At 40.0% G+C, this 67336-nt stretch overlaps 2 protein-coding genes across 5 annotated transcripts; both read right to left on the bottom strand.

Annotated features, from left to right (window-relative positions):
• Positions 1 to 11426: 11426 nt before the first annotated feature.
• Positions 11427 to 38016, bottom strand: LOC141565027 (zinc finger protein 571-like). 2 transcript variants are annotated; one of them, XM_074308011.1, is made up of 5 exons: positions 37344 to 38016; positions 36517 to 36646; positions 27069 to 27195; positions 15057 to 15215; positions 14589 to 14659 (listed from the first exon to the last, which is right to left on the bottom strand). In XM_074308011.1, coding segments are annotated over exons 2-5 (321 nt in total). In that variant the 5' UTR covers positions 36550 to 36646; positions 37344 to 38016; the 3' UTR covers positions 14589 to 14657. The 2 variants fall into 2 exon arrangements, with proteins under 2 accessions (XP_074164111.1, XP_074164112.1); XM_074308010.1 differs by having other exon boundaries at positions 11427 to 15215; positions 37344 to 38014.
• Positions 38017 to 49482: 11466 nt separating this feature from the next.
• On the bottom strand, positions 49483 to 65799 carry LOC141565022 (uncharacterized). Of its 3 annotated transcripts, XM_074307999.1 has the most exons (5): positions 65638 to 65790; positions 64379 to 64448; positions 63778 to 63855; positions 60841 to 60967; positions 49483 to 53466 (listed from the first exon to the last, which is right to left on the bottom strand). In XM_074307999.1, the coding sequence occupies exons 1-5, from the start codon at positions 65673 to 65675 to the stop codon at positions 51146 to 51148; spliced, it is 2634 nt and encodes an 877-aa protein (XP_074164100.1). In that variant the 5' UTR covers positions 65676 to 65790; the 3' UTR covers positions 49483 to 51145. The 3 variants fall into 3 exon arrangements, with proteins under 3 accessions (XP_074164100.1, XP_074164101.1, XP_074164102.1); XM_074308000.1 differs by lacking the exon at positions 63778 to 63855; XM_074308001.1 differs by lacking the exons at positions 49483 to 53466; positions 60841 to 60967 and adding an exon at positions 62994 to 63569 and having other exon boundaries at positions 65601 to 65799.
• Between the last annotated feature and the right edge of the window lie 1537 nt (positions 65800 to 67336).

Here is a 67336-nt window from a genome sequence, read left to right as displayed (position 1 = left end):
ACTTATCAAAGGGGGTGCGTGGATAGAGCATCAGTCCTCAAGTCAGGAGGACCCGAGTTCAAATCTGGCCTCAGACACTGAACACTTCCTAGCTGTGTGCAAGTCACTTAACCCCAATTGCCTCAGCAAAAAAAAAAAAAAATAATAATAATAATAATAATAAAAATAAAAATAAATAAAATTATCAAAGGGTTTCCAGGATCAAAGAGCATTTACTGCATTCAGAAAACCCTTGAGTTCAAATCCTCTCTCTAAAGTATATCATCTTTATAATATCAGGTAATGTTTCTGGATCTGTTATCTCAGCAGAAACTTGGGGGGGGAGTTACTGAGGTTCTTTCTAGGGAAGGAAAGAAGGAGGGAGGGAGGGAAGGAAGTGGGAAAGAAAGAAAGGAAAGGGAGGGGAGGAGAGAGGGAAGTAGGAAGGGAAGAAAGGAAAAGAAGGAAAGGAAGGAAGGGAAAAGAAGTTGGGAGGAAGGAAGGAAAAGAAGGAAAGAAAGGAAGGAAGGGAAAAGAGGTTGGGAGGGGAAGGAAGGAAAAGAAGGAAAGAAAGGAAGGAAGGGGAAAGAGGTTGGGAGGGGAAGGAAGGAGGAAGGGAAGAAGAGGGAGGAAAGAGGAAAGGGGAAGAGAGGGAAGGAGGAAGAAAGGAGAAGTAAAGACGGAGGAAGGGAAGGAAGGAGGAAGAAAAACATTAAGTATAATGTGTTAGGTACTATGTTAAGTGCTGGGAATACAAAAAGGAAATCAATAAATCTACCAAATTGGTGGACAGTTCAGGTTATTTTGATTTGCAAAGTCACAAGAATAATGAGTGCAGAACCCATAAACCAAAAAAAAAATTTTTTTTAATTAGTAATATATTAAAAGATTGACTATGGTTGGATTTTGGTCTAAACACATTTAGTATTTGTGGAAATATGTATATGTGGAAACATGTTTAACATACATTGGATTGCTTGCTATCTAGGGGAAGGGTGGGGTGAAGGTAGGGGAAAAATTGGAAAATAAGGTTTTGCAAGGATGAATGTTGAAAATTATCCATGCATATATTTTGAAAATAAAAAGATTTAAAAAAAAAAAAAAAAGCACTTCTAAGATGATCACATGAATGATTTCCTAAATAGATGAAATTTGACTTGGAAAGATTCTGAAAAGTTTGGCATTTTATTTAAAAACAAACAAACCATGTCATTCTTTAGACTTTGTTTTCTTATAAGAACTATAGAATTTAGGAAGAATATTGGGCATATGCTTGGAAATGGGTGTCTTCTTTTAACGGGAAGAACATGCTTTTTTTTTCCCCTGAGGCTGGGGTTAAGTGACTTACCCAGGGTCACACAAGATTATATGATGATCAACTATGATTAGTTTTCTTCAACAATGAGGTGGGATTTGGGGGGGGGGTTTGTTTGTTTGTTTGTTTTATAAGCAAACAACAATTAAGGTGAAAATGCTATGTTGTGATCCTCCTTCAGTCTCCACAGTCCTCTTTCTGTATGCAGATGGCTCTGTCCACCACAAGTCTATTGGAACAATAGTGATTCAAAGCATATCCATTAGACTTGTGATGGAAAGAGCCATGTGCATCCAGAGAGAGAACTATGGAGACTGAAAAAGGATCAAAGCATAGTATTTCCACCTTATTTTTTGCTGTTGTTTGCTTGATTTTGGGTTTGTTTTTTTTTTCACCTTTTGATCTGATTTTTCTTGCTCACACGATGAATATGGAAATATATTTAGAATTGCACCTTTAATCTATTATTGGATTGCTTGCTGCCCATAGAAGGGATAGGGGAGAGGAGAAAAATTAGGAACACAAGGTTTTGTAGAGGTGAATGTTGAATATATCTTTGCATAAATTTGGTAAAATAAAAAGCTAATAAAAATGTGGGGGAAAGGAAAAAAAAAAAAAAAGAAAAGCTTAAAGGAGCCCTCCAATCTTCTACACATTGTTGTGATCTAAATTTTGTAATTCTACCTGTGTAGAGTTACTTTGAAAGGGTTTAAATTGATGTCATTGGGTAAAAGGAAGGTTTGTATCTTATGAAAGCTTTAGCTTTCAGCTAAAGATAGTAATGGTTTTAAAAACATAGTAAAAAAGTCTCTAAACTAGCCTCCTAAAGGGAAAGACTTCAGTGTGTCACTATTTATAACTGCTCTATTATATAAATCAGCAAGTGGCTCAAAGAATAACTGAGAAATGAAACCTAAACATTCTGAATTACTTTTGAAAGTCAACCTCTGAATTATTTTCTTCAAATTTTTCAAAGCTTGAACTTTTATTTCAGCTGGTATTAAATCAGTCTTCAGGTAAATCTCTTCTAGCCAATTATTGTCATCAATGTCTATTAATAATATCTTTGGGGAAGCTCAAAAATCTTCCTTTACATTAATGCTGGGGACAGGGAGGGAATTCAGGGACCTGGAAATGGGCTCTGCCAATTAAACATAAGAACAAGTCTCAACTTTTTGAAAGGACTACATCATTTGCATGTAAAGCAGTAGTAATGCCTTCTCCCACACTATTGTCCTCTCTCCCTGGTCTGGATTTGATGTTAAATAAATTTTGCATTTCCATGTTCCCTAGTTCTTCTTTGGCCACAGATTCCTTCCTTCACAGATCTGAGAGACTGACTATTTCTTGTTCTCCTAATTTGTTTATGACATCACCCTTTATGTACAAATCATGAATCCAGATGTTAAGTATGAATCAATGACTATTTTCTGCCATACTACTTTCCAATTTTCCCATCAGTTTTTGTCAAATAGTGAGTTCTTTTCTCCAAAGTTGGGGTCTTTAGGTTTGTCAAACACCAGATTACTGTAGTCATTGACAGTTTTGACTTGGGAACCTAACCTATTCCACTGATGAACTACTCTGTCTCTTCAGCACCAAAATGGTGTTGATGACCACTGCTTTATAGGTCTGGCACAGCTATGGCACATTTATTAGTATTTTTAAAAATTAATTTCCTTGAAATTCTTGACCTTTTGTTCTACAATATGTTTATGTGTAAAGATATAAACACATACATACACACATGTCTTTTCTATTTCTGCTGACTCTGCTTAAATTCTGCTCCTTAATTTTCTTTACTATTACTTTACCTTTCCCCACCCATGGATCCCTCTCTTGTCTTCTTTGCTTCCCCATTTACCTTTCTCTTCACCCTTATTTCTTTACACATTTTGGCAGATGCTCTGCCCTTCATGGTATATATGTAGTGTTCTCTATTGAACCCATTCCTGATGTGAGTAGATTTTCAGAACTACAAACTCTCCTCTAATCTGTATAACATAATGAGTATTTTTATCTTAACTCTGCCCCAATCTTTCTTTTGAGCTGCTATTTTGCCTGAGACCAGATTTGAACTCAGGTCCGCCTGAATTCAGGGCTGGTGCTCTATCCACTGCGCCACCTAGCTGCCTCCTCTGCTATATTGTTTATGTCAATCTAGGTCATAAGGTATACATTTCACATGTAAAAAAATCATAAGCAATTTGTCCATGTTGAATTCCTTAAAACTGATCTTTGATATTGACTTTTATATGTTAAATTTTCTATTAAGTTTGGGTTTGGTTAATAGAAGCTCCTAAAAATCTGCAGGTTCGTTGAATATCCATTTTTTTCTTGTTTAATATTAGACATGATTTTGCTAGGTATGATATGGATTTGGCCCAAAGGCCTAGTCCTTTTGATTGTCAGTGGATATGACTCCAGGACTTGCGATCTTTTTTTGTGGCTGTTGATAAGTCCCATACAATTTTAATTATAGCTTCAGTATTTTAAAATTGTTTTTCTCTTCTTTCTTGCAAAATTTTCTCTTTGATCTGGGGGTTTCAAAACTTGGTGATTCTATTTCAATGTTTTCCACAAAGAATCTTGTTGAGGTGGTAATAGATGGATTTTTTTCTAGTTCTATTTTCCTATCGCTCCAGGACATTTGTTTTGGATTATTTCTTGCATTATTGTGTCAAGGTTCTGTTTTTGTCACAATTTTCAGGAAGTCCAATTATTTATATATTTTTTCTTCTTGATCTATTCTCCACATTTATCATTTTTCTTATGTTTCACATTCTGTAGTATTTTTTCATCCTTTATAATCTATTCGTTATTTCTTGGTCTTTTTACAACTTCGCTGGCTTCCCTTTGCCCAATTCTAATTTTCAAAGGTTATTTTCACCTTTGAGATTCTATTTCCTTTTCTACTTGGTTAATTTTTGTTTTCATGATTGTGTTTTTCTTGGATGGCTTTTAGTTTTTTAAGTTTTCCCTCAATAGCTCTCATTTGATTTTTAAATTTTTTTGAATTCTTCTATAAATTCTCTCTGGACAGCGAGCCATTTCATATTACTCTTTGGAGTAGAAGCTTTTATTCTTACCTCAGTGTCCTCCTCTGAAGATAAACCCTGGTCTTCCTTGTTCCCATAGTAAGTTTCTATATTGGGGTTTTTTCTTCTTTCTTCTTTGCCAATTCATTTTTTAAATAAGAAGAATTAGTGTAATCATGGGGTGGGGAGGAATGGTGCTTCTGGCTTCACTTCAGCAATCCCCTTTGACCAGGAATTCCAAACCAAAAGCTCCACACTTCAGCCCTGCCACTGGACCCCTGGGGGGCTGGTTGCTTCTCACTCAAGGCATTCTCAAATCAGATGAGGTTCCCCCAGGCCTGCTGGACTCAGACTCCTACTCTACAGTCCGGAAGGTGAAAGTTTCTGTGGTTCCTACTGAGGCTGTAGCCATACCCAGCTAGATCCAGGGCTCCCCAATGGGTTTTTTTTCCTTGTTATAATACCCTTTAGATTTAGGTAGCTTATTCATTTTGACCTGATCTTGATAAAGCTGCAGGTCATTGGTCTACACCCAGTTTCTGACATACTTTCCAGTTTTCCCAACAATTTTTACCAAATTAGGAACCATTATTGCAAAATCTCACGTCTTTACACTGCTCAAATACAAAGGTATTTATTTACTTGCTGTTGGAAGATGTGTGTGTATTCTGTTCCACTGCTCTACTTTTCCATTTTTTTAGCCAGTATCCAATAGTTTCAATAATTGCCTTATAATACACTTTATTATCTGACTCTGCAAAAATCTCTTTCCTTTGCATGATTTTTCATTGCTTCCTTTTATATTCTTGACCAGAGCATCTTCCCAATGCTTTCCCCCCCCGCCTAATTTAGCAAAATCTGCCCCACCCCAGGCAATTGAGGCTAAGTGACTTGCCCAGGATCACACAGCTAGGAAGTGTTAAATGTCTGAGACCAGATTTGAACTCAGGTCCACCTGACTTCAGGGCTAGTGCTCTATCCACTGCACCATCTAGTTGTCCCCTAAAATCAGATTTTGGTAATCCCAATGGAACAATCAAATTGGGAAGAGTTTAAGCATGACCAATTTTTACCTCTCCAATGACTTTTAATATTTCATGGTGTCTTCTGACATAGTTTCCTCTTGCCTAATTCTAGTTTTTGTTTTTATTTTGTTTTGTTTTTTATAGCTTTTTATTTACAAGATATATGCATGGGTAATTTTTCAGCATTGACCCTTGCAAAACTTTCTGTTCCAACTTTTCCCTTCCTTCCCCCCACCCACTCCCCTAGATGGCAGGTAGACCCATACATATCAAATATGTGTTATATTAAATACAATATACATATACATATCTATGCAGTTATTTTGCGGCACAGGAAAAATCGGAATTAGAAATAAGGTAAAATTAACCTGAGAAGGAAATAAAAAATGAAAGCAGACAAAAACAGAAGGATTGCAAATGCTATATAGTGGTTCACACTCATTTCCCAGAGTTCTTTCACTAGGTGTAGTTTGTTCTCTTCATTATTGAACAAATGGAACTGATTTGGTTCATCTCATTGTTAAAAATGGCCACATCCATCAGAATTGATCATCATACAATATTGTTGTTGAAGTACATAATGATCTCCTGGTCCTGCTCATTTCACTCAGTATCAGTCCATGTAAGTCTCTCCAGGCCTCTCTGAAATCATATTCCATAACATTCATATACCACAACTTATTCAGCCATTCTCCAATTGATGGACATCCACTCAGTTTCCAGTTTCTGGCCACTACAAAAAGGGCTGCCACAAATATTCTTGCACATACAGGTCCCTTTCCCTTCTTTAAGATCTCTTTGGGATATAAGCTCAGTAATAACACTGCTGGATGAAAGGGTATGCACAATTTGATAACTTTTTGGGCACAGTTCCAAATTGCTCTCCAGAATGGCTGGCACAATTCCACCAACAATGTATTAGTGTCCCAGTTTTCCTTCATCCACTCCAACATTCAGCATTATCTTTCCCTGCCATCCTCGCCAATCTGAGAGATGTGTAGTTGTCTTAATTTGCATTTTTCTGATTAATAATGACTTGGAGCATCTTTTCATATGGCTTGAAATAGTTTCAATTTCTTTATATGAAAATTGTCTGTTCATATCCTTTAACCATTTAACAATTAGAAAATGGCTTGATGTCTTATAAATTAGAGTCAATTCTCTATATATTTTGGAAATGAGGCCTTTATCAGAATCTTTGACTGTAAAAATGTTTTCCCAGTTTATTGTATCCTTTCTAATTTTGTCTGCATTAGTTTTGTTTCTACAAAAGCTTTTTAATTTGATATAATCAAAATTTCCTATTTTGTGATAAATAATGATCTCTAGTTCTTCTTGGTCACAAATTCCTTCCTCCTCCACAAGTCTGAGAGGTAAACTATGTTCTTGTAATTTATTTATAATCTCATTCTTTTTCCAGAAGTTTTTAAAAAGTTATTTTCTGATTGAAGTTTGGGGATCTCTTTTTTCATTTGCATCATTTTCTGTAGTTTCTTTTCATCATTTTCTTGAATTCTTTGCACTATTCTTTTTTTGCCACTCATTTCCATCTGTCTCTCCTGTGATTTTTGGAAGGGCTTTATAAATTCTTCCAAGAACTCTTATTCACCTTGTGAGCATTTCACATTTCTTTTTGAATGAGATTTAGCTTTTTAAACTTCATGTTCTTCCTCTGGCAGTGAATCCACACCATTTCTTTCTCCAGATATTGGACTAATGGTAATTAATTCCACTGGCTGTCCCCAGCAAGGCCCCTGACAATTCTCACAACAGGATCAAAGGATCAAAGGAGACCCTATTTCTATGGCTCCTGGCTCATGGCAGACACCACAGAACCAGCCCCCAAAGTCAGGCCAGTTTTTTCCCACCTTCCCCTCCTCCTCCTGGATCCAGGGGCACAAGAGTCTGGTTGAGTTTTGACCAAGACCCTCCATCCCATAACTCTGGCATCCAGGGGCTTCTCTCACCCTAGGAATGTCCTCCCTCCTTCCCTGGGCCTCCTAGCCTCCTTCCCATTTGAAAGAGACTTTCTTGGTCCCCAAAGTGGCAGAGCCTTTACTGTGAGAGTGACTCCAGTCTACACTGTACAGAGCTTGTGTGGACACAGCTGATGAGAAGTTCATTCCAAACTGAACTATTGGCTCCTGGAGGGCAGGGACCCTTAGTTTGTAACCTTCCTTTGTCCCCTTCCTCAGAGGTAGGCACAGTGCTTGGCACCTGGAAGCCACATTCTCAGTATTCATTGATGGGACCTGAGACTTGGCAAAGAAGAGAGAGCCTGGGAGCAGCCATGTGGCCTAAGGGGGCAGAAAATGGGCAGCACCAGGAGGGTGATTCCTGCCCAGCTGCCAGCCCTGTCAGGGACCCCCTCCCTCTGACAGAAGAAAGCTTTCTGGGCTCTCCTGGACCCCCCTGGGCTGATGCTACTCGGCTGTGGGGAGGGACTGCACTCACCTGGGAAGAGGGTTTCTGGGTGCCAGGGGCTGTCTTTGGTTTGGGGCTTGGGTCCTAAGCCAGCTGGGCTGGGGAGGGAGAGGGACCCCAAAGAGGGAGGACAGGGTCTGAGGCTTCTCTGCCCAGGCTGGATGCTGACCCACCCACAATGAGACCTAGAGAGCTTTGAGAGTAGGGACAGTGGGGAGAGGCTGCACCCTAGGAGGAGGCCAAGAGATCTCAGCTTAAAGAAGAGAAGGCACAGAGATATCAAAGAGATTTCACCTGTGGGGACAGGGAGACTCTCCCAGGACTCCCAGCACCAGACACTAAGCTCTACTGAGCAGTGGGGAGAAAGCAGCCCTGGGTGCATGAGCCACATGGGGTCAAGATCACAGGGCCTTCATCCAATTGCCTGGAAGGCTAGTGTGACCTTGGCCAAGCCTCTTAATCCCTACCTGCCTCAGTTTAACTATCTGTAACATAGTGCCCTCACCTCCCAAGGCTGCAAGGAGGAACGCACCTCAAAGGCCCCCAAAATGGTGACCAATTGCCCTGGATTACAGAGAGGAAATGAAATCAAGGGGCAGAGCTGGACAATCAGACCCTAAGCAGCCCCTTCTCCACCTAAGAGGATTGGGCAAAGTTTAGAGTAAGAACTGCTTGTAGGGAGCGCTTGCTGTATACCTGGCCCTGTACTCAGAAGGGATCTCATTGTGAAAGAGAGGGGGAGGGGCTGCTATCACCCTATTTTCATACAGCAAATGGGGGTCAAGCTGTTGGGTTTTCCACCTCCCCCCAAGTGTATACAGGACCACTGGGAAACCAGTGAGAAGCCCACTCAGAACTGGGGGCTCAGTTGATGGGGGAATTAAACTCCTCAAAATACAATCAGACCCCAGGGATGCACAAGCATCCCTTCCCCATGACAGCCCAGGCTGGTAAAAATCATGAAGGTGCAGTTACACAGCCATGTGCACTAGCATTTACACACTCAGCCATATGCACTCACATATTTACACACCTACCTCTGCAGTTCCACACCCACCCATGAGGATTCATTTACACACACAGCCAAGCTCAATCACTGTAACACACCCACTCACATGCAATCAGAGACACAGCTACCACAACTAGTTACACCCCCACACTCATTCATTTACACACTCACCCACATGCAATCACTGACACACCCACCCACAACCAGTTACACATCCACACCCCTCTTGCATCCACACAATTTTTCTGGCACTCTGCCACACAAACTTACCTCAGTGAGGTCCTCAGGTGCTGAAAAACCGGGAAAGGTCCAAGAGAGGAGGCTCCCCCTGCAGTGTGGGGAGAGGGATGTGCCTGTGCACTGAGGCCACCTCACCTACCCCAGGAAGAGGAAACATGGCTGGGACCCAGGAAGCTGCGCCTGGGCCCTGGGAGACTCCCAGCATGCCCTAGGGCTAGAGAAGCACTGGATCACAGTGAGGCATTCTGGGACCTGGTGAGCCAACCAGCTGCTGGGGAAATAGGCGGAGGGGGTGGTGATGCCATCCTCTCCCTGGGTGCCAGCCTTCTTCCCCACTCCATCCCCTTTTCGACTTCCAGTTTCGGGAATGTGAGCTCCTGGAGGGCAGGCTGCCCCCATGACATGCCTCCTTAGGGCACTGCCAGGCACACAGTAAGCATCTAATGAGCGCAGGTTAGGCATGCCACCTTGATCCTCTGCACCCCTACGGAGATGGTGCCATCCTTGGCCCTTCTTATAGACATGGAAACTAAGAGACTGCCGGTCAAGTGTGCTCAAAGTCCTAGAAGATGCTGTGGCCTAAGTCTTTTTCGTAAATACTAGCTTTCTATCTTTCCAAATGCTTGCAGAGATAATTTTCAACCTTCACCCCTGCAAAGCCTGCTGTTCCAAATTTCTCTCCTTGCCCCCTCCCCTGGACAGCAGGTAAGTTCAATTCCACTGGTACTTCCACCTTTATCAAACTGCTCAGGAAAAACCAAATCAAAAAGGGGAAAAACTGGAAAGAGAAAAAGAGCAAACACCCACAGAATGGCGACAAGAGCCCTAGCAGGAGGCTCTCTCCATCTCAAAGCTGCTGCAAACGGTCTGTGTCACCTCCTTGTTGAGAAGAGCCAAAATCTTCGTCAGCTGGCTACCCAGTCCTCCGGCTTCTTTCAGTGATGGGATACAAGCCCAGTCTGCTCTTTGGAGACTAGGACCTGAGACCCTTATGGAGGGCGCTGCCTGCAAAGGAGTTTCTCAGTCAAAAGCTTCACTTTTCCTCTAAGACACACTGCTTGCTGGGGATGAACTTTGCCCCTTGAACTTTGCTGTGACCCTTCTTGCCAGATGAGCCCTTCTTCTACCCATCCATGTGTTTTCCTCAACTTCCTTCTCATTCCTCATCTATTTCCAAGGTCACCTGTTCCTCAGGAGTTAAGCTGGGCCCCCAGAGCACTCCATCCCCATAGGAGCCATTTCTGTTCTCTGCCAGGATGCTTTTTGCTGTTTCCAACACAGAGTAGTTCTTATAGTATGTACTGGCCTCCTAAAGGAGGGCTTTGGATTAAGTGACCATGAGTTTACTCCACCCATCTTGCTCGGTCCTTCCCATACCTAATTTCTTCAGCTTCCCAAGACCTTTCTTCCTCAGTGTTCTGCTATAACCGTAGATCTGGTCCTGGGATCTCAGTCCCAGAATACAGGAAGAGTGTGGGGGTAAAGGCCACAGGACTCTGCTGTGGAGGGGAGCACATACTTAGAAGGGGAAGGGCACATAGAAGCCCCTGAGGTCCCCCCTCCCCATTTCAGAGAGGAGGTGAGGGAGACAGACTTGTTCTTTGCCCAGAGTTACAGAGCTATGAAGCACTGGAGCCAGAATGGGGGTGCATGTATTGCCTGATCCAGTTCATTCAAGTAATGGCTCTCTTCAAAATATCAATTTGATTCAAACGTTTTTATGTTTTAGCCAACTGACTTTACTCTGAGACCAGGGACCCAAGGAAAGATAATCATAAAAACAGTCAAGATTTCCATAGTGATTTCATGTTTGCAAAGTGTTTCATAATTATTGTCCAATGTGATCCTCATCTCCATCCTGGGAAGCAGATGTCCTTGTTATCCCCATTCTACAGGAAGAGCCAGAAAAGGAACTAGAACTGGGGCCTTGTGGTTCCAAACACAACCACTGAACGGCATAAAAAGAGCATACAGAAATTCATGCCATTAACTGATGCTGAGCGAAACAAGCAGAACCAGGAATATGTTGTACACAGTGACAGCAACAATGTATGATGATCAATCAGGAAAGACTCAATTCTTCAGCGATCCAAAGCAATCCCAATAGACTTGGGACAGAAATTGCCATCTGCATCCAGAAAAAGAACTAAGGAGACTCGATGTAGAGCAACTCACTATGTTCCCTTTATTTTTTTTTCTCTCCCAACATAATTCATAAAACAAAATTAAAGAGAAACTTAAAAGCCTAAAAAAAGAAAGAAATTCAAGTTAACAGAAAAATATTTATATAAGGGCTTTTTTAGGGCAGTAAACAAGGTGATCACCAATTACTTGGGGAATGCTGAAGAAATAGTCTATGAATGCTAAGAACGATTGAGGAGTGATGACAAACACGGTTTCATAGAAAAATCATTTCATTTATTTAGTTTATCACACAATAAGAAAGCTGACACACTAAGGAGCTCTATTCAAACCCAATTCAGTATTAATCAGCCCATGATGATTTTATGGTAGACTAAGATTGGTACTAGTTACTCATTAGCTTATATTTACCTAGCCAATCACTTAATAGTATAACTAATTCAAAATTTGAATGGATCATATGGAAATATACATTATGTTAAAAGAGGCTTTTTGTAGACTTCATGCTTATAGAATTGAAATTATTTGCATATCAGGCATGAGGTCAGAACAATGACAGGAACCATCTCTATCCTGTTTCAACCACAGGCCATGTGAGTATGATGGAAAGCCCAGAAATTCCCCTGAAATCTTCTTGGGAAGAGGCTATATGCACTTGCTCAGCCTGATGAATGGCTCATCCATCTCCTGATCACTGAAAGGCCCCACCTTCCCTGGGCCAAGCCAAAGGGGGACATCATCCAGCTTATGACCATCTAGTCAGTGGATAGATTTCCTGCCCTGGTCATCCTGAAACCCTATGGCCCTGGTATCCATATTTTAGCCAAGGCATTTTATAATAACCAATGAAATGCTGTTCTATTGATAGGATAATTTTATCCTTATAAAAATAGAACCCTGAGGCAAGGAAGGGACCTCAGATGGAGAAGAAGGCTTGGTGTCTGCTGGGTCAAAAGGTAGCCAGTGTCCTCTATTAATTTCTGTCTCTGGCTCAGAGCTCTGCATCAATTTCTCCTTTGTGCCGTTCTGAGTGATTTCCCCCTCCCACAATAAGGTGGAATTTGGGATATTTTGGGAGGTGTTTTTGGTTGAATTATCCAATATTTGCAGCCAGTGTTTCTGATAAAGACTTCACTTCTAATGTAGATAAGAGAGGGACAGCTAGGTGGCACAGAGGATAGAATACCAGCCCTGAAGTCAGAAGGAACTGAGTTCAAATCTGACTGCAGACATTTCACACTTCCTAGCTATGTGACCTTGGGGAAGTCACTTAACCCCAAAAGCCTCAGCAAAAAAACAAAAAACAACAAAACCAAATAAAACAGATAAGAGAATTTACTCAAATTATAAGAATATAAGCTATTATTAAAACATTTATTTTCAAAAAATTAAAACTTTGTCAAACGATTAGAAAATGATTACATTCATGAGTTATTTGTTATTGTTGTTTCTTCCCAGTATGGATACTCTGATGTTCAGCATCCTTGGACCTCTCTCATATGAAAGTCTATCTACATTGATTACAATCAACAGGTTTCACTCCACAGGGAATTCTCTGACGTTAAGCAAGTCTGAAAGCTTTGTGAAAGCCTTTCCACATTGATTACATTCAAAAGGTTTCCCTCCAGTGTGGATTCTCTGATGTTTGGCAAGATTGGAACACTTATCAGAAAGTCTTCCTGAATGATTATATTTATAAGGTTTTTCTCCAATATGGATTTTCTGATGTTCAACAAGTTTTCCCTTGTGTGTGAACTCTTTACCACATTAATTGCCTTCAAAAGGTTTCTTTCCAGTATGGATTATCTGATGTTTAGCAAGACTTCTCTTGTATGTGTAAGTCTTTCCACACTGAATACATTTAAAAGGTTTCTCTCCTGTATGGATTCTCTGATGTTCAGTAAGATTAAACAAAGATCTGAAAGCATTTCCACATTGATTACATTTATAAGGTTTCTCTCCATTGTGATTTCTCTGATGTTCTCTAAGACTTCCCTTGCGTCTAAAAGCCTTTCCACATAGATTACATTCAAAAGGTTTCTCTCCAGTGTGGATTCTCTGATGTTCAGCAAGAACATATCTCGTTTTATAAGCTTTTCCACATTGATTACACTGAAAAGGTTTCTCCATAGTATGGCTTTTTTGATGTGTAACAAGAAGGTACCTCATTACAAAAGCTTTCCCACATTGATTACATTCAAAAGGTTTCTCTCCACTATGGAGTCTCTGATGTTGAGAAAGCAGGGAACTATATCTAAAAGCCTTTCCACATTGATTGCATTTAAAAGCTTTCTCAGTAGAGTGGATTTTCTTATGTTTAGTAAGAATAGAACTATATATAAAAGCCTTTCCACAGTGATTACATTCAAAAGGTTTTTCTCCAGTGTGGATTCTCTGATGAACAGAAAGAACAGAACTGTGTCTAAAAGTCTTTCCACATTGATTGCATTCAAAAGGTTTCTCTCCAGTATGAATTCTCTGATGATTAGAAAGACGGAAACGCCGAGCAAAAGTCTTTCCACACTGATTGCATCGAAAAGGTTTCTCTCCAGTGTGCATCCTTTGATGATTAGAAAGAAGGTAACGGGATGAAAACGTCTTTTCACATTGATTGCATACAAAAGGTTTCTCTCCAGTGTGGATTCTCTGATGTTGAACAAGCTTGGAAGAGTAATAAAAAGCCTTTCCACATTGATTACATTCAAAAGGTTTCTCTCCAGAGTGGATTCTCTGATGTTCAGCAAGAAGGTACTTCATTTTGTAAGCTTTCCCACACTGATTACATTTAAAAGGTTTCTCTCCAGTATGGTTTCTCTGATGTTCAATAAGCTGGTACTTCATTATGTAAGCTTTCCCACAATGAATACATTTATAAGGTTTGTCTCCAGTGTGGATTCTCTGATGTCGAGCAAGCCTGGAAGGGTAACGAAAAGACTTTCCACATTGATTACATTCAAAAGGTTTCTCTCCAGTGTGGCTTATCTGATGCTCAACAAGTTTTGCCTTGTTTCTGTAAGCTTTTCCACACTGATTACATTCAAAACGGTTTTCTTTTTCTCCAGGATGGATTTTCTCATGTAAAGCAAGATTGGAACTGCATGCAAAAGCCTTTCCACATTGATTACATTTATAAGGTTTTATTCCAGTATGGATTCTCTGATGTAAAGCAAGACTGGAACTCCATCGAAAAGACTTTCCACATTGATTACATATAAAAGGTTTTTCTCCAGTGTGGATTCTGTGATGGTTAGCAAGACTATACCTGTATGCAAAAGCCTTCCCACATTGATTACATTCAAAACGTTTTGTTCCATTGTGGGTACTCTGATGTTTACAAAAATTAGACATTTGTGAGAAAGTCTTCTCACATTCATTACACTTATAAACCACTTGTGTATGAATCTTCTGAGAGTTATCAATATCTGAGTTCCAACCAAAGGTCTTCCCACAGTCACCAAATGCATGTCTTTTCATTCCAGAGTCAACTCTACAATGGTAAGGAAGAGATGAATGATGGGATGAGATTGCTTCACATTCACTATACTTCTCAGGTTGCTTTCTTGTGTGAATTTGCTGATGAGTAATGAGCTTAGAGGTCTGACTCAAGGCCTTCCCAACTTCATTACTTCCACAAAACATTTCCCCATTATCATTTTTCTGATGTCTAATGAGGTCTGAACTCCTACTGAAGGACATTTCACCTTGAGTACCTGGATTGATTTGTATTTCAGCAGACTTCTCCTGGGAATGAAAAAGCTCTACCTGTTCAGGAAAACATTTCTGATATTCACTATCCAAAAGCCAGTTATTCCCTGAGCCCATTTTCTTACAATGACTTAGGAAAGAAGATTGCCTGAATCTCTTTCTGATTTCATCCAACTCACAGTCATTCTTTGAATTATCTCCTTGGATGTTAGAGGCATGGATTTTCCTCAAAGTTAAGGCACAGAGACCATCCTTTTTTAATCTTTGCAGGTCACGTTCTTCCACAAAAATCCCCAGCTTTCTACTCATCTCATTCCATTCAATCTTGGGCTCCACATCTGAAGAAAAATAACCATCAAAAACAGAAGTACAAAATGGTATGCATAGATAATTAAAAGCAACAGCAAGGCTTATTTAAGACTTATGTGGCTCCTGACTTTCTCATCACCAACCTCAATAGAATAAAACGTCATGAATATATTCCTGTAGCAAAAACTGGCATTCCATAGACCTTTTTTCTGTAAGGAGAAGAGAATATACGTGATGTGAAAGTGACCAAGAAGGTGTTCACCACAGAGTATTGCTCCCATCAGAGACTTATACACTCCAAGCTGAACATTCACCTTCAACAGAAAAGGCAATCACAAGACAAGATGCCTACCAGACTGATTGTCAACAGATTAGAGTGATTCTCCATGGGAGAACAGTTCATTTTTAACTTGGAGGGAGACACAGGCTTTGCAACATTTCATCAGAAAAGGACTGGGGCAGTGTTCAGAGATTTGATGTACACAACCACATTTACTCATCTAGGTCAGAACACTTGGAAATATCCAAATGGATCTGCTGAATATGATGAGGAAATTCAGATGGTACAAAATAAAATGACAGAACTCTGCAGTGCCTGCAAGTAAGTTACTTGTTTGCTGTCTTGGGAAGGGGAGAGCAAAGGGAGGGAGAGAGAAAAAAAATCTAGAACTCAAACCTTATAGAAATGAACATTGAGATGGACAGAAACAACTACACCCAGAGAAGGAACACTGGGAATTGAATGTAAAATATTAGCACTACTGTCTATCTACCCAGGTTACTTATACCTTCGGAATCTAATATTTAACGTGCAAAAGAAAATTGGATTTACACAAATATATTGTATCTAGGTTATACTGTAACACATGTAAAATGTATGAGATTGCCTGTCATCTAGGGGAGGGAGTGGAGGGAGGGGAAAATCTGGAAAAATGAATACAAGGGATAATGTTATAAAAAAAAAATTACTTATGCATATATACTGTCAAAAAATGTATAATTATAAAATTAATTTAAAAAAAGAATTTCACACACACACACACACACACAAAAGAAATGAACATTGAGAACTATGTTTACATGTGATTAGAAAAAAATAAAACATTATTAATGGAAAACAAAAAGAATTCCTTTAGGTTAATGCCAATCTCATGCTGCTATTCAACTATGTACTCTCATCTACTATATATATATGTATGTATATATATATATATGTATGTATATATATGTATGTATGTATATATATGTATATATATATATGTATATATATAATATATAATCTTGTCTGGAAGCAAGTGTCAAACCAAATCGAAATAATCTAATTCCTTCAGTTTTTGGCTCCTGAGCTGCAAAATGAGTGCTTTGGAGAGCTCCTTAAAGATATCCTTCAGGGTAACTCTCTATGGCTCCATGGCTATATCTTCCTGGCTGCTAATCTTAAACAAGAAGAAAATGATGGTGGTCAAAACTTGTGAATCCATTCTGGATATTACTTGTAATGTTCTGTTGTCTCCAGAAACTGCGGATCGCTCTCTGGGAGGAGATCTGCTGTCATTAACTGCCGCCAATTCTGACCTCGTGTAGAGCCACCTCAGGTCTGGCCCAGCCAGACAAGACTCTCTTCTCCAGAGAGCCACTCCAAGTCTGACCTAGAGCAGAGACTCTTCTTCCTCTCTCTAGTGTCGCCCTCTTTTATCCTCCCAGAGAATGGGCGTGGGATAACGCAAGGGCTTCTTGGGAAAAATTACTTCAACCAATGAACTTGCTCCTCCTAAGCATGTAACCTCCTCCCCAGGAGTTCACAGAAGTAAAACTCCCAGTAAAGGCCAGAACTAGAGAATTGTTAAGTACCCAGTTAGCACTTAATAAGAACCTAATATCTCATTATCTCATTAGCAATTAGTAAGAACCTAACAATTACTGATTTTTTTCTCCCTGAAAGTACTTAAGAAATCAGTCAGAGAAGGGAAGACAGGGCAAGTTTCATAGAGATGGTTTGATATGACCTGGGTAGGATTTAGAGAAGTGGCTCCAGGAACAGTAAGAAAATGGAGGCTTCACTGACAATAACAATTCCTGGCTCTTTTCTTTTTTTCATGAGGAGGATGAACATTTCAACACCCACAGGTGCTTATGTTTGAGAAGAAAGAATCTTCCCATCTGGGGAGATGTGGCTTACTTCTGCTGCGAATTTGTTTATATAGGCCCTTCTTCCCAACCTAAAGACCCAAATGGTGTCTGAACCTACTTCTTTCACAAAGCTTTCTGTGACTACCCTGGCAGAGACTGACCTTTTTTTTCTTGGTCTTCATTCCTAGCCTTGAGACACCTCATGTATGTTGGTTAAATTTCTACACAGTATTCTTGTTTTCCCAATTAGATTATGAGGAGCTCAAGGACAGGGATCATGATTAATATTTCTCTTGCACTACCCATAATGCTTTACAAACTATTTTGTCCATAGTGGAGTGCTCAAACACAGCTTGATTAATAAGTGATTTAAAATTCAGGGAATAAAATGAATTTTGAAACTTAAAAAAATAAAAAAAGACAGACCATGGATAACCAGTAGTGAAGCCACTGACTATTTACCTCAGGTTGCACTCAATCCCTCTCAAACCATTACTCAATTGATGGACATCCCTGCTATTTACAAGTATTTATACCCAAGAGAGCTACAAGAATATTTTAAAACGTAGAAGTTTTTCCTCCTTTTTCCTTAATCAACTTGAATATTAGAACTAATAGTGGTATTTCTAGGAAAAAGGGGAAACACAATTTGATAACCCTCTGGACATAATTCCACATTGTACTCCAAAATGGATGGATCAATTCACACTGATAATTACTTAGTGACCCAAATTTTCCATATCCTATCCAACATTTGTCACTTTTTCCTTCTATCATTGCAGGTGATGTAATAGATAATAGATACAATCATATCTCAAAGCTGCTTTAATTTTCATTTCTGTAATAAACCATGATTTAGAACATAATTCCAGATTATACTCCAAAATGGATGGATCAATTCACACTGATAATTACTTAGTGACCCAAATTTTCCATATCCTCTCCAAAATTTGTCACTTTCCTCTTCTATCATCACAGGTGATGTAATAGATAGTAGATAAATTCATATCTCAAAGCTGCTTTAATTTGCATTTCTGTAATAAATCATGATTTAAAAAGTGTTCCCATATGCAAATACTTTTGATTTTATCAGAAACTACTTGGCCCTAACCTTTGAGCACTTGTTACCTAGGAAATGACTCATTCTTTTACATTTGAAAGAGAAATTGCATCTAAAATAGCTGTTAAAAAATAAAATATTTGGTGTCTATGTGCCAAGACAAATGCAAATCTGTAATACACAATTACAAAAAGCTTTTCACAAAATGAAGTCAGATGTAAACACATGGAAAGTATCAACTACTCATGATTATACTGAGCTAATAAAATTAAAATAGCTCATATTTATTTACTTTTCCAGTGCCATACAACCAAACTGCCAAAAATTATTTTATATAACTAGAAAAAATACTAACAAATTTCATCTGGAAAAACAAAAGGTCAAAAGTATCAAGGGAATTAATGAAGACAAAAATGCAAATGATGATGGTCTAGCAGTACCAGACCTAAAATTATTTTAAAGCAACAATCATCAAAGTATCTGGTACTGACAGAGGAATTGAGTAGTATATCAAGTGGAACAACTTAGATATGCAATAATCAATAATTATAGTACTTCACTCTTTGACAAACGCAAAGACTCCAACTTCTGGCATAAGAACTCACTATTTGATAAAAACTGCTAGGAACACTGGAAAATACTGTGTCAGAAATTCAACATGGATCTATATCTCAATCTCTAGTAAAATAAGATCAATATATGTACACGATTTAGGAACAAAGGGTGATAACATAAGCAAATTATGAGAGCAAGGATAGTTTTCCTATCAGAACTGTGGAGAAGAAAGGAATTTATGGTCAAAGGAGAATGAGAGGCCTTCATGAAATGCAAAATGGATCATTTTGACTACATTAAATTAAAATCTTTGGTATAATCATATGTAAAGGGGATAAACTGGAACCATTTCCAATAAGATCAGGAGTGAAATAAGGTTGCCCACTATCACCATTACTATTCAATATTGTATTAGAAATGCTAGCTCCAGCAATAAGAATTTAGAAAGAGATTAAAGGAATTAGAGTAGGTCATGAAGAAACCAAATTATCACTCGTGGCAGATGATATGATGGTATACTTAGAGAATCCCAGAGATTCTTCTAAAAAGCTATTAAAAATAATCCACAACTAATTATGAATACATCCAGCCATTCTGGAGAATGATTTGGAACTATGCTCAAAAAGTTATCAAACTGTGTATAACCTTTGATCCAGCAGTGTTACTACTGGGCTTATATCCCAAAGAGATCTTAAAGAAGGGAAAAGGACCTGGATGTGCAAGAATGTTTGTGGCAGCCCTCTTTGTAGTGGCCAGAAACTGGAAACTGAGTGGATGCCCATCAATTGGAGAATGGCTGAATAAATTATGGTATATGAATATTATGGAATATTGTTCTGTAAGAAATGACCAACAGGATGATTTCAGAAAGGCCTGGAGAGACTTACATGAACTGATGCTGAGTGAAATGAGCAGGACCAGAAGATTATTATATAATTCAACGACAATAATATATGGTAATCAATTCTGATAGACGTGGCCTTCTTCAACAATGAGATGAACCAAATCAGTTCCAATAGAGCAGTAATGAACTGAACCAGTTACGCCCAGCGAAAGAACTCTAGGAGATGACTATGAACCACTACGCAGAATTCCCAATACCCCTATTTTTGTCTGCCTGCACTTTTGATTTCCTTCACAGGCTATTTGTACACTATTTCAAAGTCCGATTCTTTTTATACAGCAAAATAACTGTTTGGACGTGTATACATATATTGTATTTAATTTATACTTTAACATATGTAACATGTATTGGTCAACTTGCCATCTTGGGGGGGGGAGTGGAGGGAAAGAGGGGAAAAATTGGAACAAAAGGCTTGGCATTTGTCAGTGCTGTAAAATTACCCATGCATATATCTTGTAAATAAAATGCTATATATAACAAAATTATAATAATCCACAACTTTAGCTAAGTTGCAGGATACAAAATAAATCCACATAAATCCTCAGCACTTTTATAAATCACCAACAAAATCCAACAGCAAAAGCTACAAAGAAAAATTCCATTCAAAATAACTTTGATAGCATAAAATATTTGGGAATCTATCTGCTAAAGTAAAGTCAGGAATTATATGAGCAAAACTACAAAACACTTTCCACACAAAGTCAGATTTAAACAATTGGAAAAACATTAAGTGCTCTTGGGTAAGCCGAGCAAATATAATAAAGATGACAATACGCCCTAAACTAATCTATTTATTTAGTGCTGTACCAATCAGACTCCCAAGAAACTATTTTAATAACCTAAAAAAAGTAACAACAAAATTCAGATGGAAGAACAAAAAGTCAAGAATTTCAAGGGAATTAATGAAAGAAAAAAAAAACAAAAAAAAAATGAAGGCAGCCTAGCAGTACTACATCTAAAACTATATTATAAAGCAGTGGTCACCAAAACCATTTGGTATTGTCTAAGAAATGGAGTAATCAATGGAATAGGTTATGTTCACAGGACAAAATAGTCAATGACTATAGCAATTTAGTGTTTGACAAACCCAAAGATCCCAACTTTTGGGATAAGAATTCATCATTTGACAAAAACTACTGGGAAAACTGGAAATCAGTATGACAGAAACTAGGTATGGACCCACACTTAACACCACATACCAAGATAACATCAAAATGATTTCATGATTTAGACATAAAGAACGAAATTATAAATAAATTAGAAGAATATAGGATAGTTTACCTCTCAGACTTGTGGAGGAGGTAGGAATTTGTGACCAAAGAAGAATTAGAGATCATTATTGATCACAAAATAGAAAACTTTATTTATATCAAATTAAAAAGTTTTTGTATAAACAAAACAAATACAAACCAGATTAGAAGGGAAGCAATAAACTGGGAAAACATTTTTACAATTAAAGGTTCTGATAAAGGCCTCATTTCCAAAATATATAGAGAAGTAATTCTAATTTATAAGAAATCAAGCCATTCTCCAATTGATAAATGGTCAAAGGATATGAAGAGACAATTTTCAGATGATGAAATTGAAACTATTTCTACTCATATAAAAGAGTGTCCCAAATCACTACTGCTCAGAGAAATGCAAATTAAGACAAATCTGAGATGCCACTACACAATTGTCAGATTGGCTAAGATGACAGGAAAAGATAGTGATGAATGTTGAAGGTGATGTGGGAAAACTGGGACACTGATGCATTGTTGGTGGAGTTTTGAATGGATCCAGTCATTCTGGAGAGCAATTTGGAATTATGCTCAAAAAGTTATCAAACTGTGCATACCCTTTGACCCAGCATTGCTGCTATTGGGATTATATCCCAAGGAAATACTAAAGAAGGGAAAGGGACCTGTATGTGCCAAAATGTTTGTGGCTCTTTTTGTTGTAGCTAGAAACTGGAAGTTTAATGGATGCCCATCAATTGGAGAATGGTTGGGTAAATTGTGGTATATGAAGGTTATGGAATATTGCTCTGTAAGAAATGACTAGCAGGAGGAATACAGAGAGGCTTGGAGAGACTTACATCAACTGATGCTGAGTGAAATGAACAGAACCAGAAGATCACTGTACACTTCAATGTTGTATGAAGATGTATTCTGATGGAAGTGGATATCTTCAACATAAAGAAGATCCAACTCACTTCCAGTTGATCAATGATGGACAGAAATAACTACACCCAGAGAAGGAACACTGGGAAGTGAATGTAAATTGTTAGCACTACTGTCTATCTACCCAGGTTACTTATACCTTCGGAAGCTAATACTTAATGTGCAACAAGAAAATGGTATTTACACACATATATTGTATCTAGGTTATATTGTAACACATGTAAAATGTATGGGATTACCTGTCATCGGGGGGAGGGAGTGGAGGGAGGGAGGGGATAATTTGGAAAAATGAATACAAGGGATAATATTATAAAAAAAAAATAAATTAAAAAAAAAAAAAGAAGGGAAGCAATAAACTGGGAAAACATTTTTTACAATTAAAGGTTCTGATAAAGGTCTCATTTCCAAAATATATAGAGAAGTAACTCTAATTTATAAGAAATCAAGCCATTCTCCAATTGATAAATGGTCAAAGGATATGAAGAGACAATTTTCAGATGATGAAATTGAAACTATTTCTACTCATATGAAAGAGTGTCCCAAATCACTACTGATCAGAGAAATGCAAATTAAGACAACTCTGAGATACCACTACACAATTGTCAGATTGGCTAAGATGACAGGAAAAAATAGTGATGAATGTTGAAGGTGATGTGGGAAAACTGAGACACTGATGCATTGTTGGTGGAGTTTTGAATGGATCCAGTCATTCTGGAGAGCAATTTGGAATTATGCTCAAAAAGTTATCAAACTGTGCATACCCTTTGACCCAGCCATACTACTACTGGGCTTATATCCCAAGGAAATACTAAAGAAGGGAAAGGAACCTGTATGTGCCAAAATGTTTGTGGCAGCTCTTTTTGTTGTAGCTAGAAACTAAAAATTGAATGGATGCTGATCAATTGGAGAATGGTTGGGTAAATTGTGGTATATGAATATTATGGAATATTATTGTTCTGTAAGAAACGACCAGCAGGATGAATACAGAGAGAGGTTTGGAGAGACTTACATCAACTGATGCTGAGTGAAATGAGCAGAACCAGGAGATCATTGTACACTTCAACAACAATACTGTATGAGGATGTATTCTGATGGAAATGATAGATATCTTCAACAAAGACACATTTCAGTTCCAATTGATCAATGATGGACCGAATCAGCTACACCCAAAAAAGGAACACTGGGAAATGAATGTGGACTACTTGTATTTTTGTTTTTCTTTCCAGGTTATTTTTACCTTCTGAATCCAATTGTTCATGTGCAATAAGAGAACTGTACGAATCTACACATATATATTGTGTTTTAACATGTATGATACTGCCTGCCATTTAGGGGAAGAGGCAGAGGCAGGGAAGGGAAAAGTTGGAATAGAAGTGAGTGAGAGTGACAATGTTAAAAAATTACCCACGATTATGTTGTGTCAATAAAAAGCTATAAGTAAAAAAAAAAAACAAAAAACTTTGGCATTAAAAAACCAATGTGACCAAGCTTAAAAGGGAATCAGAAAGGGGCAAAAATTTTTTACACCAATGTTTCTGTTAAAGGCTTCATCTCTAAAATAACATTTAAGTCATTCCCCAACTGACAAATGGGTAAAGGATATGAACAGACAGTTTTCAGATGAAGGGGGAAAAAAGCCAGATATGCTCATGAAGAAATGCCCTAAATTACGGCTGATTAGAGAAACGGAAAATGAAACAACTCTGAGGTGCCACTTCACACCTCAGATTGGCTAAGAGGTCAGGAAAGGATAATGACAAATGTTGGAGGGGATGTGGGAAATTGGGACACCGATCCATTGTGCTGTGAAATGATCCAACTGCTCTGGATGACAATTTGAAACTCTGCCCAAAGGACTATCAAACTGCATTCCCTTCGATTCAGCAATGGAACTACTGGGTGTGTATCAAAAAGAATCACAAAAGAGGGAAAAGGAGCCACATGTGCAAAAATTTTTGTAATACTTTTTTTTTTGTGTGTGGTGGCAAAGAACTGGAAAATCAGTAAATGCCCATCAATTGGGGAATGGCCAAATAAGTTTTGATATATGAAAGTAATGGAATATTATTTATCTATAAAAATGATAAACAGGCTGATTTTATAAAGGTCTGGAAAGATTTAAATGAAGTGATACTGAGTGAAAAAAGTAGAACCAGGATAACATTGTATATGGCGATAGCAAGATTCTGTGATGATTAATCATAATAGACTTGGTTCTTCTTAGAGATTCATTAATCAAAGTTCATCCCAATAAATTCTGAGTGGAAAACATCCATCCACATCTGCAGAGAAAACTATGGAGACTGCATGTAAACTAATACATGCTACATTCACTTTTGTTTTATCTTCTGGTTTTCCCCATTTTTTAGTTTTAGTTTTTGTTTTGTTTTGTTTTGTTTTTTCCTGAGGCTGGGGTTAAGTGACTTGCCCAGGGTCACACAGCTAGGAAGTGTTAAGTGTCTGAGACCAGATTTGAACTCCGGTCCTCCTGAATTCAAGGCTGTAGTTTTTTGTTTTTTGTTTTTTTTTAATAATAGCTTTTTATTTTTCAAAAAACATGCAAAGATTGTTTATGACATTCTCCCTTGCACAGCTTTCTGTCCCCACATTTTTTTTTTCTTTCCCTTCCATCATCCCTCTCCCTTAGAAGGAAGTAATCCACTTTATGTTAAACAATTGTAATTCTTTTCTACATATTTCCACATTTATCATGCTGCAGAAGAAAAATCAAACCAAAAAAGAAAAAGAAAATGAAAAAAAGAAAAAAAAAAAGCTTGCAATGACAAAAAATGTGAAAATATAATGTTATGAACCATATTCAGTTCCCACAATCCATTTTCTGGATGTAGAAGGCTCTCTGTCTCCATCACAAGTCTATTAGAATTGGCCTCAATCACTTCATTGTTGAAAAGAGTCCCAGCTATCAGAATAATTTTGTTGTTGCTATATACATTGTTCTCTTGGTTCTCCTTGCTTTACTCAGCATTGGTTTATATAAGTCTCTCCAAGCTTTCCTGAAATCACCCTGCTGATTATTTCGTATGAACAGTCACTCACTTTCCAGTTTGTTGCCACTACAAAAAGGGCTGCCATAAATATACATCTGGAGAAAGTTAAAATTTTAACAAATATACCATTATCACTTTTGCCGACAATTATTTTAGCCAAGATGAGAAGTGTAAAATGACATCAAGATTGTTTGAATTCACATCTCTCAATTATGATCAATAATAACTTACAATGTGCATACCCTTTGACCCAGCAGTGTTTTTACTGGGCTCATTTCCCAAATAGATCTTAAAGGGACCCACATGTGCATAAATGTTTGTGACAGCCCTCTTTGTAGTGGCAAGAAACTGGAAACTAGGTGGATGCCCATCAGTTGGAGATTGGCAGAATAAATTGTGATACATGAATGTTATGGAATATTGTTGTTCTGTAAGAAAAGAACAGCAAGATGATTTCAGAGAGCCCTGAACTGATGCTAAGTGAAATAAACAGAACCAGGAGGATATTGTACATGACAACAACAAGATTATACAATGGACATGGCTTTCTTCAACAATGAGATGATTCAAACCAGTTCCAATGGCCTTGTGATGAAGAAAATCATCTGCACCCAGAGGGAGGACAATGGAAACTGAATACAGACCACAGCATAGTATTTTCACTCTTTTTGTCGTTGTTTGCTTGCATTTTATTTTTTCTCATTTTTTATAACCTTTTTGATCTGATTTTTCTTGTGAAGCAAGATAATTGTATAAATATGAATACACATATGGGATTTAACATATATTTTTAACATGTTTAATATATATTAGATTACTTGCCATCTGGGAGACCAGATGAGGAGGCGTAATTTGGAACACAAGGTTTTGCAAGGGTCACTGTTGAAATGTTATCCATGCATATGTTTTAAAAATAAAAAGCTTTACTTTTAAAAAAGAACAAAATATCAAGAATATCAAAGGGAAAACATCAAAATATGAAAGGAAAGAAGAGAAAAAAAATTTAGAACACTTTTTTCATATGATTTCAAAATGTTTGGATTTCTTTAGTTGAAAACTGCCTGTTCTTATCCTCTTAATCATCTGTCAATAGAATGACTCATTTTCTTTCAGATTTTTACAAAGATTTTTGTATCTATGAAGCAGGAGAACTCTAAGAAAAAGTCTAGAAAGTTCTTTAAAATTTTCTGCTTTCCTTCTAATCTTAGGTACATTGCTTATATTTGTACAAAATTTTTATTTAGAGTAATCAAAATTATCCATATCACACTTCATTCTTTTCTCTATCTCTTGTATATTCATAAATTCTTAACATTTCCATAAATGAATTATGTACTATGATCTATGAGCTTTAAATTTTCTTGTAATAACTCCATTTATAAACATTTTGACTGGATCTTGATAAAAGTTATAAATCATTGGTCTAGGCCCACTTTCCATCACACTTTTCATGTTTCCCTGCAATTTTTAGCAATTAAGGAATCCTCAGCCTCTGCATTTTTCAAATGCAAGGGTAATTATTTGATGCTACAAAATCTATGTCTACTCTATTCCAGTAATTTGCTTTTCTATTTCTTAGCCAGTATGCACTAGATTTGATAATTTAATACACTTTATGATCTGGTTCTGCTAAATCTCTTCCCTTTGCATGACTTTTCATTACTTCAACATTCTTGACATTTTGATCTCTCAAATAAATTCTTTGTTTTTATCTAATTGAGTAAAATCAGTTTTTAGTAATTCGAATGGGACAATCAAATTGGAAAGAGAAGGTACTTTAGGTAAAATCGTCCCTCTCTTTAAACTTCTTGTCCTTCCTCTGACAGTGAATCCACACCTTTTGTCTCTGCAGCCACTGGACGAACAGTAACTGATTCCATTTGAAAAGGCTACAAGGCAAGGCCACAGTAGATGGAAAGTTGAGGTACACCGAGGTCTTTGCTCTGCACACAGCTCCTAAGGCTAAGATGTACCAGAGCAGAGATTGGGGATCCACTCTCTCTGGCTTGTACTGATTTTGGCCTGACCATTAAAACCAAGAAAAGAAAGGAAATGGTTCTTACCCAGGGACAGCAAATTCTGGACATTCTCCAGTGTGACCTCCTTGTACAGCTCCTTCTGAAAAGGATCCAAGAGCCCCCACTCCTCCTCAGTGAAGTCCACCACCACATCCTTGAAGGTCACCAACTCCTAAACCATCAACAATCACTTGATTTACAAGCCATTCTCCAATTGATAAATGGTCAAAGGATATGAACAGACAATTTTCAGATGATGAAATTAAAACTATTTCCACTCATATGAAAGAGTGTTCCAAATCACTATTGATCAGAGAAATGCAAATTAAGACAACTCTGAGATACCACTACACACCTGTCAGATTGGCTAAGATGACAGGAACAAATAATGATGAATGTTGGAGGGGATGTGGGAAAACTGGGACACTGATGCATTTTGGTGGAGTTGTGAAAGAATCCAGCCATTCTGGAGAGCAATCTGGAATTATGCCCCAAAAGTTATCAAAATGTGCATATCCTTTGATCCAGCAGTGCTACTATTGGGCTTACATCCCAAGGAAATACTGAAGAGGGGAAAGGGACCTGTATGTGCCAAAATGTTTGTGGCAGCCCTTTTCATAGTGGCTAGAAACTGGAAAGTGAATGGATGTCCATCAATTGGAGAATGGTTGGGTAAATTATGGTATATGAATGTTATGGAATATTATTGTTCTGTAAGAGGAGGAATACAGAGAGGCTTGGAGAGACTTACATCAACTAATGCTGAGTGAAACGAGCAGAACTAGGGGATCATTATACACTTCAACAATGATACTGTATGAGGATGTATTCTGATGGAAGTGGAAATCTTCAACATAGAGAAGAGCTAATCCAATTCCAATTGATCAATGATGGACAGAATCAGCTACACCCAAGAAAAGGAACACTGGGAAATGAATGTAAACTGAGAGCATTGTTTTTTTGTTTTGTTTTGTTTTGTTTTATTTCTCTTCCCAGATTATTTTTACCTTGCAAATACAATCCTTCCTTTGCAACAACAACAACAACAACAAAATTCGGTTCTGCACATATATATTGTACCTAGGATATACTATAAGATATTTAATATGTATGGGAATGCCTGCCATCTAGGGGAGGGGGTGGAGGGAAGGAGGGGAAAAACTCGAAACAGAAGGGAGTACAAGGGATAATGTTGTTAAAAAAAAAAAAATTTACCTGTGCATATGTACTGTCAAAGAAAATGTTATAATTATAAAAATTAATAAAAAAATTTAAAAAACAAAACAAAAAAAATCACTTGATTTAGAGCTGACATTCCAGAATTTATCTGGTCCAACCCTCACCAACACAGAAGAGGAAACTGAGGCACAGATGGAATTGTTCTAAAAGTCACATGACCTTTATGACTGTCGCAGCCAACACTAGGAATTAGGCATTAGGAGCCCAATGGATTATGGAGAAAAGCTTTTTCTATCTGAAGTGCTAATTATATTGTAATCATAAGATCTGGAAAAATGTGTTTTACAATGCTTGTGATGGAATTAGGAAATAGATTTGGGCTGTATCAGTGAAATATGTGCAGGAGAAAGAGATGATGAGAAATGCTATGACGAGTTGGGTGGAAGTTGAAAATTATTTTATATTCTGAGGGGTGGAAATGAAAATTGAGTAAAGAACAAAGAAAAAAAAGAATGATTTGCTAAGTTTCTTTAAAGTCTAAAATATTCGTAATTAGATGAAAGCAAGAGAAGTATCCTAGAGATATAATACTCTCAATATGTCCATGATGGAGTGGTATGAGAAAGCTTCCAGTCAAGCCAAGTTCCAGTCTTACACTGAAAGGCTGAGGTGACACTGAGTAGGATAGGTCATGGCCAGAATGATCTGCTGTCTTTGATGATTGCCTGCACTTGTTTATGGAACATATTCATTCATTTCATTATTGAATTACTGAAACAGAAGTACAGTTGGGGGTGGGGGAGGAGAGTTTACTTCCTTCTTTTAAAAACTGTGTTATTTCATCAACCCAGGTTGAAAATTGAGCAAATGCATAAGGGAGACACTGATAGTTTATTCCTGAAAAAGAAATGGTTTCAACATCATGTAAGAGTTCTAGAACACTGGAGATCCAGAATTGATAAAGGAATAAGAAGCACACTCACGGTTCTCACACAAGAGAGGGCTCCCCACTTTGCCCACGCTTGATCCCCTGAAAGGCATTATTCCCCAAGCTGCTACCTGGAGGACCAGGGCTTGACAAGCATATCTGCCAGTTGATGCCCTTCCATTTCATTTTCTTCCAAAATCCGGCAGAATGATAAGATTTGCTTTTTCAAGAGTTCTTTTTGCAAAGCCCTTCTCTTTCTTGCAGATAAAAACGTTCTTCACTTTTTGTGCCATTTTCATTTTGTGTAAAATGTCTGACTCATTTACTTGTATATTTCACTTTTAGCTTCCACTCTGATTATTATTGAATTTGTGAGCAATTAAAGAAAAAAATTGCTCTTGTTTCCTCTATTCCAAGTTTTTTAATAACAACTGTATTCAAGGAAAAGGGTTCCACTGTGAAAAAAATCTGCGTTGAGTTGAGACTGCATGAGCTCAAACATGTTACAACCATAGATGAACTATCAGGTAGAATTTGAGGATTCTCCTAAACTACTCTATTACATTTATATTTACACACACACACACACACACACTTTTTTGCTGAGACAATTGGGATTAAGTGTCTTGCCTGGGGTCACATAGCTAGGAAGTGTTAAGTATTTGAGGCCAAATTTGAACTAAGTCTACCTAACGTCAGGGCTGGTCCTCTATCCATTCCACCATCTATCTGCCTGTACATTACATTTTTTTAAAAATTAATTTTATATTTATATATTTTGACAATATATATGCATTTTTTATAACATTATCCCTTGTATTCATTTTTCCAGATATTCCCCTCCCTCCCTCTACTCCCTCCCCTAGATGACAGGCAATCTCATGCATTTTACATGTGTTACAGTATAACCTAGATACAATATATGTGTGTAAATACCATTTTCTTGTTGCACATTAAGTATTGGATTCTGAAGGTATAAGTAACCTGGGTAGATAGACAGTAGTGCTAACAATTTACATTCACTTCCCAGTGTTCCTTCTCTGGGTGTAGCTGTTTCTGTCCATTTTTGATCAGCTGAAAATGAGTTGGATCTTCTTTATGTTGAAGATATCCACTTCCATCAGAATACATCCTCATACAGCATTGTTGTTGAAGTGTATAGTGATCTTCTGGTTCTGCTCATTTCACTCAGCATCAGTTCATGCAAACTTCTCCAAGCCTTTCTGAACTCATCCTGCAGCTCATTTCTTACAGAGGAATAATATTCCATAACCTTCATATACCATAATTTACCCAACCATTCTCCAATTGATGGACATCCATTCATCTTCCAGTTCCTAACCACTACGAAAAGAGCTGCTACAAACATTTTGGCACATACAGGTCTCTTTCCGCTCTTTAGTATTACTTTGGGATATAAGCCCAATAACAGCAATGCTGGATCAAAGGGTATGCACAGTTTGATAACTTTTTGGGTATAGTTCCAAATTGTTCTCCAGAATGACCGGATTCTTCCACAACTCCACCAACAATGTATCAGTGTCCCAGTTTTCCCACATCCCCTCCAACATTCATCATTATTTGTTCCTGTCATCTTAGCCAATCTGACAGGTGTGTAGTGGTATCTCAGAGTTGTCTTAATTTCCATTTCTCTGATCAATAGTGATTTGGAACACTCTTTCATATGAGTGGATATAGTTTCAATTTCATCATCTGAGAATTGTCTGTTCATATCCTTTGACCATTTATCAATTGGAGAATGGTTTGATTTCTTATAAATTAGGATTAATTCTCTATATATTTTGGAAATGAGACCTTTACCAGAACCTTTAACTGTAAAAATATTTTCCCTATTTGTTACTTCCCTTCTAATCTTGTTTGAATTAGTACTGTTTGTACAGAAACTTTTTAGTTTGATGTAATCAAAATCTTCTATTTTGTGATCAATAATGATCTCCAGTTCTTCTCTAGTCATAAATTCCTTCCTCCTCCACAGGTCTGAGAGGTAGACTATTCTCTGTTCCTCTAATCTATTTATTATCTCATTCTTTATGCCTAAATCATGGACCCATTTTGATCTTATCTTGGTATATGGTGTTCAGTGTGGATCCATATCTAATTTCTGCCATATGAATTTCCAGTTTTCCCAACAGTTTTTTTCAAATAATGAATTTTTATCCCTCATGTTGGTATCTTTGAGTTTATCAAACACTAGATTGCTATAGTTGTACCCTTTTGTCCTTTGTACCTAATCTGTTCCACTGATCGACTGGTCTATTTCTTAGCCAATACCAAATGGTTTTGGTGATTGCTGCTATATAATATAGCTTTAGATCTGGTATACCTAGACCACCTTCATCTGACTTTTTTTTCATTAATTCCATTGAAATTCTCGACCTTTTATTCTTCCATATGAACTTTGCTGTTATTTTTTCTAGGTCACTAAAATAGTTTCTTGGGAGTCTGATTGGTATAGTACTAAATAAATAGATTAGTTTGGGGAGTATTGTCATCTTTATTATATTCGCTTGGCCTATCCAAGAGCACTTAATGTCTTTCCAATTATTTAAATCTGACTTTATTTTTGTGGCAAGTGTTTTGTTATTTTGCTCAAATAATTCCTGACTTTTCTTTGGTAGATGGATTCCCAAATATTTTATACTCTCAACATTTGTTTGGAATGGAATTTCTCTTTGTATCTCTTGCTGTTGCATTTTGTTGGTGATGTATAAAAATGCTGAGGATTTATGTGGATTTATTTTGTATCCAGCAACTTTGCTAAAGTTGTGAATTATTTCTAATAACTTTTTATTAGAATCTCTGGGGTTTTCTAAGTATACCATTATATCATCTGCAAAGAGTAACAGTTTGATTTCCTCATTACCTACTCTTATTCCTTTAATCTCTTTCTCGACTCATTGCCGAGACTAACATTTCTAATACAATATTGAATAGTAATGGTGATAGTGGGCAACCTTGTTTCACTCCTGATCTTACTGGGAAAGGTTCCAGTTTATCTCCATTGCATATTATGCTTACTGACGGTCGTAAATATATGCTCCTGATTGTTCTAAGGAATAGTCCATTTATTCCTATACTTTCAAGCATTTTTAGTAAGAATGGATGTTGGATTTTATCAAATGCTTTTTCTGCATCTATTGAGATGTACATTACATTTTTTAGACAATGAGTCAAGGCTGTAAAGATTTAGAAGACCTGGATTAGTCCCAAAGTATCTACATGCTAAAGACTAAACAACTTCCTAGATAAGGAGAATTTATAGTTTCCTTTGTACATCTGCTAACAGAATTGTTATTACTATTAACTTTAAAGCAAAATAGACAATCTACAAAACACTTTTCACACAAATAAAGTCAGATCTAAACTATTGGAAAAGTATAAGGTGCTCTTGGATAGGTCTAATATAATAAAGATGACAATACTACCTAAACTAATCTATTTATTTAGTGCTATACTGTTAAGAGACAGGTCAATTCCTAGAGAGCCTCCACAACTGTGGACCATAACATCTAAAGGAGGTGCAAGGTTGCCTTTGCTGACACAGGTGTTGTGGACTAGGTATGAGATAAATTGGAGGCAGAGGGAATAGGAGAGAGGTCAGAGAACAGCAACTGCCTCTCAGTCTCCTTGTACCATCCTCTCACAAGAGGAGATCCATTCTGATGCTCTGGATTGGATCTCCAGCAGCCACTGTCAGGTGGCTTCCATGTATTCCAAAAGCTCCTGTGTATTCCAACACTATACCAATCAAACTCCCAAGAAACTATTTTAATGACCTAGAAAAAATAACAAAATTCATCTGGAAGAACAAAATGTCAAGAATTTCAAGGGAACTAATGGGGGGGAGGGGGAAAAAAGGCAAATGAAAGTGGCCTAGCTGTACCTGATCTAAAACTATATTATAAAGCAGTGGTTACAAAAACCATTTGGTACTGGCTAAGAAATAGAATACTTGAACATTGAAAAACAATCAATGACTATAGTAATCTAGTGTTTGACAAACCTAAACACCCCAGCTTTTCAATTAAGAACTCACAATTTGGCAAAAAAACTGTTGGGAAAATTAGAAACTAGTATGGCAGAAACTAGGGTTTGACCCACACCTAACACCATATACCAAGATTAAGGTCGAAATGGGTTGATGATCTAGACATAAAGAATGGTATTATAAGCAAATTAGAAGAACATAGGATCTGTGCAGGAGGAAAGAACTTGTGACCAAAGAAGAACTAGAGATCAGTATTGACCACAAAATAGATAATTTTGTTGATAGTAAGTTAAAAAGTTTTTGTACAAACAAAACTAATGCAGACAAGATTAGAAGGGAAGTAACAAACTGGGAAAACATTTTTATAGTTAAAGATTCTGATAAAGGCCTCATTTCCAAAATATATAATTAACTACAATTTATAAGAACTCAAGCCATTCTCCAATTGACAAATGGTCAAAGGATATAAACAGGCAATTTTCAGATGAAGAATGTGAAACTACTTCTAGTCATATGAAAAGGTGCTCCAAATCACTATTGATCAGAAAAATTCAAATTAAAACAACTCTGAGATACCACTATACACTTCTTAGATTGGCTAAGATGACAACAAAAAAATAATGATGAATGTTGGAGGAGATGTGGGAAAACTGGGACATTGATACATTATTAGTGGAACTGTAAATGGATCCAGTCATTCTGGAGAGCAATTTGGAACTATCCTCAAAAAGTTATCAAACTGTGCATACCCTTTGACCCAGCATTATTTCTAATGAGCTTACATTTCAAAGAGATCTTAAAGGAAGGAAAGGGATCCACATGTGCAAAAATGTTTGTGGCCAGAAACTGGAAACTGAGTGGATGCCCATCAAGTGGAGAATGGCTGATCAGTTATGGTCTATGAATGTTATGGAATATTATTGTTCTGTAAGAAATGACCAGCAGGATGAATACAGAGAGGCTTGGAGAGACCTACATGAACTGATAGTAAGTGAAAAGAGCAGAACCAGGAGATCATTGTACACGGCAATAACGAGACTATATATGATCAATTGTGATAGATGTGGCTCTCATCAACAATGAGATGATTTAAACCAGTTCTACTTGCTCAGTGATGAAGAGAGCCATATGCACCCAGAGAGAGGACTGTGGGAACTGAGTGTGGACCACAACATAGCATTTTCATGCTTTCTGTTGATGTTTGCTTGCATTTTGTTTTCCTTCTCAGGTTTTTTTTTTTTTTCCTAGATCCAATTTTTCCAGTGCAGCAAGATGACTGTATAAATATGTATACATATGTTGGATTTAACATATATTTTAACATATTTAGCATCTATTAGACTACCTGCCATCTAGGGTAGGGGGTGGGGAGGAAGGAGGGAAAATTTTGTAACTGAAAGTTTTGCAAGGGTCAAAGTTGAAAAATTACCCATGCATATGTTTTGTAAATAAAAAGCTTTAAATAAAAAAAAAAAAAAAACACAAATACAAAAAATGTGCAAAATAGACCTATTTGCCTGTATAAATTTGAAACATTGCTTAATACATGTTTCAACAGTGTAATTCTTCTATGCTCCCAGAAAAGCATCAGTTCACTGAGGCCCACAGGATTCCTTATTTCCACAGGACCCACCTTTCTGAGCAAACTTTGCCTAGGACTTGTCTGCTCTGTGGAAGCCCTGAGGGGAAAAAGCACCCCTTTTTCTTGAGATAACGGTCTTCTAAAAATGCACAGCTGTGCTTCTACTCCCCAGGTAGGTTTGAGTCTGAAGCTCAGAGAGGTCATTGGGATGACCTATGCTCTCCCTGACTCCTTCTCAAAGGATCTTGGAAGCCATTTTTAAGAGATAACTCCCTACTTCCCTCAGCTCTCAGCCCACTCAGAAGTCCTGCTCTCCTGACTAGGGAGACTCCTCAATGGCACCAACCTTCACCATCACACCCAGTGCTGATGTCTGGCCATCTTTAAGTCACTCTAACACAATCTCTTTCCAAAGCCTTTAATCTAGCATGTGGGCTTTTAAAATGTGAATTGTTAAGAAAACCTAACTCCACTTGATTCTAAATATCAATATACTCAATGTCCTGTATATTAATATTATATTTAATTTGTACTTTAATATATTTAACATGTATTGGTCAACCTGCCATCTTAAGGATGGGGTGGGGGGAAGGAGGGGAAAAATTGGAACAAAAGGTTTGGAAATCATCAATGCTGTAAAATTACCCATGCATATAACTTGTAAATAAAAAGCTATAATAAATAAACAAATATATATGTGTATATGTGTATCTATATATATTCAATGTCCCCTTCATTATATTCCTTCTGCCAAACCCTTTCAGAAAATTCATGGACTCACTTCCAGAGCAAATGTTGAGTCACTCCAGGACTAATGAAGCAGCTACAGTTGTCCTTGGCCTGGGCTATGGAGCTATGGGAAAAACCTCTGTACACACCTTTCTAACTCTAAATGCACAGACCAACATGTTTTTTTCTTTTCTGAATAATGTCCCTTTTCCTTTCTCTGTGTCCTAACCAGATCTCACCCAGAGCTTGTGAGTCTGGATACAAGACAAAACCCGTGGCTCAGGAGAAGAGACTATGTCTCTGTCAACAGCCACTCATGGAAAGTGTCAGGCTCCTAAGGGGACAAATAAAGCCCAGGTCAGTGTCTGGTGGATCCCGAGCTCCCTTACCCTGGGCGTGCCCAGCACGGGCCCTGAAGATTCTCACAAGGGGATCACAGAGCATCATGTTTCCATGGCTCCTGGCAGATGCCACAGAAGCAGCGCCCAAAGCCCGGCCAGGCTTCCCCCACCTTCCTCCCCTCCTCCTCCTGGACCAGGGACTCTGGGCCCTGGCTGAGCCTCGCCCAGGCCCCTCCATCCCCTAACTCTGGCATCCAGGGCCTTCTGTCCTCCTGGGAAAGTCCTCCCTCCTCCCCTGGGCCTCCCGGCCTCCTTCCCATCTCAGCTTCTGCAGAACAGAGACTTTCCTGGTCCCCAAAGTGGTGGCGCCTCCCATCTCCCCCTCCCCCTGCAGGTCTGCTAGGGACACAGCTGATGAGACGTTTGTACCAAACCGGGCTGTTAGCTCAGGGAGGGCAGGGGCCATGTTTTATCCTTCCTTTGCCTCCCCAGGAGGTTGGCACAGTGCTTGGCACCGGGAGCCATCCTCAATGCTCACTGACGGGTGGAGAGACCTGGCAAAGGAGAGGGACTCAGAGAGCCCTGGGGGCAGCCGTGTGGCTGAGGGGGCAGGAAATGGGCAGTGCCAGGGGGACATGCTAGGGAGCCCTGCCTCTGACAGGAGGAAGCTTCCTGGGCTCCCCCCCCCCCCATGCTGCTCAGCTCCGGGGAGGGACCGCACTCACCTGGCACGAGGGGCTCCGGCTGCCGGGGGCCATGGCTCTGGTTCCCGGCTTGGGTCCTCTGCCCGCCGGGCTGGGTCCTCAGAGTCAGAGAATGGGCTTTGAGCCTTCTTTACCCAGGCTGGATGCTGACCTGCCCACAATGAGAGACAGAGAGAGAGCTCTTGGGACCTAAGCCACATGAAGTCAAGATCACGGGACCTTCAACGGAACCTCTGAAGGGCTGGTGATCCTGGCCAAGCCCTGGGATTCCTGCCTCGGTTTCCCCATCTGTAACATAGGCCCCCCCCACCTCCCAACAGACCCAGGAACCCAGAGAGGGAAAAAGACCAGGGGGCAGAGCTGGATGGGAGGCCAGAGGCACCCCTCCTCCACCAGGACAGTCCTCCAGGCAGGTGGAGAGGCTGGGGAAACGAGCAGTAAGCTGCCCGTAGAGAGCGCTTGCTGAGTGCCCTGCCAGGTATTCAGTGCTTTACAGATCTCACGGGGAGGAAGAGAAGGGGGGGGCTGCTCTCATCCCCTTTTCACACAGGGGGAACCTGAGCAAAAACTTGAGCTCCCCTCAAGTGGACACTGGACCCTGAAGTCCCCGCGAGAAGCCCACGCCAATCCAGAGATGCCAAACTCGGCCCCTCCCCCACCTCCGCCCAAGCAGGTGAGATCACTCGGGGCCACTGCCCCTCCCCCACACCCGCGGCAGCTACACCCCCACAACCTCCATTCCGAGACTCGCACCCCCGCGGTGCTACTCCATTCTGCACGGCTCGCACACTCCGGCACCCCCTCTTGCACGCGCACCCCCACACTCGGACCCTGCCACGGGAACTGACCCCAACTACGTCCCTGCGTGAAGGTGAAGGGAGGTGAAGCTTAAGACAGGGGAGGGAGAGGGACAGGGGGCAAACTCCGAGGCCGCGCGTGCGCCCTGACGCCCCTACTCCCCTCCCCGACTCACCCGGCACAGAATTGAACCAACCTCCCAAACCAGGAAGCCGCGCCTGCGCACCAGGAGACTCCCAGCATTCCCCGGAGTTCGACAACCCGGGCGGGGCGTGAGGGCCCCGGGAGGCATTCTGTCCGGCCTGGGGCTCCCCGGGTGGGGAGGGGTCGTGACGTCATTCTCCTCCTGGTCTGGTCCCTCCCTCAACCCCCACCTTTTTCCTACTAACGGTTCGGAGCGACCCTTGGCAATGTAAGCTCCTGGGAGGCACGGTCCGCCCTCTGATTGGCGCCCAGAATACGGGATTGTGATAAGCACACAGGTGGCACCTAATGAATGCGCACAGGCTCTGATGACAGGTGCTCTCCTCGGGCCATTCTCACAGACAGGGAAACTGAGGCAGATCCTGAGAGCAGACTCGAGTCCTCCTGGAAATGCTCCGAAGCCTCTTGTGTTTAGGGGCGCAGGAGTGCCCCCCAGGAGTCAGGAGATGGACTGACGGGAGCAGAATGCGGGGCGGCAGCCAGGGGGCTCTGATTTGGCCTCAGCCCTGGACCCTTCCCCTCCCCCACGCTTTAGTTCCCCACTTGGATGATATAACCTTAGAGCCGTCCCCTCCCCCCATGCTTCCAGATCCTCCCGGGACCATGAATGCCCCGGAGCCGTCCCCTCCCCCCAAGCTTCCAGATCCTCCCGGGACCACGAATGCCCCGGAGCTGTCCCCTCCCCCCATGCTTCCAGATCCTCCCGGGACCACGAATGCCCCGGAGCCGTCCCCTCCCCCCATGCTTCCAGATCCTCCCGGGACCACGAATGCCCCGGAGCCGTCCCCTCCCCCCATGCTTCCAGATCCTCCCGGGACCACGAATGCCCCGGAGCCGTCCCCTCCCCCCATGCTTCCAGATCCTCCCGGGACCACGAATGCCCCCGGAGCCGTCCCCTCCCGCACTCTCAGTTTTGTCCCCTGCGCCCCGAGATCTGAAGCACCTTCATCCCGACGTGCGAAGCGGATCCCGAGGGAGCCGAGGGCCGCCTCCCGCCTTCCACGCCCCTCACGCCCCGCCTCCCGCCCCGCCTCCCGCTGACAATAGTTTGCTGCGCCCCAGACTCGTTCCCAAGGTACCCTGGGGGCGTTCCGGGCCTCCCCAGTCAGGTCTCGGACCGAGGGGTCGCAGCTGCCTCGAGCACAGGGACCGGGTTCTTTCTCGGACCCCGGGAGCTCCAGGGAGGGCTGACGCGCACACTTACACACAAGCACATTTGCACTCGCGCGCGTGCATGCACGCCCACGTGATCGTGTCCATCCCCACCCGAAGACGGGGTGCCATTCTCGGGGGCGGATGGGATGATCTGGGGGAGAACCTCTCCTCCGGAGCTGGTCTCCCCCCACGCCCCCGCTGTGGCCTGACCTTTGCGGGGCCAGCAGGAGCTGCAGTACAGGTAGCAGCCGGGTCCTGAGCACTGGCAGGGGAGCCCACGGCGGCCTCAGCTTGCTCCTCTGTACAACTCGGATAACCCCCGCGCCCCTCCCCCCCAGCCTCGTGGCGGGATCCCAGGGCCTGACGGAGCTCTCGGGAGCCCAGGAGGTGCCCTTTGAACCTTAGCCACCATTCCCGGAGCATTTGTTAAATCCGGCTCTTGCTCTCGCACCTCTTGGTTTACCTGAACCTCCCGGGTTGAAAAGTCTCCCCCAGAACGCGAGCCCTTCCTTCCTGACAGCCTTGGACATCCCTCGGAAAGGAGTCAGAGGAAGGTTCCCAAGGTCCCGACTCCTTGGCTACATGGAAATCCGCTTCCTCCAGGAGCTTCTTCAGGAACCCAGCCACCACTGATCCCCCACCGTGCCCCTCCCCCACGGAGCCCCTCCCTCCCTCCCCAAGCCCAGTTCCCCCCAGTGGTGAAGCTTTCCTTTCACTTGGTCACTTCCACACAGGCCGAGCTCCCCCTTTAAGGAAAGCTTCCTTGGACCTCCCCACCCTCGGAGCCATCCTATCTCAGTCCTTTCCCAGCCAAACTCCCGGAAGCCCGTGGCTGAACTTTGTTCCTTCCTCTGGCTCTGGCTCCTTAACTTTACTCAGTTCTTGTCCTAGTGTCCAAGTCTTCTGGAGCTCAGACTCCTGACTCAGGGAGGCCCTGCGTCCTTCCTAATGTCTACACATATTGCCTTAAGGACCCATTTTCAGAGTGTTTTTCCCTTAGGGCTGATCCAGCTATAGAGGGTCAAACATCACAGTATCCTAAGAGAACACGTGACTTTCAATAAAACCACATGGTTTACTTTAGAACAAACTCAGTCCCATCAGAACTGCATTTACAGGGACCCATCGGTCTATCCTCCAGAACCTCAATTTCCCCAAGACCTAATTTCTGCCAGGACATCTCAATGTATCCTTTGGGTCATCTACTCCAAGGTTTTCTAGTGGCAGACTTCCTACTCAGAAGAAGGGTCTGAGTCCCAGAGTACAAAGGAGGAGGGAGACTGGGAGGGGATGGACAGATGAGGGAGGAGGAGGTCTCAGGGGAAACTAGAGGTTTGCATTTGATCCAAGTACTATTGGAGCCCTAAAGTGGAACTGAGTGGACTAGAAGCAGGTCCAGGCAGAAAAAGGGACATCCCTAGGGCCATGGCATTCATGCTCACGATGACCAGGAGTGGGGCACAGGGGCCCTCATAGACCTTCTCAGAAAGACTTGGTTCACTGATGCCCATAAGGTCTCTTCTGCTTTCCACAAGGTCCTCCATTCTGAGCAAGTTGCCTTGGCCTCTTCCTGGCAGACCCCCTGGTTGGAAACAGCCTATCTTTTAGTTGAGAGGATTGTCTCCTAGAACCGGGGTGCTGTGCTTGCACTCCCCAGGTAAGTCTGAGCCTGGAGGTCAGAGAGGCTAGGTGACCAACCTGTGCTCTCCCTGACACTCCATTATAGAAAAAAAACAAACAAACAAAAAAAAAAACTATAGTCTTTTGCACCACATTCATGCCATGACTCCTGCTTACCTTAGCTCTCTAAAGCCCATCCAGAGGCCCTGCTCTCCTGACTGAAGAGACTTCTCAATTGGCCCAACCCTTATGCCCATACTGCTGCTCTCTGGCCATTGTGTGTCCCAATGACTTTCTTCCTTGCACAATGATCACAATCGCATCTTTTGGACTCATGCCCTCACTCTTATCACTAAGCCTCTCCTATGTAGAAGTAGGTAATGGTTTTCCAAACTGTTGACATTTTTGTTTTTCTTCCCAGGTTTTTTTTTACCTTCTGAATCCAATTCTTCTTGTGCAACAAGGGAACTGTTTGGTTTTGCATAATATATTGTATTGGGATATACTATAATATATTTAACATGTATGAGACTGCCTGCCATCTAGGGGAGGGGGTGGAAGGTGGGAAGGGAAAAGTCAGAACAGAAGTGAGGGTAAGGGATAATGCTGTAAAAAGTTACCCATGCATATGTTCTGTCAATAAAAAGTTATAATAAAAAAAAGAAATTTCAAGGGGAAAAAATACTTAGCAGAGGAGTGACTGGAGAGCAGCCTCTCCATGGGCTTCCTCTCAGTTTCCCCAACTAGACAATGCAGAGCTTAGCTTGGATGGTTCTCAGTCTTTCATCCCATCACCTCTCCTGCCTATGGGTCTCCCAGCCCTCCTACTGAGACATTCAAATTTCTGTGGGACCTGAAGGCAGGCCCTTGTCCTCCCTGGCCCTCAGTTTCCAAATGTAGACAAGGGGAATCATGATCTCCTTCCTGCCTTTATCTGTGGACTTCTCTGTGAAAATCAAGGTACAAACTATAGAAAGGAAGAGTGAATGCTATGTTCATTCTCCATGATATTGTGATTACTTTGCTTGTAGGAGTTATGGATCCCTGAAGGTTGAATGATGGTTTCCAGAACCTCCTAAACTTCCCATTGTGCAGAAATTGTTTCAGTGATCCTATCATGATGTTCTCCAGAAACTCCATCTGTCTTTCCTGTATTCTGTGAGGATTCCCAGCTGCTCACATCAACTGGCAGATGAAGAGCCTGTTGAATCTACTCCATTTGCTGAAACCAAGGCTAGAAGAGATCCAGCTAGTCTCGGGGGCATGGTGCCCTGAGCAGGGTGAGCCCTTCACCCTCCTGTATCAAGAAGACAATCAAAGAATCTGCCAAGTCTGCAAGCACAGCAGCTTTCACCAGTACCATACCCTGGCCCACATACAAGATCCTGCCCTGTGAAGGTAAGTCAGACAACCAAGTCAGCTTTCAGGAAGGAGTAAAAAACCTGAAAATTCCTATGCTGTGGCTCATGAGAACATGGGCTCTGGGCTCCTTGGATGATGGGATCTCCTCATTGTGTCCCACTTGGGAGCCTTTGCCCGGGCTGTTCTTGGGGCACACGAGGAATTCATCTCTCTCCCAGCTACTCAGAATCCTTAACTTCTGAGTTCCACCTGGCAGTCCCCTCTCCTGGAAGCCTTCCTGAAATTTCCTCCCTTTCTCCTACATCCTTTCAGTTATCTGAATCAATATTGAATCACCCCAAGAAGTCCTGCAACAGTCTTTTTAGGTATTAGGGAATCCAATGATTCTTGAGGGTTTTGAAGTCCTACAACAGTCTTATCATGGCTCAAAGAATCCAATGATATCTGAGAGTTTTGAAGTCCTACAACAGTCTTATCATGGCTCAGAGAATCCAATAATTCCTGAGGGTTTTGAAGTCCTAACCAATTTTTGATGTCCATGAATCAAATGCCAAAACTGCCATGCTCTTTAAGTGGTGGGCACAGTCAGTGACAGAACCACCCAATGTTTCTTGGGTTTTCTCCTTCATTTCAAGGGTTTGATTTCTGTTTCTCTCTTGTTCATTGGACAAATCAAATACACCTCATTGGCACCCATCTAATTCCTTCTCCATCTGTGGAGATACAAGCAAACCCTCTCCCCCAAGCAGTTAACTTATCCAGATCCTTCCATTCATCACTTTCTGGGTCTCTTCACATCATCTGGCAATTATCTAAGGACAGTGGAGCTGCTCGCACTGGACACTGCCCTTCTGGTGGGTTATAAAACCTTTCTGCTGGAGCCAGTGCATCTTTGTCAAAAATTAGAAAATTATTGGTATAGAGAACTAAATTTAGAAATTCTCTAGGGCTACCTGTGGCTCCCCCTTTCTTTTGTTTTTGGAGGAGTGTATTAATATCTCTGTTTCTTCTCTCTACTATTGCCTGACCTTGTGGATTAAAAGGTATTCCAGTAGTGTATAAAATCTTATACTGTGCACAGAAGGGTGAAAAATGTTTAGAACTATATGAAGGTCCATTGTCTGTTTTTATTGCTTGTGGCACACCCATAATTGCAAATGCTTGGATAAGGAATTCAGTGACCACTTGGGCTGTCTCTTTTGCTGCTGGTATTGCAAATGTGAACCCTGAAAAGGTGTCTACCACAACATGGATAAAAGACAGACGACCAAAAGATTTGGGTCACATCCATGTAATGACCACTTTAGCACCCTGGATACATTAGAATCAGCTGGAGTCAGGATAAGCAAAAATCTCTATTCTTGGTCTTTTGGGGTTGCTGTCAGAGGAATAGATATAGGAATTTCTACACCTCCTTTCTCTTTCTCCACTGACCAAGAATGATCCCACTTTTCCTAACCACCCTCTGAAGCCTCCTTTCATTCATTGTAAACACCCACAGATTGAGCCAGCACAGGATGGTGGGCCTGGTCATTCTCCAAGCAAATGCTAATAGAGTATTGTCCAATTGGCAATTAGCCTTGCTTGTTCGATCCTCAGTGCATCTGCTCAGTTTCAGCCCATGACACATCCATTTGCCAAATTTCATTGGGTCTCAAACCACAAGAGTTCTTCCCTGAAAGAAGTGTAGGAATATGGAAAGAAGGGAAACTATAGGCTTTTACTGTGCTCCTAGTTTCCTCTCTTGTTATTCCAAATTATAAATATAAAGCTCAATCAGCCTGATGATGTTTAAAAATGAGATTCTTGGGCTTCCTGAAATAAGGGCGTATTGGCCAACATGGTTAGAAGGCTATCTGCCTTTGAATTAGGCATCAAAAATAGGACCTTGAAGTCCACTATGAGAGTGGACATGCAAGGTATAAATCTTACCTGGATGCTTTCTCACTTGCTCTTGAAGTTCCTTAAAGAGCTGATATATATTAGATACTACAAATTTTATTTGGGGTGGCAATTCTTTGTACCCCACCTACTGAATATGCTGAATCAGATATTAAATTTATATCTCCTGGATAATAAGTAAGAGCTAGAATGATTGCATACAATCTATTCTGCTGAGTGGAATGAAAAGAAGTTCTGACTATTCTCTTTATAGTTAAATCATAAGAGTGCAAATATTATGTTTTGATGCATCTGTAAAGATAGTTGGTACTTTAAGAGGAACTTTAGAAACTTTTTCTTCAAGAATCCATCACGGGAGACTGGAAACCCCCGGCAGAGAGCGGGCCGAAATGAAGGACTGACGGACCGAAAGCAGACTGTCACCATGAGCCAGTCGCCAGTGTTTGACAAACCTAAAGTAGAACTTCATGTCCATCTGGATGGAGCCATTAACCCTGAGACCATCTTGTTCTATGGCAAGAAAAGAGGAATCCCACTTCCTGCTGACACAGTGGAGGAACTCCGAAACATCATTGGCATGGACCATCCCCTAAGCCTCCCTGAGTGTTAGGGGCCGGGACCGTTCACAGGAAACCTCAATGGTGACTGCCTCTTCCAGCTTCCCCGACCCGATGGGGCTTCGGACGTCTCCGGCCCTCCTCGTTGAGACGGGAGGAGGGAATCACCAGACAGAGCCGAGGTGGATAGAACACAGTGATGTTTATTGAAGTTACAAGTCTGTAGTGTCTCCCCCCAGCCCTTCTGTGTTCGCTCTTTTATAGCCCATTTGTCTTTTTTGCATATTTCCCCGTTTGAGTTTGGACTCCTCCCTGATTCCTCCCCAAAGGTGGAGCCAGTCCTTACTGTGCCTCCCCTGCACTCACCCAGATCCTACTGTGTCAGTTGCCACGGTGACAGATCCAGGTTCGGGTGGGTCCTGACACAAAGGTGTCTCAACTCCTACTAGTTTCCAATTATCTGACCATATATCCTCTTCCTGTAAAAACCAAGGTTCTAATGTACCTAAGAGTCCAGTGATCTGCTCCCAAGTTACAAGTAAGCCTTGTCCCTTGATCAACTTGAGTATGCTTTCTATAGTCCCCCCTCAGGGTGGGGGTGAGGAAGAATCTTTTCCTAATATCTGCCCCATTTCAGCTAGAAAAGGTTACTTGTGTAGCCCTTAACAAAATAAGTTCCCTGTTTGTCTATTAAAATACTCACCCTATTTCCTGGTCACCAGGGACTTCTTCAGTGAAATTAGGGTCCTTGGTTCACATGTTGGGCATCAAATGTGAAGACGGAGTTAGCACCCTGGATGCCTTAGAATCAGCCAGAGCCAGGATAAGCAAAAGTCCTTGGTCTTTGTTCTTGGTCTTTAGGGGTAGAAGTGAAGGGAATGGACACAAGCTCTCCATAACCTCCCTTCTCCTCTTTCACCACAAAAGTGACTCTGGCTTGTCTTACTCCACTCCCTAATCCCTCCTACAATTATCTGTATACACCAAAAGATTTAGCGAGCACAGAATAGTGAGAAGGACCATTTTCCAAGCATATGCTAATAGAGTACTGTCCAATGGGTAATTATCTTTAAGAGCTCAGTTGTCTGATTCCAGTGCACTTACTCAGAGTTTCAGCCCTTCACATTTCTGGACTTGTTGGTTCTAATTCTTCCATTTTACCTCTCCCTACCCAATTTTATTTATTTATTTATTTATAATTGACCCATCATACTCAACTGAGTTCAAGCTTTGTTTTCAAATTACCCTGTAATGATGACATTTTCACATATAAAAAGTCAACAATTTGACTTCATTGAACCTGTTATGACTGCATGTCAATGTTTATCTTATGATTCTCCTAGATTATCTATGTCAAATTTTCCACTGAGTTCTGGTCATTTTGTCATAAGTACCCCAGTATCTCTAAATTCATTATGTGACCTTTTTTGTTTTTTTCAATTCAGAATTCTACTCAGCTTAGCTGGATAAATCACTTTGGGTTACAAAATTGCTCTATAAACACAATGCCTCAAGCCATGTTGTCTTTTAATTGAGAAGCTACTAAGTCTTATGTTATCCTGATTGTAGTTCCATAACACTGAAATTGTTTTTTTCTTTTTCCATGTAGTATTTTCTACTTGACCTGGGAATTTTGAAGTTTGGCTATGATATTCCTGTAAGTTTTCATCTTCAGGTCTACTTTGAGCTGTGCAAGGCAGATTTTTTTTTTTTTTAATTTCACTCCTTTGTCAAGAACTTCAAGGTAATTTTTCTTAATTTATTGAAATATTATATTTAATTTCTATTTTTTATCATAACATTCAGGCAATACAACAATTCTTATACTGTCTACTTGATTTCTTCTAATGAGATTTTTCACCTTCACTGGTATTTTTTTTTTGATTGACTGTTTTGTATTTTTATCTTTTAATATTCCTTTTCATTAATTTCGTCTTCCTAATTCTAGTTATTATGAAGTTATTTTCTATGTGTAGTGCATAAAGAACAGGTCCCAAAGAAATACATGAGTTCAAATGTGACCTCAGACATTTCATACTTACTAGCTGTGTGACCTTGACTTAAGCCCAAATGACTCACAAAAAAAAAAAAAAAAAAAAAAAAGCTATTTTCTTCCTTAAGTTCTTGAATCTCCTTTTCTAATTGGTTGACTTTCTTTTCATGTTTTTCTTGTCTTTCTTTGTGTTGATCTTATTTATTTTACCAATTTTTGTTCAATCTATTTTATTTGACTTTGGAACTCCTTTATAACTTAATCCAATAATCCTTTTGGGGGCTTGTGACTGTTCTCTTAGAAATATGAGTGGCTTTTTAAACTTCACTTTCAAAATGATTCAAACCAAGAGATCCATTGTACTCGGCAACAAGAAGATAATATGATTTTCAATTCTGATAAACTTGGCTCTTCTCAAGAATAAGACTATTCAGGCCAGTTCTGATGGTCTTGTGAGAAAGAGATGCGTCTATACCCAGAGAGAGGACTGTGGGAACTGAGTGTGTTCTATGCTATCTATGCTATCAACATAGCATCTTCACTCTTTTTGTTGTTTCTTGTACAGCAAGTTAAATATGTATGCATATATTAGATTTAAAATATATTTCTACCATGTTTAACATATATTGGACTTCTTGCCATCTAAGGGCTGGATGTGGGAGGGGGGCGGAATTGGAATACAAGGTTGTACAAGGATTAATGTGTTTTGAAAATAAAGCTTTAATTTTAAAAAAAGTCTTTAAAAATAAACTTTACTTTCTTTCTTGAGTATGGATCCAGATTGTCTCAATGCCCACAGTAGCTATTATATTCAGGTTCTTTCTCCTTTGCCACCTCATTTTTATTTTTATATTATTTTATTCTAAGCCACTTATTGTCAGCTCTCTAGTCCTGATTTGGGGGGGGGGGGAGTATAGCCCAGTCTCCAGGTCCTTCTCACTGTCATTTGCAGAGCTCTCTTGGGGACCCAACCTTGGGCATTCCCCAGTACTCGAGTCCAGGCCAGAGCCCCCAGCCACATTGTCCCAGCACAGGCTCCCTCTCCCTTTGGTCTGCAGCCAGAAACCTCAGCTGGCTCCTCTGCCCAGTGAGTGAGACCAGGGTCTCTGCTGTCCTAAAATGCCCACAGCCAGCAGGGTCCCTGCCCCCCTCCCCCAACCACCAGCTGTGGGTTAGGCCGTTTTTAGCCATGGCCACAAGCTGGAATCAAGTCTGCTCAGCACAACAGGCTCTGTTCTAGCCATAACTTAGGGTCCTTCCTTCCTCCTCTTCCAAGCTCCATACCCATCACCCACCCACCCCCACAGTACCAGAAGAGAAAGCTGCCCCCAGGAGCTGCTCTTCTTGGATTGAGCAGAATCTCCCTGCAGGTTCTGACCCTTCATGTGGGCTCAATCTCCACTCCAGGGAGGTCAGGGTGTTTCCTGTCCAGGTATTTCAGCAGCTCAAATTCTGGACTTTGAACCACCTCTGTTGGTCCCAGGTCATGTTCACCTTGTTTTTTCTTGTGTCAAAGAGGACATAGAGAGATCTCAGCTCAGGGAAGGAGGCAGAAAGATCTCAGCTATGGGAGCAGGGAGAACTTCTTAGGGGCCCCAACACTGGAAACTAAAATTGCCTGCAAATTAGGGGACAGGGCAGCCCTGGGGTTATGAGCCACATGGGGTTCAAGGTCAGAGGGCCTTCGCCCAATTCCCTGGAGGACTGGTGTGACACTTCATCCCTGGCTGCCTCAGTTTCCCCATCTGTAACATGGGGCCCCCACCTCCCAAGACTGAAGGGAGAAAAAGAACTAAGGAGATTCAATATAGAGCAACACACACTGTGTTCCCTTCTTTATTTTTTTTCTCTCCCATGGTTTTCCCCATTTGTTCAGATTTTTCTCTTCCAACATAAGTCATAAAACAATGTGTTTTAAAATTAAAGAGAAACTTAAAAGAAAAAGGAATTCACATCTAACAGCAAAATATTTATATAAGGGCTTTTTTATGGCAGTAAACAAGGTGAGCAACAATTACTTCAGGAATGATGAAGAAATGATAGTCTATGAATGCTAAGAACAATTGAGGAATGATAACAAACATGATTTGCTAGAAAAATCATTACATTTATTGAGTTTCATGCACATTAAGAAAACTGACACACTGAGGAGCTGTATTCAAATCCAATTCAGTATTAATCAGCCCATGATGATTTTATGGTAGATCATTAGCTTATACTTACCTAGCTGATCACTTAATAGTATAACTAATTCAAAGTTTGAATGAATCATATGGAAATATACATTCCATTAAGATACTTTTTTGTAGACCTCAAGCTTATAGAATAGAAATTATTTCCACATCAGGCATGAGGTCTATTTGCATAACTACAAATTGTCAGAACCATGATAGGAACCAATTCTATCCTGTTTCACCCATAGATCATTTGGGTATGATGGAAAGCCCCAAAGTTCCCCTGAAATCTTCTTGGGGTGACGTAGTGTCCGGACTAGCTTTCTGGAGGATCTCTGGACGGGTCTTGGTCATAGTGGAGAAATGATGAAGGCAGGAGAGCTACCACGAGGATGATCAAAGATGGAGTCTGGAGCCTGAGATTGAGCTCCAGCACACACACTAGTCTCCAGTCCTCTCAGCCCTTAAATACCTTAGTACAATTACATCACTTATAGCACACTGAGCATGTGCCACCTGCAGAACCATTACATCACCATATACACTAAGTACTAATTACATCATTACATCACATTAAGTACATGTGAACTAGAGAACCATTATATCATCAATTAAACTGAGTCAACACCCTGCTGTAAGTATCCTTGTTTTAAGTATACTTTTCCCAGAGTTCCCACTATCCTTGGTCCTTTAGAGGGAGAGGTTATGGGCACTTGCCCAGCCCAATGAATGGTTCATCTATCTCCTAATTGCTGAATGGCCCCATCTTCACTGGCCCAAGCTAAGAGGGGACACCATTCAGCTTATGACCATCTAGTCAGTGGATAGATTTCCCCCACTGGCCATCCTGAAACTCTAGGCCCTAATGGTATCCATATTTTAGCCAAAGGATTTTACAGTAACCAATGAAATGCTGTCCTATTGATAGGATAATTTTATCCCTACAAAAACAGAACCCTGAGGGAAGGAGGGGATCTTAGATGGAGAGAAAGGCCTGGAATCTTCTGGGTTACAGAGGAGCATTCTAATAAATTCTGTCTCTGGCTCAGAACTCTGCATCAATTTCTCCTTTGTGCCATTCCTGGGTGATTTCCCCCACACACAAAATAAGATGGAATTTGGGATATTTTATGAGATCTTTTTTGTAGAAATCTCTAAATTTTACCAGCAGTGTTTCTGTTAAAGGCCTCATTTCTAAAATAGATAAGAGAATTGACTCAAATTATAAGAATATAAACCATTATTAAAAACATGGTCATTTATTTTTTAAAAAATAGAACTCTGTCAAATCACTAAATAACAATTACTTTCATGAAGGTTTTTTTTCCCCCCATTGTGGATACTCTGATGTTCAGCAACATTGGACCTTTGTGTGGAAGTCTACCCACACTGATTATAATCAACAGGTTTCTCTCTACAGGGAATTCTCTTATGTTAAGCAAGTTTGAAGTTCTTTATGAAAGATTTCCACATTGATTACATTAAAAAGGTTTCTCTCAAGTGTGGATTCTCTCATGTGCAGGTAGAAGGAACTCTGTGAAAGTTTTTCCAAACAGATTATATACAAAAATGTTTTTCCCCAGTGTGGATTCTCAATTGTTAGCTAATACCAAATGGTTTTGGTGACTGCTGCTTTGTAATATAGTTTTAGATCAGGTACAGTTAGGCCACTTTCATTTGATTTTTTTTTTTATTAGTTCTCTTGAAATTCTTGACCTTTTGTTCTTCCACATGAATTTTGTTGTTATTTCTTCTAGGTCATTAAAATAATTTCTTGGGAATTTGATTAGTATAGTATTAAATTAATAGATTAATTTAGGTAGTATGATCATCTTTATTATATTCACTTGAGTTATCAAAAAACACTTAATATTTTTCAGATTGTTTAAATCTGACTTTATTTGTGGGGAAAGTTTTTGTATAATTTTGCTCCTGTACTTCCTAACTTTCCCTTGGCAGATAGATTCCCAAATATTTTATACTATTGATAGTTATTTTGAATGGAATTTCTCTTTTTATCTCTTACTGTTGGATTTTGTTAGTGATGTATAAAAATGCTGATGATTTGTGGATCAATATTTTGTAAATAGCAACTTTGCTAAAGTTGTGATTATTTCTAATAGATTTTTAGCAGAATCTCTGGGGTTCTCTAAATATACCATGATATCATCTGCAAACTGTGATAATTTGGTTGCCTCATTACCTACTCTAATTCTTTTAATCTCTTTTTCATCTCTTATTGCCAAAGCTAGTATTTGTAATACAATACTGAATAGTAATGGCAATAGTGGGCAACCCCTGTTTCATTCCTGATTTTGCTGGGAATGGTTCTAGTTTATCACCATTACATATGATGCTTACTGATGGTTTTAAATAGATGCTACTGACTGTTTTAAAGAAAAGTCCATTTATTCCTATACTCTCTAATGTTGGGTGTTGGATTTTATCAAATGCTTTTTCTGCATCTATGAGATGATCATATTGTTTTTGTTCATTTGGTTACTGATAGCCAATTATGTGAATGGTTCTTTTACTATTGAACCAGCCCTGCATTACTTGTATAAATCCTATTTGGTCATGGTGTATTATCCTGGGGATAATTTTCTGTAATCTTTTTGCTAATATTTTATTTAAGATTTTTGCATCAATGTTCATTAAGGAGATTGGTCTATAATTTTCTTTGTTTTCATCCTACCTGGTTTAGGTATCAGTACCATGTCTGTGTCATAAAAGGAATTTGGTAGGACTCCTTCAGATTCTCAATTGTTTAGCAAGACTAGAACTCTATGAAAAAGTCTTTCCTCATTGATTACATAAAGTTTTTCTCCAGTGTGTATTTTCTGATGTTCAGCAAGTTTTCCCTTGTGCGTGAAATCTTTACCACATTAATTACCTTCAAAAGGTTTCTTTCTAGCATGGATTGTTTGATGTTTCGCAAGAATTCTCTTGTATGTGAAACTCTTTCCACACTGAATACATTCAAAAGGTTTCTCTCCAGTGTGGGTTTTCTGATGTTCAGCAAGAAGGTACTTCACTTTGTAAGCTTTCCCACACTGATTACATTCAAAAGGTTTCTCTGTAGTGTGGCTTCTCTGATGTTCAACAAGAAGGTACCTCATTATGAAAGCTTTCCCACATTGATTACATTCAAAAGGCTTCTCTCCACTGTGCATTCTCTGATGTTGAGAAAGCAGGGAACTGTATTTAAAAGCTTTTCCACATTGATTGCATTCAAAAGGTTTCTCTGTAGTATGGATTCTCCGATGTTTAGTAAGAATGGAACAAAGCCTAAAAGCCTTTCCACATTGATTACATTCAAATGGTTTCTCTCCAGTGTGGATTCTCTGATGATTAGAAAGAAGGGAACTGTATATAAAAGTCTTTCCACACTGATTGCATTCAAAAGGTTTCTCTCCAGTGTGGATTCTCTGATGACTAGAAAGAAGAGAATTGTATATAAAAGTCTTTCCACACTGATTGCATTCAAAAGGTTTTTCTGCAGTGTGGATTCTCTGATGTCGAGTAAGCCTGGAAGGGTAACAAAAAGTCTTTCCACATTGATTACATTCAAAAGGTTTCTCTCCAGTGTGGCTTCTCTGATGTTCAGCAAGAAGATATCTTACTTTGTAAGCTTTCCCACATTGATTACATTCAAAAGGTTTCTCTCCAGTGTGAATTCTCTGATGTTCAACAAGCTGGTACCTCATTATGAAAGCTTTCCCACACTGATTACATTTATAAGGTTTGTCTCCAGTGTGGATTCTCTGATGTCGAGTAAGTCTGGAAGGGTAACAAAAAGCCTTTCCACATTGATTACATTCAAAAGGTTTCTCTCCAGTGTGGCTTTTCTGATGCTCAACAAGCTGGTACCTCATTATGAAAGCTTTTGCACATTGATTACATTTATAAGGTTTGTCTCCGGTGTGGATTTTCTGATGTTTAGCAAGACTTCTCTCATATAAGAAAGTCTTTCCACACTGGATACATTCAAAAGGTTTCTCTCCAGAGTGGCTTCTCTCATGCTCAATAAGTTTTGCCTTGTTCCTGTAAGCTTTTCCACACTGATGACATTCAAAAGATTTTTCTTTCTCTCCAGTGTGGATTCTCTGATGTTTATCAAGAATGGAACTGCATCGAAAAGACTTTCCACATTGATTACATTTATAAGGTTTTTCTCCAGTGTGGACTCTCTGATGTAAAGCAAGACTGTAACTGCATCGAAAACACTTTCCACATTGATTACATTTATAAAGTTTTTCTCCATTGTGGATTCTCTGATGTAAAGCAAGACTGGAACTGTATCGAAAAAATTTTCCACAAGGATTACATTTATAAGGTTTTTCTCCAGTGTGGATTCTCTGATGGAAAAAAAGACTGGAACTCCATCGAAAAGACTTTCCACATTGATTACATTTATAAGGTTTTTCTCCAGTGTGGATTCTCTGATGGTTAGCAAGACTGTACCTGTACACAAAAGCCTTCCCACATTGATTACATTTATAATGTTTTGCTCCACTGTGGATTCTCTGATGTTTACGAAAATTAGATATTTGTGGAAATGTCTTCCCACATTCATTACATTTATAAACCATTTCTGTATGAATCTTCTGAGAGCTATCAATACCTGAGTTCCAACCATAGGCCTTCCCACAGTCACCAAAACTTTTCATTCCAGAGTCAACTCTACAATGGTAAGGAAGAGATGAATGATGGGATGAGATTGCTTCACATTCATTATACTCATCAGGTTGCTTTCTTGTGTGAATTTGCTGATGAGTAATGAGCTTAGAAGTCTGACTCAAGGCCTTCCCAACTTCATTACTTCCACAAAACATTTCCCCATTATCATTTTTCTGATGTCTAATGATGTCTGAACTCTTGCTGAAGGACATTTCCCCTTGAATACCTGGATTGATTTGTATTTCAGCATACTTCTCCTGGGAATGAAAAAGCTCTACCTGTTCAGGAAAACATTTCTGATATTCACTATCGAAAAGCCAGTTATTCCCTGAGGGCATTTTCTTACAATGACTTAGGAAAGAAGATTGCCTCTTTCTTGAATTATCTCCTTGGATGTTAGAGGCATGGATTTCCCTCAAAGTTAAGGCACAGGGACCATCCTTCATGAATCTTTGCAGATCACGTTCTTCCACAAAAATCCCCAGCTTTCTACTGATCTCATTCCATTCAAACTTGGGCTCCACATCTGAAGAAAAATAACCATCAGAAAGAATCAGCTACACCCAGAGAAAGTACACTGGAAAATGAGTATAAACTGTTTGCATTTTTTTTTTAACCTTCTGAATCCAATTCTTCCTTTGTAACAACAACAACAAAAAATCAATTCTGCACACATATATTGTTTCTAAGATATACTATAACATATTTAATATGTATGGGAATGCCTGCCATCTAGGGGAGGAGGTAGAGGGAAGGAGGGGAAAATTCAGAACGGAAAGGAGTGCAAGGGATAATGTTGTAAAACATTACCCATGCATATGCACTGTCAAAAAAAAAAAGAACAAAACTGTTATAATTATAAAGTTTTAAAAAACCAAAAAAAGAAAAAGAAAGAAAAAGAAAAAGAGCCATCAAAAACAGAAGTACAATGGTGTACACAGATAATTAAAGGCAACAGCAAGGCTTACGACTTATCCATAGATCTTTTTTCTGTAAGAAGAAGAGGATATGTGTGATGTGAAGGTGATCAAGGTGTTCACCACAGAGTATTGCTCCCATAAGAGACTTATTCACTCCAAGATGAACATTCATCTTCAACAGAAAGGGCAGCCACAAGACAAGATGTCTACCAGACTGACTGTCAACAGATTAGAGTGATTCTCCATGGAAGAACAGTTCATTTTTAACTTGGAGGGAGGCACAGGCTTTGCAACATTTCATCAGAAAAGGACTGGGCAGTGTTCAGAGATTTGATGTACACAACCACATTTATTCATCTAAGCCAGAACACTTGGAAATATCCAAATGGATCTGCTGAATATGATGAGGAAATTCAGATGGTACAAAATAAAATGACAGAACTCTGCAGGGCCTATAAGTAAGTTACTTGCTTGCTGTCTTGGGAAGGGGAGAGCAAAGGGAGGGAGAGGAAAAAAAATCTGGAACTCAAATGTTACAGAAATAAACATTGAAAACTATGTTTACATGTGATTAGAAAAAATGAAACATTATTAATGGAAAACAAAAAGAATTCTTTTAGGTTAATGACAATCTCAGGCTGCTATTCAACTATGTACTATCATCTACCCTATATATATATATATATATAGATAGATAGATAGATAGATAGATAGATAGATAGATATAGATATATCTATAGATATAGATATATCTATAGATATAGATATAGATAGATATAATCTTGTCTGGGGGCGATTATCTTTAAAGACTTTCTGGAACCAAATGTCAAACCAAATCAAAATAATCTAATTCCTTCAGTTTTTGGCTCTTGAGCTGCAAAATGAGTGCTTTGGAGATCTCCTTAAATATATCCTTCAGGATAACTCTCTATGGCTCTATGGCTATATCTTCCTGCCTGCTAATCTTATACAAGCAGAAAATGATGGTTGTCCAAACTTGTGAATCCATCCTGGATATTACTGATTTTTTTTCTCCCTGGATGTGCTTAAAAAAATCAATCAGAGAAGGGAATACAGGGCAAGTTTCATGGAGATAGTCTGATATGAACTGGGCAGGATTTGGAGAAGTGGCTCAAGGAACAGTAAGAAAATGGAGGTTTCACTGACAATAACAATTCCATTGGCTTTTCTCTTTTTTTCATGAGGAGGGTGAACATTTTGACAATTCTGTGAAAAACCCACAGGTGCTTATGTTTGAGAAGAAACAATCTTCCCATCTGGGGAGATGTGACTTACTTCTGCTGCCAGTTTGCTTATATATGTCCTTCTTCCCAAACTGAAGACGCAAATGGTGTCTGAACCTTCTTTCACAAAGTCTTTTGTAACTACCCTGGTAGAGAATGACCTTTTCTTGGTCTTCAGTCCTATCCTTGAGACACCTCATGTGTGTTGGCTAAATTTCCACATAGTATTCTTGTTTTCCCAATTAGATTATGAAGAGCTCAAGGACAGGGATCATGTCTAATATTTCTCTTGCACTACCCACAATGCTTTACAAATTATCTTGTCCATAGTGGAGTGCTCAAAAACAGCTTGACTGATAAGTGAGTTAAATTTCAGGGAAATAAAATGAATTTTGAAACTTAAAAAAAAAAGACAGACAGACCATGGGTAAGCAGTCCTGAAGCCACTGACCATTTACCTCAGGTTGCACTCAATCCCTCTCAAACCATTACTCAATTAATAGACATCCCTGCAATTTATAGGTATTTACACCCAAGAGAGCTACAATGATATGTTAAAATATAGAAGTTCTCCCCCCGCCTTTTTTCCTTAATCAACTTGAATATTAGCATTAATAATGGTATTGCTAGGACAAAGGAGAAACACAGTTTGATAACCCTCTGGACATAATTCCAGACTGTACTCCAAAATGGATGGATCAATTCACACTGATAATTAGTGACACAAATTTTCCATATCCTCGCCAACATTTCTCACTTTCCCTTTTTATCATTGCAAGTGATGTAATAGATAATAATAGGTAATAAACAAAATATCTCAAAGCTGCTTTAATTTGCATTTCTATAATAAATCATGACTTAGAATATGTTCCCATATGTAATTACGTTTGATTTTATAAGAAACTACTTGGTACTAACCTTTGACCAGTTGTTACTTGGGAAATGACTCATATTCTTTTAGGTTTGAAAGACAAATTGCATCTAAAATAACTGTTAAAAAATAAATATTTGGTGTCTATATGCCAAGACAAATGCAGAACTGTAAGACACAATTACAAAAATAAATGAAGTCAGATGTAAACACCTAGAAAAGTATCAACTGCTCATGGGTATGTTGAGCTAATAAAATTAAAATTATTTTATAGAACTAGAAAAAATACTAACAAATTTAATCTGGAACAAGAAAAGGTCAAAAATATCAAGGGAATTAATGAAGACAAAAATGTAAATGATGGTCTAGCAGTACCAGACCTAAAATTATTTTAAAGTAACAATCATCAAAAGCATCTGTTACTGACTGAGAAATAAAGTAGTAGATCAGTGGAACAACTTAGATATGCAATAATCAATAACTATACTGTTTGTAAAAATACTGTTTGACAAGCCCAAAGACTCCAACTTCTGGCATAAGAACTCACAATTTAATAAAAATTGCTGGGAAAACTGGAAAATACTATGTCAGAAATTCAACATGGATCTACATCTCAAATCCCTAGTAAAATGAGATCAAAATATGTACATGATTTAGGCATAAAGGGTGATAACATAAGCAAATTACAAGAACAAGGGATAATTTTTCTGTCAGAACTATCAAGAAGAAAGGAATTTATGGTCAAAGGAGAATAAAGAGAACTTTATGAAATGCAAAATGGATAATTTTGACTACATTAAATTAAAATCTTTGGCATTAAAAAAACCCAATGTGACCATGCTTAAAAGGGAATCAGAAAGTGGGCGAAAAAATTTTACACCAGTTTTTCTGTTAAATGTTTCATCTCTAAAATAAACATTTGAGTCATTACCCAACCAATAAATGGCTAAAGGATATGAAGAGAGTTTTCAGGTGAAGGAAAAAAAAAAAGCCAGATATGCTCATGAAGAAATGCCTTAAATCACTACTGATTAGAGAAATGAAAAGTAAAATAACTCTGAGGTGCCAAACCCTCCAATCTCAGATTGGCTAAGAAGACAGGAAAGGATAATGAGGAATGTTGGAGGGGATGTGGGAAACTGGGACACTAATAAATAGTTGGTGGAGCTGTGAAATGATCCAACTGCTCTGGATGACAATTTGAAACTCTGCCTAAAGGACTATCAAACTGTGTATTCCCTTTGATTCAGCAATGGCTCTACTGGGTGTGTATCAAAAAGAAATCACAAAAGAGGGAAAAGGACTCACATGTGAAAATGTTTGTAATACTTTTTTTTTTTTTTTTTGGTAGTGGCAAAGAACTGAAGAATTAGAATGGCCAAATAAGTTTTGATATATGAAAGGAATGGAATATTAGTTTTCTATGAAAATGATAAACAAGCTGATTTTAGAAAGACTTGGAAAGATTTATATGAATTGATGCTGAGTCAAACAAGCAGAACCAGGACAACATTGTATATAGCAATAGCAAGATTCTGTGATGATTAATAATAATAGACTTGGTTCTTCTTAGAGATTCATTAATCAAAGTTCATCCCAATAAATTCTGAGTGGAAAACATCCATCCACATCTGCAGAGAAAACTATGGAGACTGCATGTAAACCAATACATGCTACATTCACTTTTCTTATCTTCTGGGTTTTTCCCTTTTTTTTTTTTTTTTTAAATAATAGCTTTTTATTTTTCAAAATGCATGCAGAGATAATTTATGACATTCTCCCTTCCACAACTTTCTATTCCACATTTTTTTCTTTCCCTTCTCTCATCCCCCTCTCCTAGAGAAGAAGTAATCCACTTTATGTTAAACATTTGTAATTCTTTTCTACATATTTCCACATTTATCATGCTGAAGAAGAAAAATCAGATCAAAAAGGAAAAATAAATGAGAAAGAAAGGGAAAAAAAAGCAAGCAAAGAACAAAAAAAGGTGAAAATATGATGTTATGATCCATATTCAGTTCCCACAATCCTTTCTCTGGAAGCGGATAGCTCTCTCCATCACAAGTCTATTAGAATTGGCCTGAATCACCTCACTGTTGAAAAGAGCCTCATCTATCAGAGTAATCTTGTTGTTGCTGTGTACAGCGTTCTCTTGGTTCTTCTTACTTTACTCAGCATTGGTTTACATAAGTCTCTCCAAGCTTTCCTGGAATCATCCTTGTATGAATAGTAATATGCCATAACATTCATATACCATAACTCCCTCACTTTCCAGTGTCTGCCACAAATATACATGTAACTGGAGAAAATAAACATTAAAAAAAATACATTATCACTTCTGCAGACTATTTTAGCCAATATGAGAAGTGTAAAACGACATAGATTGTTTTAATTCCCATTTAAATTTCTCAAACATGATCAACAATAACTTAGAATATGTATATCCTTTGACCCAGCAGTGTTACTACTGGGCTTGTATTCCAAAGAGATCTTAAAAGAGGGAAAGGAACCACATGTGCATAAATGTTTGTGGCAGCCCTTTTTGTAGTGACAAAAAACTGGAAACTAAGTGGATGCTCATCAATTGGAGAATGGCTGAATAAATTTCGGTATATGAATGTTATAGAATGTTATTGTTTTGTAAGAAACAATCAGCAGGATGATTTCAGAAAGGCCTGGAAAGGAATTGATGCTGAATGAAATGAGCAGAACCAAAAGATCATTGTACATGGCAACAACAAGATTATACGATGATCAATTCTGATGGACATGGCTCTCATCAACAGTGAGATGATTCAGGCCAGTTCCAATGGCCTTGGGATGAAGAAAGCCATCTGCACGGCAAAGAGAGGACAATGGGAACTGAATATGGACCAAGCATAGTATTTTCAGTCTTTTTGTTGTTTGCCTGCATTTTATTTTCTTTCTCATTTTTTTCCTTTTTGATCTCATTTTTCTTGTGCAGTGAGATAATTGTATAAACATGGGATTTATATGGGATTTAACATATTTTTTAAACATGTTTAACATATTATTTGCCATCTAAGGGAGTGGATAGGGGTAAGGATGGATAATTTGGAACACAATGTTTTACAAGGGTTAATGTTGAAAAGTTATCCATGCATATGTTTTTTTTAATTATACCTTTTTATTGACATAACATATGCATAGGTAATTTTTCAATATTGACCCTTGCAAAAACTTCTGTTCCAATTTTTCCTCGTCCTTCCCTCCACCCCCTCCCCTAGATGGCAGGTAGTCCCATACATATTAAATATGCTATAGTACATGTTAAATACAATATATGTTTACATATTTATGTTATCTTGCTACACATGAAAAATCAGATTTAGAAAGAAGGTAAAAATAACTTGGGAAGAAAAACAAAAATGCAAGCAAACAATAACAGAAAGAGTGTAAATGCTACGTCCATACTCATTTCTCATCATTCTTTCACTGGGTGTAGCTGGTTCTCTTCATTACTGATCAATTAGAACTGATTTGGATCCTCTCATTGTTGAAGAGAGCCACCTCCATCAGAATTGATCCTCATATACTATTCTTGTTGAAGTGTATAATGATCTCCTGGTTCTGTTCATTTCACTTAGTGTAAGTCTCTACAGGCCTTTCTGAAATCCCTCTGCTGGTCATTTCTTAGACAACAATAATATTCCATAACATTCACATAAACAACTTATCTGTAAGAAAAAGAAGGGCTCTGCAAAAAGAACTCTTGAAAAAGCAAATCTTATCATTCTGCTGGAATTTGGAAGAAAATGAAATGGAAGGGCATCAACTGGCAGGTATGCTTGTTCTCCAATTGATGGGCATCACTCAGTTTCCAGTTTCTGGCCACTACAAAAAGGGCTGCCACAAAAATTTTTGCACATACAGGTCCCTTTCCCCCCTTTAATATCTCTTTGGGATATAAGCCCAGTAGTAACACTGCTGGATCAGAAGGTATGCACAGTTTGATGACTTTTTGAGCAAATTGCTCTCCAGAATGAATGGATCACTTCACAACTCCACCAACAATGCATCAGTGTCCCTGTTTTCTCTCCTCCCCTTCAACATTCGACATTATCTTTTCCTGTTATGTTAGCCAATCTGAGAGGTGTGTAGTGGTATCTCAGAGTTGTCCTAATTTGCATTTCTCCAATCAATAATGATTTGGAACACCTTTTCATATTATGCACATGTTAAAAATAAAAAAGCTTTAATAGAAAAAAAACAAAATATCAAGAATATCAAAGGAATAATATCGAAAAGAAATAATATCAAATGTAAAGAGAAAAAAATTTTAGAGCACTTTTTTCATATGATTTCAAAATGTTTCAATTTCTTCATTTGAAAACTATCTTTCTATATCTTTTTAACTGTCAATAGGTGAATGACTCATTTTCTTTTAGATTTTTAGAAAGATATTTGTATATACATATGAAGTAAGAGAACTCTAAGGAGTCTAGAAAGATTTTTTTTCTTTTCTTTTTTTTTTTAATCTTAGGTATATTGCTTTTATTTGGACAAATTAGTTTTCAGTAATTTGAATGGGACAATCAAATTGGGAAGACAAAGTAGTTTAGATAAAGTTGTCCCTCTTTTTAAACTTCATGTCTTTCCTCTGACAGTGAATCCACACCATTTGCCTCTGCAGCCATTGGACTAATGGTAACTGATTCCATTTGAAAAGGCTACAAGGCAAGGCCACAGTAGATGAAAAGTTGAGGTACACAGAGGTCTTTGCACTGCACACAGCTCCTAAGGCTGACTTGCACCAGAGCGGAGATTGGGGATCCACCTTCTCTGGCTTGCACTGATTTTGGCCTGACCATTAAAACCAAGAAAAGAAAGGAAATGGTCCTTACCCAAAGACAGCAGGTTCTGGACATTCTCCAGCATAACCTCCTTGTAAAGCTCCTTCTGAGAAGGGTCCAAGAGCCCCCACTCCTCCTCAGTGAAGTCCACCATCACATCCTTGAAGGTCACCAACTCCTAAACCATCAAAAGTTATTTGATTTGGAGCTGACATTCCAGAATTTAATTGGTCCAAATCTTATCAATTCAGAGGAGAAAAGTAAGGCACAAATGGGACTTGCCAAAAAGTTATGTAAACTTTATGACTGTCACAGCCAAGACCTGGAACTAGGCATTAGGAGCCCAATGGAATAGGGAGAAAAGTATTTTCTATTTGAAGTGTTGATCCTGTTGTAATCATTTAAATTGGAAAAAATGTTTTATTAAAGGCAATTATGTGGTGCAGTGTATAAAATACCAGCCATGAAGTCAGGAGGACCTGAGTTCCAATCTGCCCTCAGACACTTAACACTTCCTAGCTGTGTGACCCTGAGCAAGTCATTTGACCCCAACAGCCTCAGCAAAAAAAAGAAAAAGAAAAATGTTTTATTACACAATGCTTCTGATGGAATTAGGAAATAGATTTGGGCTGTATCAGCAAGATATAAAAATATGTGCAGGAGAAAGAGGTAATGGGAAATTCCTCACCATCATGTGTGTCAAGTCTTAAGAATTTAAGAAATTCTATGCCGAGTTGGGCAGAAGTTGAAAATTATTTTATATTCTGAGGGGTGGAAATGAAAAGTGATCATTGAGTAAAGAACAAAGAAAAAAGAATGATTTGCTAAATTTCTTTAAAATCTAAAATATTCGTAACTAGATGAAAGCAAGAGAAGTATCCTAGAGATGTAGTACTCTTAATATGTCCATTTATGAGATTGCCTCCAGCAAAGCTAAGCTCTATTCTTACATTGAAGAGCTGAGATGACACTGGGTAGGATAGGTCATGGCCAGAATGATCTGCTGTCTTTGCTTTATGATTGCTTTCATTTGTTTATGGAATGTATTCATTCATTTCATGAATTACTGAAACAGAAGTGTAGTTTGGGGTGGGGAGGAGAATTTGTTTCCTTCTTTTAAAAAATGTGATATTTCATCAGCCCGGGTTGGAGACTGAGCAAATGCATAAGAGAGATATTGATGGTTTATTTTTGAAAAAGACACTGTTTCAACATCATGTAAGAGTTCTATATCACTGGAGATCCAGAATCAATAAGAAGCAGACTCATGGTTCTCACACAAGAGAGGGCTCATCACTTTGATCCCCTAAAAGGCATTATTACTACTTAAGCTGCAACTTGAAGAACCAGGGCTTGACAAGCATACTTGCCAGTTGATGCCCTTCAATTTCATTTTCTTCCAAATTCCAGCAGAATGATAAGATTTGCTTTTTCATGAGTTCTTTTTGCAGAGCCCTTCTTTTTCTTACAGATAAAAAAGTTCCTCACTTTTTGTTCCATTTTCATTTTCTGTAAAACATCTGACTCATCTACTTGGATATTTCACTTTTAGCTTCCATTCTGTCTATTTTTGAATTTGTGAGCAATTAAAGAAAAAGATTTCTCTTAATTTCTCTATTCCAAGTTCTTTAATAACAACTGTATTCAAGGAAAGGGTTCCACTTTGAAAAATCTCAGTTGATTTGAAACTACATGAGCTCAAACATATTACGACCATAGATGATCCACTAGGTGGAATTTGGGGATTCTGCTAACCCACTCCATTACATTTTTTAGACAATGAGTCAAAGCTGTAAAGATTTAGAAGACCTGGACTAGTCCCAAAGTACCTTCCTGCTAAAGGCCAAAGAATTTCCTAGATAAGGAGAATTTACAGTTTCCTTTGTACACTTACTAACAGAAAGTTGTCATTATTACCATTGATTTTAAAGCAAAATAGACCTAATTTCATGCATAAAGTTGTAAACCCCACTTAATACATATTCCAACAGTGTAATTCATCATTTCAGAACATCTAGATTAAAAGATCCTTTTGGAAGTATGCCATTAGGGGCAGCTAGGTGGTGCAGTGGATAGAGTACCAGCCTTGAATTCAGGAGGACCTGAGTTCAAATCTGGTCTCAGACACTTAACACTTCCTGGCTGTGTGACCCTGGGCAAGTCGCTTAACCCCAGCCTCAGGGGAAAAAAAAAAAAAAAAAAAAAAAAAAAAAAGGGAAGGATGCCATTGGATCAGCCTCAAGGAATTACTTTTCCAAATGACCATGTATCAGAATAAAAGAATTATCAGAATCAAAGTAATGCAAATTTTATAAACTTATTGCCAAATAAAATTAATTCACTGAAATTAATTCAAAAAGAATCATTTAACCATTTATCAACTTGACAGCTAGAATGATGGCATTCAGATACCAGAACAGAGTAATCCTGATCCAATAAGGCTCTGAATTATCTTCATATTGTCTAAATTAATTGTCTTAAATGTCTAACTTATTACCTAATTTTCAGAATATGTTTCATGAAGGGATGATCCACCTATGGAGTCACATACCACAGTATCCTAAGAGGAGAACAGGTGGGACTTTCAATGAGACCCACATGATTTGGTTTACAACAAATTCAGTTCCAATAAAAAGTAGATTTGCAGTGAGGGATGGTACGTCTTCAGAATCTCAATTTTCCCAAAAGCCATTTCTTCTAGCAGAAAAGAGTTTACTAACAAAGTTGTATCTTGGCCATGGGTGTGAGTGGAGAAAGGGGATGATCTTGAGGTCACAGGACTAAGGCAAAAAAGAAACTAGTTAGGAAAATTTTGCACATTTGCTAACAGAAAGCTGTTACTATTTTAACTAAAGCAAAATAGATCTAATTGCAGGCATAAATTTGTAAACATTGTTTAATACATATTGTATCAGTTTAATTCTCTTATGCTCCCAGAAAAATGTCAGTTCACTGAGGCCCACAGGGACTCATTTCCACGGGACTCACCTTTCTGAGCAAACTTTGCCTGGAACTTCTGTTCCCTTCGGGGAGGAGCTGCCCCCTTTTCCTTGACATAACTGTCTCCTAGAAATGAATCCTGTGCTTGCACTCCCCAGGCAGGTCTGATCCCAGAGGTCAGAGAGGTCAGGGGCCGACCTGTGTTCTCCCTGACTCCCCCTCACAGAACCAGAAGAGGCCTTGGGGGTCCCCTTCATACCATGACTCCTGCTTCCCTCCGCTCTCAGCCCACCCAGAGGCCCTGCTGACTGGGGAGACTTCTCAGTGGCACCAACCCTCACCATGCCTCCCAGTGCTGCCGTCTGGCCACCCTTAAGGAACCACCTCCCAGTCTCCTTCCTGACCTTGTCATTTAGCACTTTCATCTAACCTTCCTTCATCACCCCAGAGGTGGGCACAGTGCTTGTCATGGCCCACATTCTCAATGCTCTTTGATGGGGCCTGGGACCTGGCAAAGGAGAGGGACTCAGAGACCCCTCGGAGCAGCCCGGGGGCCAGGAGGTTGATTCCTCCCCTCCCTCTGACAGGAGGAAGCTTCCTGGGCTCCCTTGGACTCCCCCTGCTCAGCTCTGGGGAGGACCGCACTCACCTGGGACGGGGGGCTCCGGCTGCCAGGGGCCATGACTCTGGTTCCGGGCTTGGGTCCTCTGCCTGCCGGGCTGGGGAGAGAGAAGTATCTCAGAGAGGGAGGACGGGGCCTGAGCCTTCCCTTCCTGGACTGGATGCTAATCTGCCCAGAATGAGAGCTCTCAGGGCAGGGAGGGTAGGGAGAGGCTGCTCCGGGGAGGAGGCCGAGGGATCTCAGCTCAGAGAAGACAGGGAGATCCCATGGGGGGGCAGGGAGACCCTTCTAGTACCCCCATCACTGGACACTAAAGTTTCCTGCACGCTTTTTTGGAGGGGCAGCCCTGGGGACGCAAGCCGCATGGGGTGCAGACCACAGGCCTTCGCCCGAATCCCTGGGAGCTTGGTGATCCTGGCCAAGCCCTGGGATTCCTGCCTCAGTCTCCCCGTCTATAGCATACGCCCCGCCTCCCAAAGCACCCAAGACCCCAGGGAGGGAGAGAGGCCCGGGGCGGAGCTGGATGGGAGGCCAGAGGCTGAGCACCCCTCCTCCACCACCACGGTCCTCCAGGCAAAAGCAGAGACCGAGGGAAATTTACGGAGAGCTGCACGTAGAGAGTGCTTGCTGTATGCCCCGCCCGGCATTTAGTGCTTTACAGATCTCACCGGGCCGGAGAAGGAGAGGGGGAGGGGCGGCTCTCGTCCCCTTTTTACCCAGGGGGAACCTGAGCCAAACGGGTCAAGCTAGAGTCCGCCCCCCCAAGTGGGCACTGAACCCGGAGTCCCCATGAGACGCTCACGCCAAACCGGGGCTCACTGGGGACTCCCGGAGAAACTTTCGGACCCCAGCAGCCACAGGGATGCCCAAGCGCGGCCCCTCCCCCACCTCAGCCTACGCAGGTGAGATCACTCAGGGCCACAGCCCCTCCCCCACACCCGCGGCAGCTACACCCCCACAACCACCATTCCGAGACTCGCACCCCCGCGGTGCTACTCCATTCTGCACGGCTCGCACACTCGGCACCCCCCTCTTGCACGCGCACCCCCACACTCGGACCCTGCCACGGGAACTGACCCCAACTACGTCCCTGCGTGAAGGTGGGTACCTTAAGAGATGGGGGGAGGGGGAGAAACAAAACAAACAAGCAAACGACAAACCAAACCAAACCAAAAAAAAACAACAAAAAAAAAAAAAATCCTCCGACGCTGCGCGTGCGCACTGACTCCTACTCCTCTGTCCCACTCACCCAGCACCGAGGAAAGAATTGAACCAAACCCGCAAACCTGGAAGCTGCGCCTGCGCACCAGGAGCCTCTCAGCATTGCCCGGAGTTCAACCAGCCAGGCGGGGCGTGAGCGCCCAGGGAGGGATTCTGTCCGGCCTCGTGCTCCCCGGTGGGGCAGGCTGGTGACGTCCTCCCCTCAACCCCACCCTTTTCCCTACTTCCGGTACGGAGTGACCCTTTGAAATGTAAGTTCCTGGGAGGCAGGGCCCGCCCTCTGATTGGCACCCAGAATTCGGGATACTCATAGGCACACAGATAGCGCCTAATGAATGCACAGCCGCTCTGGTGACAGGTGCCCTCCTCAGGCTATTCTTACAGACCGGGAAACCGAGGCAGATCCTGAGAGCAGATTCGCGTCCTGGAAATGCTCCGAAGCCTCTTGGTTTGGGGCGCAAGATTGCCCCCCAGGAATCAGGCGGATGGACTGACGGGAGCAGAATGCAGGGCTTGCAGCCAGTAGGCTCTGGGTGCAGATTTGGCTCAGACCCCTGGGAGAGGTTGGACCCTGGAGCCTTCCCCTCCCCCGCTCCTCATTTCCCCACCTGGTTGACATAAACCTGGAGCAGTCCCCTCCCCCCCCATGCTTCAATATCCTCCCCTGGATCATGAATGAAAGATGCTAAACAAACCCTGAGGCCTCTCTAGGGCCTACGAGTAAATTACTGCACCCGTCTCTAACAAGGCTGTGTACCCCCCACCAAAAGTGAGTTAAAGCAAAACCGAGAGCCGGCTGGGCCAGGATGCTGGACTAAGAGCACACCTGAAATTAGTTCTTTTGGGGGCTGGATTTTTGGTTTTGCTGATAGTAAAAATCCAGAGCACTTTTATGATTCTCTCTGAAAGCTATTTAGGGGTCAAAGATACATCTCAACTATTCTGGGCTGAGAGAGCTCCACTCAGTGATAAAGCGCATAATTCTGGAGAGATGCACCTGCCACTTTTGCAGTGTTTATAGACCATCATCAACCACTACAGAAGCCACTAGCCATTTGCCATTGGTTGTCCTCAATCCCTCTCTAGCCATTCCCCAAATGATGGGTATCCCTGCACTTTACAATCCTTTGTTGCAAAAAAAATTACTATAAATATTTAGACAACATAAAAGTTCTTTTCCTTCTTCATCTTGAGAACAGGACCTAAAATTCTCGGGGATGGATCAAATGGTACCCACAGTTCGACAACTTAGCACAATTTCAGGTTGTTCTCTAAAATGACTGGATCATTTTACAATTCTAGCAATAGTGAGTTAGTATTCCAAGAATGATCTCTTAAAGTTGTTTTATTTTGCAGTTCTCTATTTTAATGTTCCAAGGACTTAGAGCATTATTTTCAGATGATGATAAATTAGTTGGATTTTTTTCATTGGAAAACACCCTATTCCTATCCTTTACCATTTATGAACTGAGGAATGACTTGTATTCTGATATGAGATGAGATCTTTATCTGAAAAACTACAAAAATGGTTTCTCAACTTTTTTTTTCTTCCTTTTGAACTTCCGTGGTTTTTTTATTTTGGCTTTTTGTTTTTGGATTTTTGGGGTATTCTTGCTGAGGCAATTAGTGTTAAATGGCTTGGCCAGGGTCACACAGCTAGGAAGTGTTAAGTGTCTGAGACTAGATTTGAACTCAGGTTCTCGGGATTTCAGCACCACTTAGCTGTCCCTTGAATATTAAAAAACAAATAAACAAACAAAAAAC

The sequence above is a fragment of the Sminthopsis crassicaudata genome, chromosome 3 (genome assembly GCF_048593235.1).
Source record: "Sminthopsis crassicaudata isolate SCR6 chromosome 3, ASM4859323v1, whole genome shotgun sequence".
Classification (NCBI taxonomy): Eukaryota; Metazoa; Chordata; class Mammalia; order Dasyuromorphia; family Dasyuridae; genus Sminthopsis; species Sminthopsis crassicaudata.
This window is presented reverse-complemented; position numbering and strand designations above follow the sequence as displayed.

What these genes read in the sequence shown, in the direction of transcription:
- LOC141565027 (XM_074308010.1), bottom strand. Translation starts at nt 36,549, where the DNA reads ATGGCCCCCGGCAGCCGGAGCCCCTCGTGCCAG. An exon ending in GCCGGAGCCCCTCGTGCCAG is followed by an intron (nt 27,196 to 36,516) that starts GTGAGTGCGGTC and finishes TTGATGGTTTAG; the next exon opens with GAGTTGGTGACCTTCAAGGA. An exon ending in CCAGAATTTGCTGTCCCTGG is followed by an intron (nt 15,216 to 27,068) that starts GTAAGAACCATT and finishes ATTTTTCTTCAG; the next exon opens with ATGTGGAGCCCAAGATTGAA.
- LOC141565022 (XM_074307999.1), bottom strand. Translation starts at nt 65,675, where the DNA reads ATGCTGAGAGGCTCCTGGTGCGCAGGCGCAGCTTCCAG. An exon ending in TGCGCAGGCGCAGCTTCCAG is followed by an intron (nt 64,449 to 65,637) that starts GTTTGCGGGTTT and finishes CTCTCTCCCCAG; the next exon opens with CCCGGCAGGCAGAGGACCCA. An exon ending in GGCAAAGTTTGCTCAGAAAG is followed by an intron (nt 60,968 to 63,777) that starts GTGAGTCCCGTG and finishes TTGATGGTTTAG; the next exon opens with GAGTTGGTGACCTTCAAGGA.